Raw genomic sequence first — 72089 nt, 5'->3', positions numbered from 1 at the left:
GTCACTGAACACTGTTTGATATTGAAGCATTTGAAACAACCTGGAAACAACCCAAATGTGTTATTTCACCCAATAATCATTTATTAAGCTCCTACTATGTGCCAGGCACTATGCCAGGCTCTGTGGATACAGTCATAAACAAAATAGTCCCAGTCTCTGCTCATGTGTGGTTCACGTTTTAGTGATTGTACCACAACAGGTAATTAAATAAACCACAGAGTAGTTGCACTGGGGAAGTCCATATAACAGAAACAAAGAAATGAGGTAGATCCATGTCTCTGTGTACTAATATGGTTCTATCTCCAGAACATATCACTGTGAGGAAAGACAAAGAAGTATAATCAGCTTTTTAGTATGCTATTTATTTCAAAAAAAAAAAACCAAAAAACAAAGAACCTTAATAGATATTTATAGAATATCCCATCTAAAAACAGTAGAATATACATTCTTTTCAAGTGTACACGGAACATGTACAGGATAGACCACATGTTAGGCCACGAAACAAGTTTCAATAAACTTAAGGAGATTGATATCATATTAAGCATCTTTTCTCACCACAATGGTATGAAACTACAAACCAATTATGAGAAGAAGACAAGGGAGAAAAAGAACAAAAAACCACCGTCAAATACAGGAAGGGTCAAGCTTTGGTGTGCACTTTGCTAGCCATTAAGCTGACCCACCTCACTAGAATGTGGGGCGCATGAGGACAGGGAGTTGTGGCTGTTTTGTTCTTTCAGTAACCCCAAACCAGAGCAGGCCTGGCACATAGTAGAAAAACTCAAATATCTGCTGAAGGAAAGAGATAATTGTACCCATTTTATAGACTGGCCAATGAAAGCAGGAGTTCATTAGCAATGATATATTGGCTTTGTTTCCAAGGGAGCTGTGAAGTGTTGCTTGAATACCCATGATCTTGAGGATATCACACACTTTTCTTTCAACTTCGTCATCATGAGCACATTTACCGCAACCCCAAGAAACTGATTGTCAAGTCTTAGGTCTTACTTGCTCACACTGGTAGGTTGTGGAATGGTTTCACACTTTTGTGGTTCATGATACAGTGTGTCAGGCACACCAGCCTGCATTATCTCATTTAATCTTCCTATTTATTGTGTTTGAAGGAAAATCAATGTTCATACATTTTCTGGCTAATCTCAGGCCCAAACCCCTCATGTAAGTTTTTATGTACACAGAGATAGATGACTGGAAGCAGAAGGTCTGTTATGGACCACAGAAATTCCCTGAAACCTTTGTGAGTGCCTTGGGGGGTTGGGGGGCTTTCACTTGGCCCATTAGAGAATCTACCATTGTCCCGGGGTCCACAGGGAAGGCTCCTTACTCTCACTCTCAAATGTGCGGGGGGGGGGGGGGGTGCTTCTGCAGACGGCTGTCTCTTCATCTATAACCTCTGTGTGTGGCTTAGAACAGATACTTGACAACTGTTTGCTGAGTTGTTACGAGTTGAGACACGTTTTTTAAAAAAGCAAGTGCTGAATTTGCAATCACAAGTAACTCTTGTACAGCACTTCGCTTTTAAGGTAAGAGAAAAGAGTGTGTTCATCTCCTTTAAACTACATGAGAACTTTATGTGATAGGATAACTTAACCAGTGAGTATGCAAAGACTCAAAGCTGTTCATTCATTCATTCACTCATTCATTCACTAAATATGTCTTGAGGGCCTTGTTTGAACCTGTGACTGGTCCTGGACATGTGACTTTGATCCAGTACCATCCTCAGGATGAGGAAGCAGGAAGTTACTCAGTGTCACTGGGAACCTGCATCATGGGAATCCACAATACACAAGTTACTGCCATGCTTTGCTATCCCAGGAGAGGACAAGTGCCAGGCAAGATGCTGAAACATGAAGACGCTCTTGGGGTCACTGAGGGAAGCATTTCAAACCAAGGGATCCCCCAGAATGTGGGCATCAAGTAGCTGTGATCATGACCTCATCCATTTCCCTGCTGGGTCCTTGCGAATCATTTATCACGGTGCTGCAGAAAAAGGCTGTGAGGCCAGACACTTGTCTGCAGCCGTGAGTCTTGGCGCCCACAAAGCAGAAATTAATGAATGATGGTTGGGGAGAGAGGCAGGGAACAGGACAGCAGCTATTTTAGGCTCCCTCTGCCAAAGCAGATCCTAATGCCTGCATCTGTGTGTTAACTCTGTCTGCCCTTCAAGCAGAAATCAAAATCACATTGGCTTGATTTTGTTTGCTTGCCAATTCCAAGCTCCTCAAGTTTGTACATCTTGTAAAAATATGCAGATTTTGAATTAATAAAAAGATTAGAGCTACTGTGAAGATGGATTCTTGTTCTCTCTCTTTCCAACTTAATGTGAGTCATCAAAACCTTCTCAGAGCCAGCTAATAAAATAGACTAAGGTCAGAATGACCTGAGTTTCCATCTTTGCTTTTTTACTTTAACTGTCACTTGTCCTCTCTGGGCTTTAGTTTTCTCAACTGTAAAATGGGGATCAGAAGGTAACATTGTTAGAGGATTGAAGGAGATCCTATATGGATCCTGTATGAAGGAGATCCTGGCTCCCTGGCACCTGTATCCCCTTCATTCATGTTAGGCCCCTTATCTGTAAAGAAAACCATCACATCCATTTTTCCTAGAAGAATGTGACCTCAGAATGTCAAGGTTTGGGTGTGTGGTATTGTGTGATCCTGGGTATTTTGGCATTGGTGCGTCCATCCTCTTGACACATGAGAGGATGGAAAAATCTCTAACCTTCTGCCTCAGGGTCCAGGTCTGGGACAGAGCAATGGAAATATAACATTTACTAATTATAAGATTTTTGCTGAGTATATCCTAGGTGCAGTCACATGGTGACCATAGGGACCTCCTGGTGACTTCTCTTGGTAGTATTATGTGCTGGGCTCACACATCTTGTAAATGGATCTGTATTCGGTGTGGTTGTTCTCTGAAAAGTAAGTTTGTTTTCATGGATAAACCTGAGCACTTACCTCCTGGGGTTTGACTGTGTCAGGCTGATGTGGAGGACCTGGAGAAATAAATGTGAGCTCTCAGGGTGAAGGCTGAGGGCTCTATAAAGGTGCTGTCTTGGTGGTGGTGGGTCCAGAGAACCACAGCCAGAACACCCAGCCTCTCTCCTGCCAGATGGGGCTATTGGTCTTGCCCTCCTACAGCCACTGCGGCATGTGTGGCTGGAAACAAGCAAAGGGAGAATGGCTTAACATGGGAGCCCTGGGGACCTGCCTCACGGTACTCATGGCCCAGAGTGCTTTTCTTCATGGCATGATCTGTTGTGTGGTTATTTCAGAAGGTCACTCTATGAACATTCCTGTGATGGAGAGTTACCTCTGTCTCCATTTTGCAGATGAGACCCTGAGGCTCCAAGAAGCAAAGGAAACTTCTGGAAATCACACAGCCAGCAAATGGAATTCGGCCAGAATTCCTCGCACTTCAACACCATAGGGCCTGTGTTGTTTCCATTCTTATGTTAAAATAAATATTCCCATTTTGACTTGAAAGTATGTGGTTATGAAGAACTAGAGACTTTCAGAAAGTGCCTTCCACGTGGGTAAACAATTCAGTAAAGACTTTGCAGGTACCTGTGAGTACTGACTATGTCAATGTTGTGCTAGGTATTTGGGATTCACCAGTGAACATAGAGGTACACAATAGGCAATTATGGATTGAGTTTTGAAAACTTTATTTAAAAGCTTTTTTTAATATTGGTTTAGCCATTTTTAAGTTCATAACCAGGTGAGAATTACCAAACCATGATCTTTCCCATAATTGAGTGATTTTTCTCCAGGAGTTGATTTTGCTGCTTCTCTTTCTTACCCTACAACACTGATATATGCATGTGCACCCGGGGCCCCATCAGAACCACTTCTTTATCTCTGGGGGTGGGTGTGAGAAAAAATGTATGCATCTACTTTACACAGTTTAATCATCAAAAGGTATAGAGTTTAAAGTCATTTAACAGCTTGAGTGAGTGACCAGAGCAAATGACTTAAATTTCAGAAGTCTAAATTTCTTCATCTGTAAAATGGAAACAGCAGCACCTTTTGTAAGAAGAGTTTGAGATATGAAAATATCTATGTCTATTTATCTCTATCTACCTATCTATCCATTCATCCATCCATTGTTTAGTTTATATTGACAGGTGGGAGTACTCTGTGTCAACTGTTAGGAGGATGACAGTCCAAGGTTCCACAGAAATGACAGCTCCCCTGAGGGTTGGATGTTGAGCCTCCTATTGATCTTAAAGAGGCCTTGTTCCAGAATCAAGGGTGTATTCTTTTCTGTGTCAGACCTAGATGGTAAACAAAGTCATAGTTTGGAATTAGCTCCCTCTCAGTCCCTTTTCTGCTTTGTCCTTTTAAAATGAAGACTTGTAGTCATTTGACATGAACATTATTGTTGCAGTTTGTCCCCAGAGTCTTTGTGTCTGCTCTGTAGTGTGATAACAGAATTCCTCTGTGTATGGGTGAATGGCAGCAGTGGATTGGTGTGTATTGGCCTTCCTCCCTTCAGTTTTGATCTCGGGGACATGCCTTCTACTGTCTTTAGGATGTTCCTACTCTGTTGAGCACCTGGGCTCTGCCCACGTAAATCCTGCCACTGGGTGAAGGATGTGCAGCAAATATCTTAACAGCATGGCAGAGTGTGACAAATAAGGAAAGGCACTAATAGCCACCAGGCTTCCTCCATGTGCAAAGTATATCATCTTAAGTGGTTTCCTGGCAACCATGTGTGGACCAATACTGGTCCACAGCAGGGTTCTCTGGTCCTAGGAATTGAGGGACAGCCAGGGAGCTTTCTCTAAAGCCAAGAGAAAAGGAAGCCCTTTTGTTCCGAGATTACCACCTCCTTACTCTTTCTGTGTTAAAGTATCATAGAGAATGATACTGATGCCAGAAGGAAGTCTTTCATTTTTTAAAAAATGCTTGTATTTGGCAGCACTAGATTTATTTGCCTAATGTTATTTTTTGGTTGGTTGGTTGTTTGGTTGGTTTGTTGGTTGGTTTTGTTTTTGCTTTTTAAATTTTACTGGCCCTGCATATCCCTAAAAGTCTGGGAAATATTGACATCTTATTCTGGGAGGGGGTTTTATCTTAGTGAATATTAGTAACAATTATGTGAAATAGACATTATTGTTCCAAATGCATGGCTGAGAAAATTGAGGAGCAGAGAGTTCATGATAGCAAAAACAAGTCTCAAACCCAGTTCTGACTCATGCCAAACTTTCAGTTGTTCCCTTCCCAGCCCAGAGCTACTCCAAGAGAGGCTCAGGATGATCAAATTGATGGACATAGTAGAATATATTGAGATCTGCACCAGATAAGTCAAGAGTTGATTCCTTTTTTTTTTTTTTTTTTTAAGGATTATGCTATTACAGTTGTCCTGATTTTTTCCCCTTTTCTCCCCTCCACCCTGCACCCGTCACTCCCTCTGGCAATTCCAACACCATTGTTCATGTCCATGGGTCACGTGTATAAATTCTTTGGCTACTCCGTTTCCTATACTGTACTTTATATACCCATGGCTACTCTGTAACTACCTATTTGTACTTCTTAATCCCCTCACATCTTCACCAATCCCCCACACACCCCTCCCATCTGGCAATCATCAAAACACTCTCCATATCCATGATTCTGTCTCTGTTCTTCATGTTTGCTTAGTTTGTTTTTTAGATTCAATTGTTGATAGATATATATTTTTGTCATTTTATTGTTTATAGTTTTGATCTTCTTTTTCTTAAATAAGCCCCTTTAACATTTTATATAATAATGGTTTGGTGGGGATGAACTCCTTTAGTTTTCCTTGTCTGGAAAGCTCTTTAACTGCCCTTCCATTCTAAATGAGAGCTTTGCTCGGTAGAACAGTCTCGGCTGTAGGTCCCTGCTTTTCATGACTGAATATTTCTTGCCAATCCCTTCTAGCCTGTAAAGTTTCTTTTGAGAAATCAGCTGACAGTCTTATGGGAACTCTCTTATAGGCAACTGGTTTTCTCTTGTTGCTTTTAAGATTCTCTCTTTATCTTTAACCTTTAGCATTTTAATTACTATGTGTCTTGGAGTGGATCTCTTTGATTCCATCTTGTTTGGGACTCTCTGTACTTCCTGGACTTGCATGTCTATTTCCTTCACCAAATTAAGGAAGTTTTCTTTCATTATTTTTTCAAATGTATTTCTAGTATCTTGCTCTCTCCTCCTTCTGGCACCTCTATGATGAGAATGTTGGACCTCTTGAAGTTGTCCCATAGGCTGCTTACACACTCCTGCTTTTTTTGGATTCTTTTTTCTTTTTTGTTATTCTCATTGTTTTTGTTTGTTTGTTTGTTTGTTTTTTGCTTCCTTACATTCAAAATCATTGATTTGATTCTCAGCTTTATCCACTGGACTGTTATTCCCCATAAATTGTTCTTTATTTCAATTACTGTATCCTTCTTTTCTTACTGGATCTTTTTTATGCTGTTGAGGGCCTCACTAAGTTCCTTGAGCATCCTTATAACCAGTGTTTTGAATTCTGCATCTGATAGATTGCTTATTTCCATTTTGTTTAGCTCTTTTCTCGGAGTTTTGATCTGTTCTTTCATTTGGGCCATGTTTCTTTTCTTTTCTTTTTAAAGATTTTACTTATTTATTTTTAGAGACAGGGGAAGGGAGGGAGAAGGAGAGGGAGAGAAACATCAATGTGGGAGGGATACATCAATTGGTTGCCTCTCACACACCTCCAACCAAGCACTCAATCCACTCAACCACACCAGCCAGGGCTGGGCATGTTTACTTGTCTCCTTATTTTGGCAGCCTCCCTGTGTTTGTTTCTGTGAATTAGGTAGAGCTGCTCTGATTCCATGTCTTGGTAGTGTGGCCTAATGTAGTAGGTGTCCTATAGGTTCCAGTGGCACAGCGTCCTCTGTCACCCAAGCTGGGTACTCAAGGTGCACTCTTTGTGTGGGTTGAGTACACCTTTCTCTTGTAGTTGAAAGTTGGTTGCTGTTGGGAGGTCAATGGGAGGAATTTACCCAGGATGGTCAGCTGCAAAGATTGGTTTTGACCACTTACCATTAACCTCTGCCCTCTGTGGAGGATCAGCTGTGCAGGGGCAGGTTTGTGGTGCTCCAACATGGACTGTAGCTGTCCACTGGGTGCGCTGGCCCTGGGGTTTCCCAGGTTATGCAGGCCAACGTCAGCCCCCACCTGTGTTTTACCCTGGGCAACCCTGCCTGAGCTATAAAGCAACCTGAGAGGGCTGCTACTTGTGCTGGGCTTGGAGAGTTCCAGGTGATGCCAAGCTGTGAATCTAGGCTGGTTGCTGTTAATGCTGGGCCTGGGGCTGAGGCAAGCTGTTGCTTGTTTGAGAGGACTTAGGAAGTTGTGCAGCCTGAGTCAAGACCAGCCATTCATATGGAAAAGCAGCTTGGGCGGGCCCATAAATTGATGGGGCAGAGTCTCTGGGGATCTCCAAGGCGTGTCAAACAGTGTTAAGCAGGTTGATGGAATCTCAGATATGGCACTAGCTTGCCAGCTCTGTGCCTCTGGTGGGGGGAAGGTTTAGAAAAAGGACAATGGCCTCTGTCCCCCTTGATACCAGACACTTCAGCTTCTCCCTGTATGCCACTGGTGCCTTTCAAGCTGCTACCCCAGTGCTGGAGCTCAGAGGGAATGAATCTGAGTAGGTGAGTCTGTGTGTGGGTTCAATAAGAGCAACTGCTTGGGGTTCCAGGAGTTTCTTCCACCAACTCAATCACCACTGGTTTTTGCAGCCAGAAGTTGTGGGGACTTATCTTCCTGGCACTGCAACCCTGGACTGGGGGCTCAGGTGTGAGGCTGGGACTACTCACTCCTGAGATATCCTTCCCAATTTTTATCCACCACAACTGGGTGTGGGACCAGCCCATTCTGCATCTCCGCCCCTCTACCTGTCTAGGTAGATGTGGTTTCTTTATTTCCTAGTTGTCAGGCTTCCATTCAATTCGATTTCTGACAGTTATGAGTGATGGCTGTTCTATATTTTAGTTGTAATTTTGATGTGGTTGTGCCAAGAGGTGTGCCATGTCTGTCTACCCCACCATCTTGACTGGAAGTCAGATTCCTTTTTTGATCCACAGGAAGGCCCAAGAAACCCTTTAGCTAAATAGTGCTGGCCGATGCATAGGCGGTCTTGAATCTTCAAATCTGATATTCACACAGAGCTCAAAGTAGATACCCTTCACTGGTCATGAATCTGCCCTTCTCCAAAGCACCTCACACCAGGTAATCACACCATGAACAGTGGCCTGGTGGTTTCCACATCTGCACAGGGAAGGGACACTCTTATAATCCCTTTGCTTTCCTTTTTAAACTGAAGGCTGCACTAATACCTTTTGGGGCTGCATCCCCTTCTCTCTTCATTGCAGTACTGTCCTCAGTCAAGCCAGGGCCCCCATCTTGCCCATCTGATGTCCATGAGAAATTAATGGCCTGTGTTCTGGTGAGTAAGAACTTGGCGAGTTTTGTAAAATGAATTTACTGGTTTGGCTTCTTCTGCTGGCCATAGGTGGCCTGACAAAGGATAAATCATGACAACATGGAGGACAGTTTGCCTTGATTCTGTCCCCCACTGAGAGCGTCTTTCTCTGGTGGCTGTCTTAGAGGACTCAAGTCATTTGGAACAAACCCACAGGGATAATCTATAACTAAAATTGATTCAAACTAATTTCTGAAAGAAAAGTTTTTTCTTCTGATCTTCAATAGTAAGAAATTGAAGCAAAGGATGTATAGAAGAATGTTGATAAGTAAGACATGACCATTATTCTAGATTTGTGCTTTTTAGAGTCAGTGTGCTGTTGATGGCAGATTCCCTAGCACCAAATGCCATGGACCTTTGAATCGGGATGTCCTTCCCACAGTGGGCCACTGGGGCACTCTCTGTGGCTGGAGGTCCTCAATGAATGGCTGACATCTGTCAGCAGGGATCAGCCTTCATTATTTTGGGTCTTGTTTTTTGGGTATTCCCGGTAACTCCACAAAATGGGCTAGTGTGCACTGGCCTCTCTCACAGTTGGAGAAATAGAGGCTGGGAAAAGTAAATATCAGAAACAGCTAATACCTTCTTCATAGGAATTGTTATGAGAATTTATTGAGTATATGATATGAATAACAATAATGAATATATATGTGTGTATATGTATATAGGTATAAATAATAAAAAAAAAGTAGTTGATGCATAGGAAATGTTCAATAAATATTGGCTATTGACCAGTATTAATATTATTTCTAAGACCACACAACTAATAACTGACAGATATCTTAAGTCCATTAACCCTTTTTCTTTCTGTTGTTTTATCACCTAATTTTCTGTTGTTCCACTGAGACTAAAAAGTCTGATTAGAGCAAATTTCCTCAAGGGTTTTTCCCAGAAGATTCTAAACTGAAGAAAACAGGGTTGGCCTGAAATCATCATCAGCAGCAGCAGCAGCCGTCCGTCTCAAGAGACGATGGCGTAGCTTCTTGAGAGTCTATCTGCACCGCCGAGAATGGCTGTGCAGTCCGACTCGGGAGTGACAATCCCTGCCGCACTTGTTACAGGTGAAGGCAGATGGCTGTTGTTGCTGCTGTAGACGCTGCTTCCGCCTCGATCTTTTCTGGACCGCCTCCTCGTTGCGTGCAGCCTGAAATACCATTAGAAAAGCATCTTATATTTGACTCGTATATTCATCTTATACTTGGAACAGGAGCATTAAGAGCATGCTTTAGCAAGATGATACAAGTAGACAGTACTTGAGCACTTGGTATATACCATGCACCATGCTAAGCATTTTACATGGATTATCTCTCTTAATCCTCACAGCAATACTTTGAGAAAGGTATTTGTATTGTTCCCATTTATACATGAGGAGACTGGAATGAAGAGGCATTAATTGTCAACCAGAGGAGGCTACCATGTAGAAGCAATTTCTCTATACCACCCCTTTGGGTTAGGCATAACGGGTCAGCCACAGCCCTATTTCTCAGCACCAAATGTGCATTCAGAAGACAGGGTTCCAGCCCTCAACTGTGCCTCTCTAACATCTCAGACTCCTCTTCAGCCCTCGATCTCCCCATGTGTAAAATGAGCATGTTTGGTGGTTTCAGTACCACATGCCCAATGTTCCAGAACTATAAGATTCATGAATGGAGCTTAACTGCTTTTGTTTAGTTTTACCTCTTGAGAGTATAGAAACTACTGTTTAGAAAATGTTCTCAGTTTACTTATCTGTGAAATAAGATTGTTGTGAAGATTTACTGAGCATGCAACAAGCACCTCGCACAGTGCCTGGAACATAATGAGTGCTTAATAACTACTCACTTTAAGACGAAAGTGGTTTTATTCTATTGAGACTCTTGTCACAGATACTAGTGGGAGTCCCAAGACATAGTCGCTGTCCTCCATAAGCCTAACATCAGTTTGAGGAAACCACATACAGAGTTTGACTGGTCTCTTGGTGCTTTTCTTTGGAAAATGATACATGTTGGACTGCCTTTTATCAGAGAGACATTAACCACTCTCTGCTTAAACAAATTAAAGTTCCCATCTCACATGGCTCAAATGGGACAACCACAAGATTGTGAATCAGTGGGAAGAAAAAAGGAAGGGGAAGAAGACAAGGAACACAGGAAGGAGGATGGGATGGAATAAGCATTTTACAAGTTAGCCCTGAGAGGAGAATGAGTGGCTCATTAAAACAAAGTCACCCCTGCTCCAGATGGATCCATTTGAGTGAAGGTTGTCCTTTGGTGTCTTTAGCTAAAAAGTCCACATGTCATTTACAAAGAAAGTTAGTTTTAGAAATGGGAAGCCTTTGAGTTGGGGCATAAAGGACAAATTGGTGAAGAGTGGAACTAAGAGTTCTGGTTGCCAAAGATTTTTCCATCATAACATGTATGCATTTTCCATCCACATATGTATGTGTCCGTGTGTGTATTTATGCATGCACACACCCACCAGCAGATCATAGGGCACTTTTGTGCACATTAGGAACAGGTATCCCTTCTGGACATAAGCAGCCCCAGGGAACACCAGTTGGCAAGCAGACAGTGGGCTGGATGTAAACCCTACACCCCTTCTCAGCCAGGTTCGTGTGGCCCTGCACAGAGGTGAATGTGGCCACACACACATATTTTAAGGTGGGAGAGACCTTTAGCAGAGGTCTGCTAATCTCACAGCTAGAATCTCCACTAGACACATGGCAGTGCTTGCTTTCCAAGAGATATTTCTACAAGACCCACAGTTTCACTCTGCCTGTTTGAAGATAATCTGTTTTGTTCTGTTCCTATTCCCACTGGTCTGGTCCTAACAAGCACACTTATTGGTTTGACTCCTGAGTGTGGATTTTATTCATCACTGGGTACCTGCTTTCCACTGGGAAACAAGTTTTGAGCCTTGCCATTTACAGAGTGTCTCATTTGATCCTTGCAGTAGCTCTGAGGATTAGACAGTTAAGAATTAATACACCCATTTTACAGAAGAGGAAATGGACCCTAAGAGAGGAACCTCAGAGAAACAGAATGTCATGGGTGATCTGGATTTAGAGCCTGTCATGTGGTCCTGAGTGATTCCACAGCTCAATTTAGCTTCTGGTAAATTCTCTCAAAAGTGTGAACTGTCACAACTTCTCAGGCCAACTTCCCTTTCTTTGTCCCCTCTGACCTGAACCCCTATTCTGACCAACTCTCTTCCATGATGAACTCACAACAACAGAAACTCAAGAGTTGTCCTGACTTGTCATTGTCCCAAGTAAAATAGCCATCTAGTTGCTACTAGAACTTGTTGCCAAACACTCAGTTAGCCTTTGTTGTTAGTGCGATCCCTGTTGTGGTCACTGCTGTGGTCATGACTGCTACAAACCTGCTACTAAGAGCTGGACCTGGACCCAGGCATGTTGAACACTTCTCTTCAGAAATTGCCTTTAGAACCGGGGTCCTGTTGTCACAAATATCCTAAAATGATAAATCTTCATTCTAATTTCCACTTGGACAGATAGCGTATCAGTGCCAGGCCCAGAGTGAGTACTAAATACATCTTTGATGAATGAGGCAATTAATTGATGAATCCTTTGAGGGTGGTATTTAATAGAGTCTTTCAGTTGCCAGTGGCCAAATCACAACACAAATTAATTTAAGCAAAAAAAAAAAAAAAAAAAAGAAAGACTGTATTGGCTCACACAACTGCAAAGTACAAGGTTGAGGGCATTGGGTAGAGCTGAATCTCGAGGCTCCAATCATAAATCCAAGATTTGATTTTCCTTTTCTCTCAGCTCCAATTCCAGTGTTGGCCTCAGTCTCAGGGATTCTTTCCTTATGGTAAATCAGATGGCCACCAGTAATGCCGACCTGACCTAGTTCTTACAGCCAATTTACAAACTTGGACAAAGAAGAATCTTTTCCCTTCCCTGCCCGCAAAGCAAATCTCATGGATGGACTGAAATTGGCCCAGCTTAGGTCATGTGCCTTCCTGTTAGACCAATCACTGTGGGCAGAGGGATGGGCTGCTGTGATTGTCCAGGGGAGGTACAGTGATTGACAGCTTCACCCAAGCCCTATAGAATGGGGAAGAGATCATTTTCTAATGAAGACAGGGGCTCTACAGACAGTAGATGCTCACTTTCAGGGCTGATGAGGTTTCTGGAAAGGGTAAATTGTCAGGATTATAAATTGAGAGATAAGGCTTTGGGTCAAAATGAAAAATAAACTAAGGAAACATTTTCTTAGATGACTCACCACCGACCTTGAAAGGGGCGTTGGCAGTGATGTTCTTGGTGGTAGAGGTCAAAAAGAACAAGTCATGCTTCTCCCAGAGACTGCTTTGATGGGCAGAGAATCTTAAGGTTGGAGTTCATGTTAGCTGGTCACTATTTCCACCTACCCCGATTCTACATGAAGGTATGGGCAGAGTCATGAAGTCATCAAAACTTGTTGTCAACAAACACTGGCATCCATTCCCATCCTTCCAGCCAATCAAGTTTTCCACTCTGATAATTTAGTAGCAATATCATTCCTCATGTTTCCCCTGCATCCCTTTCTCTGACTCATCCTAGGAATTACAGAGCATGGTTAAAAGTGCAGGCCCTGCAGCCACCTGAACCTGGGTTCAAATCCCAGGACTACCCCTTAGTAGTTCAGCATCTCTGAGCCTCAGTTTTCTCATGTGTAAAATGGAGCTAATAACAGTACCTATCTGGCAGGGGCCTTGTGAATGTCAGTGAGAGCATGGAGTTGAAGTGCACACAGCAAAGACTCAATGAACATATGTATGATCATTATTAGTAACCACATTCAATCTGTGCACCCAACCTTTAGCATATCAGATTCCATAGAGTGGGCTAAGGTATGAACAGCACATAATTGTCTACAGTCTAAGGACTGTGCACACAAAAAGCAGGTCAGTCTCCCAGTTCAATCATTCCAGTAGCTAAGCTGCTTTCTGCCAGGTATGGTGTGGTTGTCCTGTCAGAAGCCAGTGGGATCATGAACTGACCCTTGAAGCCTCCCATCCTAGGTCCTTTATTAACCAGGCCCAAACTAGGTATGAAGGATTCTGGAATGTCTTGTGTTTCTCTCGGATTTATTCACCTAAAATCCCTACCTGGCCCTGCTTCTCCTCTAATCGGAAGTCCTCATACTCAAGAGTCCTCACACTCAAGAGTCCTCACACTCAAGGACCGCTTGCCTGGGTCCTTCATGGACCTTCATGCAGCTGCTCTGACTTCCCAGAAAGCTTCCAGGTTTAGAATATTAAATTAATAAATTAATTTAAATATTAAATTAAAATGCAGGCTATGCTTACTAAGCATTTCCCAAGGTTCTTTGTAAATACTTCTACTGAATTATTTAATCATCACAACAGCCCTATAGGGTAGGTACTGTTGTTATCTTCTCTTTACAGATGAAGAAACTAAGACACAAAGGAGTTAAGTAACTTACCTAAGGTCGCACAGCTGGTTAATAGGGAGTTGATATTTGAATCCAAGTCTATCTTCTCCAAAGCTCATGTTCTTGGCTAGTATCTGATTGTGCACCTCTCTGATTCATGCCTCCTCTCTTAAGTTTTAATCTTGGGGTACTCCCTACCTTCTGAGGTAACACATACACTTAAATGGAACCAGTACTCCAAACTTGCTCTCAGATTCAGTGCAAAGAGGATTTTCAGGCCTGGTGGTGATAGAAGCAAATGGAAAGTCCCTAATGGCAGACCTTAGTAAGGTATGAATGGGAGCCCAGTAATCCTAAGATCCCTTTCCAGCAGTCTCTGATTGTTAGGGTATCAGTGTGGCTTGCTAAAAGAAGGGAATCTGGATGTGGAGTCCTGGTGAACTCGTCCTCATTTCTCAATGCTCCACTCCAATCCCTCCTCCTCAGGGAAGCCTTCCCTAACTGCCTCAAGCACTAGTGATCCCCCTACACTACTAATCATCCTTTTATCTAACAAGTACTTTCTAAGCACATACAGTGCGTCTGGAAATCATAAATTCTCCATACTAAAATGCAAAGTCTCAAGGCAGGGACCAGATTATCAGAATAGTTACCTTTGTAAGTTTTGGAGCTAGACTGTGTATTTGAATCCTGCTCCTTCATTTACTAGCAGTATTACTTTGGGCAAATTCCTTAATGCTGGTCCGTCTTAGTTTTCCCCTCTGTTAAATGAGCCTAAAAATAGTGCCTTCCTCTTAGAGGGTGGTTGTAAAGGTTACTTGAGTTTATATGTTTGAAGATGGTAAGTACCTAATAATTCTTGCCATGTAGCCGGTGCTTTATAAATGTTACCAGTTGTTATTGACACTGTTTTTTTTGTTTGTTTGTTTGTTTGTTTGTTTTTCATATTTGTATCCTGAGGACCAAGCACAGCACCTGCACCCGGTACATGCCCCATGAATTCTTGTGTGAAAAGGAGAGGGAGAGAGAGGAAGAGAGGAAGGAAAGGAGACCAGGAAGGAGAGAGGGAGGAAGAGCGGAAGGAAGGGAGGAAAGAAAAGAAGACAGGAGGGAGAGAGTTGGACACTTTACCCTTCTGCACATGAATCCCCCCACTGCGTGAAATATGGAGCCATGCACCTGCCTCCCAGCTTGTGAGGATTAGTGGGGGTGCATAGGCATGACAACACCTTGGAAATGGGGAGGTGCCTTGCACACAGAGAAGGTCGTGATCATGTTGGCTGCAGGGACAAATGACTTGGAGCTAGGCCTCTGGGACCCCTGGTGTGGGACCCAGACTAGGAATATGGTCACTTAGGGAGGGCTGGGAACCTGTAGGAATCTGCTTACTGGGATATACCCACTGCAGGGGGTCAGCCTCAGATGAATCCTGAGACCACCCTCTGTTCTCCAGAAAACTTGTACTTTCCAAGGAATACCACCAAGGAAGAATATGTGGTAAACCAGTTTTTGCTAATCAGTGAGGGAGATTAGCATACTCACCATAGTTCTTGCATTTGGGGGACATAGAATGAGACCTAAAAGGGCTATCATACTGGTCATAGCTTCTGACTGGCGGGTTGAGGATGGATTACAATTCTCACTTTCTGGAAGAGAACACTAAAGCTTCAAGAGGTAAACAGTCTGTTTAAGGTCACACTGCTAGCAAAGGCCAGAATTGGGGCTCATGGCCATGCAACCAGCAAAGTCTGACATGAGCCCTGCAAAGAATGTGGGTATCTTTAGGTTCAATAACGGGAAATTTCATGAGACAGATACCTGCACTGGTCTATGACGACCCCCTCCCTCCCTTACTCTACTGTTCACACAATTATTCATGGAGCATCTACTGGGTGAGGTACTATGCTTGGTCCTCAGGATACAAATATGAAAAAAAAAAAAAAAGTCTCAATAACAACTGGTAACATTTATAAAGCACCTGCTACATGGCGGGAATTACTAGGTGTTCTACCATCTTCAGACATATAAACTCAAGCAATCTTTACAACCATACTCTGAGAGGTAGGTACTATTTTTAAGCTCATCTAACAGAGGGGGAAACTGAGGCTGACCACACACCTAGACCTCCAGATCCTCAGAGACTGCAGACTCCTGAAGCAGGAGGAAGTAGAGGTCAGTCCATGTAGTGCTCCATTTTACAAATGCCAAATTGGAGACCCCAAGAGGGGCAGTGATCTCTCTCAAGGCCAAAGAACAAATTGGTGATTGGCAATGGAATGTCTCTGGTACCAGGGGATTTTCAAAGTTTCCTTTTCAATACTTCAGGATCTAACAGAAGATAATGTAATCGACATCTTTTATTTATTCAACTAATATTTATTGCATACCTACTATGTGTCAGGCACTTTTCTAGGTGCCAGGGCTTCAGCAATGAACAAACCAAAGATCTCCCATGGAGCTCACATGCTACTAACATTCTTGTACCATTTAGTCACCACCAGCTTAAGAAATAAAACATTATTAATATAATTGAAACTTTCTGCTTGCTTATTCCACACACACCCTACCATCCTGGAAGTACCACAATCCTGATTTTGAGGTTTATCATTCTCCAGGCATTTTTTAAATTAATTATTTATTTATTTGTTTATTTTATTTTTAGAGAGAGGAGAAAGGAGAAAGAGAGGGAGAGAAACATCACTGTGTGGTTGCCTCTCACTGGTGCCCCCAACTGGGGACCTGACGTGCAACCTAGTAATGTGCCCTGACTGGGAATCGAACCAGCGACACTTGGCTTGCAGGCTGACACTCAGTCCACTGAGCCACAGCAGCCAGGGCCTTCCAGGCATCTTTTGACACTTACAGTACATATGCCTGTTTTTATACTTTATGTAAGTGGCATCATACTGTACATATCTTTCTGCAACTTGTTTGAGGGTGTATTCACATCAATACATGATGCTGTAGTTCATTTTTACTGCAGTGTAATATTCCACTGTATGGAGATCTGACAGTTTATTTGTTCTCTGATATTTCACAATGACAAAGCTACAGTGAGATTCCTATATGCATCTCCTTGTGCAGATGGGCAAGAGTTTCTCCTCTTCAAACTTCAACTTCAACCTCGCCCCTCCTGATTATTCCCCAAATTGGACAGGAGCTGGAAGCCAAAATGATATCTACTTCTTATATTTATTTAAGTAATTTGTTGGTTACCAAGCATCCACCATACAAGGCCTTGGATCACTATGATGAGGGTTGACATGATGATGGCGACCTCCTCTGGTGAGGGTACCCTGCTAGCTCCTTTAAACCTATTCAGGGGTCCCAGGCTGGGGTGCTAGGTGTAATGGGAGAGCAGTGCTGAACAGACTTACCTAGTGATATCCTTGGTCCCTGACATTTCGAAGTAGGGAAAAGAGATCAAGTAGTTGAGCATAGGCCTCATGTGTACATGTGTGTGAGCACACGTGAAAGAGGTGGCATGTGCATTATCTCCATAAACATCCTTGTGACATAATTTATTAGTTTTCGATAGCTGCATAACAAATTTAGTGGCTTAAGACAACACACATTTATTATCTCACAGTTTCCATAAGGCAGGAGTCCAAGCAAGTCTTATCTGAGCCCTCTGCTCAGGGTCTCACCAAGCTAGAATCCAAGCTGGAGAGAGGGTCTCCTCTGTGGTTCAGGGTCCTCCATGAGACTCATATGGTTGCTAACCGAACTCATTTTCTTACATCTGTAGAACTCATTTGTTCCCCAAGGTGAGCAGGAGAGAGATTCTAGACCTTCTCTTTAAAAAGCACCTGATTAGATCAGGTCCACTCAGGATAATTTCCACATGGCTTTAACTTAAAATCAACCGACAAAGAATTTTATTTACACCTGTAGAATCTCTTCACCTTTGCTATATAATCTAACATGACCACAGGAATGATATGCCATGATCTCTACACTCTTCCCACACTCAAGGGGAGGGAATTATTCTGGGTGTGTACACCAAGGGGTGGGAAACTTGAGGGCCACTTAGAATTCTGCCTATGACAGGTTGGTGCTATTGATTCACTGTTTTAACTCAGCAAAGTAAATTGATTAGCCAAGGTCACCCACATTAAGCAGGTGGGTGGAGCTGGGATTCAAATTCTAGCCTACATTGGGAGCACAGATTCCCTCACTGCTTCCAGAAGCTCTCATGCTTTTCCCAGGGGGGAGAAGGAACCCTTCCCCAAGCTTCACAAATATGTGCTGTCTTGGGTATAACCCCTTCCCAGGTCCCTTCTAGGATAAAGGTCATCTCCTCAGCTAGACCTGGATTCCTAGAAGCCAGGGTCAGCCCCTTAGCCACCGAGTTGGCCCCAGGACACAGTAGATTGCTTGCTGTGGGAAGCTTGTATCTCCTTTCCTTTCCTTCCTCCAAGTGGACCACCTCTGGGACTGCTGAGCACATCTGTCATTCCCCAGGGAACACCAGGTTTATGCTACAGAATTTCATTTCACACTTTGGTGAGGACATGATGCTCCAGTTAACTTAGGGATTGCCCACCCGGTCTTTATTAAATATTTTTATGGTTTCTATTCTTATTATAAAAGCAATACATATTCTTTTTAGCATAACAAATACAAGTGAGCATAGTATTAATTTAAAATTTTAAGCAACTGGAATCCTAGCCTGTTGTAAGACCATGGTGAGCATCTTTTTTCAGCAGGCAATGTAGTATAGCAAGTAGGAGTGCAGATGCTGATCCACTCGACCTAGTTTTAAATTCTGGCTTCCCTGTTACCTTTGACCTTTGACCTTTGGGGCAAGCTGTTTAACTTCTCTATACCTCAGTTTCCTCACCTGTAAAATGGGTGTGTCACTAGTACCTGCCTCATAGGGCTGTGGGAGGAGTAAAGGGGATAATGCATGGCAAGTTCTTAGAACAGGGTCTGGCACATATTATGTTTTATGTAATTGTTTGTCTTTCATATTGTTTTGATAAAATAGGATCATATATAATATACTATATTATAACCTTTCTTCACATCACATATCTTTCCTTGTTAATAAATACCCAGACATAATTTAAAATGGATAAATCACCTTCCACCTTATTATTTAAGCAATCTTTTATTTTTGGCCTATGTGTATTTGCATGCATTCTTTCAGTATTATAAATAACACTGTAGCTAGATTTTTGTGTACAGTAATCCTTACTTTTCTCTCCTGCAGAACAGCTTTCTCAAAGGATCCATAGGCCAAAGGCCATTCAGTTCCTTGGAGAGATCCCCATGGGCCTCCTACTGAGTGCCAGCATGTACAGTCAAATTGATCTCTGGAGACACTTTGCCACCAGTTTACTCCTCACCAGGAGTCTATTCATGATTCTGTCCCCCAGGCCCTGACCCTGACACAAAGGGGATTAGTATTTAAACTCACTGCCTGAAAGTGAGTGAGGTGCCGCTCCCTTCTGGGAGGGCAATGTGTTCCTGCAGGTATGATAGCTCCTCACATCAGCCATCTGCCGTGGTCACCCTCATGGAGGACCTGAGACTAGACCACTGCAGGTAGCCAAGGGCTCCCCACGGCTTTGTGGCACCCCACCCCTGGCAGGAGACGTGGCTGGGACTCACAAGGGGGAGCCAGCTGAGCCTCAGGAAAAAGCAAGATCTGGAGACCAGGGCAGGTGACCCTCCTTCTCTCCTTCCCCACTTTCCTCCCTGCTTTACTTCTCTCCTTCCTTTCTTCCTTCTTCATTGAACTTAGAAAGTATCAGATCTGGTACTAAAACACAATCTCTGCCCTCATGGAACCAGTGGAAGAGCTGGATAGAAAAGAGATAATTTCACAAATACAGCAAGTCTGCAATGCTATGATAACCAGGGACCAACATTCACTGTGGTCATTAGGGAAGACCTCTCTGAGGAAGTGGCATTTGCGCTAAGGCCTGAAAGATGAGTACATGATGACAAGGAAAAGAGTGAAGGAAGGGCATTCCAAGCAGAGAGCTCAGCATGTACAAAGGCCCAAAACAGGAAATGAAAGGAGACCAGTGTGGCTAGAATGCCCTGGGTGAGGTGCTAATGTACAAAGAGAGAGGCAGGGCAGATCACCAGGACCTTACATTTCTGAACAGTAAGTCCAGAGGGTGATGCGATGCGTGGACCAGCTTGAGGTCAAGGCCAAGATTTGAGTCAGATAAAGTTGATGTGAGTTAGAGTAGGACAGGACCAGCTCATCATGCACCCTGGGCTGTGCCTGGACCCGTGGCGGTATTTGCTGCTCAACTTACAAGCAAGGAGGTGCCCCCGTGAACAGCAGGCCAGGCCAGTTTAGAAGGCCAGAGCAGCTCCAGACACTCCTATTTGTTCTTGTGACTTAAAACATATGCAGCCTGATTCACTCTATTCCTATGAAAACAATAAATCAATAATCATAAATGCTGTGAACCCCAGATAGTGTAGGGACATGCCTGAATCTCCAAAAGACAACGTTGAGTGAAAGAAGGCAAACCCCAGAGGGAACTTGCTGACTGACCCCTTTCATGTGAAGATCAAGAATAGGCAGAACTAATCTGTGATGACAGAACTCAAAGGGAGACCAGGAGGGACATGGAGGGGACTTCTGTGTTTTGACCTGGGGGCTGGACACATAGATGTGTTCAGTTTGTAAAAATGCAGTACCTGGTGAGTTTCATGTATTTCTGTGAGACTTAATAAAATGTTTACTACAATTAAATCCTATTGCCCTCAAGATCTACGTAGTATTCCTGTCTAGAATGTTTAGTTTGCTAAGAATCTAACTGTGAGAAACAGTAAAAGGAATCTAAGTGAGGAACTTCCCCCAAGTATCTACATTGCAAGGAAGAAAAGGTTTGGAGAACTGTTCTGAATTAAAGGAGACTAAAGTGACATGACAACAAAATATAATGCATGATCCTGGACAGAAAAAGTAGTTGTAAAGACAAGGAACAACTGGGGAAATTTAAATAGGACTGTGGATTAGATGATACACTGTGTCAATATTGAACCTCCTGGGATGGAAATAAGATGGTGGAATTGTGGTTGTGTGGGAGAATGTCTTTGTTCTTAGGAAATTCATGCTCAAGTACTCAGAACTAAAATTGACTGCCATCTTGGGGGAAAGGGAGGGAGATCGGGAGAGAAACAGCACAGATGTGGTTGAATCTTAGCAATGGGTAAATATAAGTGAAGAGTAGGTGAACATACATTGAAATAATTCTGGCAAATCTTCTGGGGGATTGAAATTTTTTTAAATAAAACTTTGAGAAATAAAGAAAAATACTATTTCCTATTAAAAAAGAAAGAAAGAAATCTACCAATCATCAAGTTATGGCCCTGTGTCCCTTGCCTGTTAAGCATTTAATATGCATTATATACAATCTCATGAGTCCTTTGAGTTTTTATAAGTAATGCAAACTCACCCAAACAACTAAAATGGATATTTATTAGTCCACATAACTGAACAATCCAGGGATGTCCAACTTCGGGTCAGGTTTAATCCAGGACCTAAAAGATTTGACCCATTTTTGTCTCGCTCTGTTTCTCTGCTCCGGTTCTTCTAATTTGGCCTCATTTTCAGACCTATTCTCAGACATATAGCTATCTGCCAGGACTAACTGGGTAGAGAGTAAATTCCCCAAAGGGAGGAGGGAGAGGATGCTGGAAGGCCCCCCCAAATGGCTTCTACACTTGCACACAATCTATGAGGCAGATGGTCTCACCCCATTGTGTATATTAGGAACCCATGATTCAGAAGTTATGCAATTCATCCTAGTTCTCACCAGCAGGAAAGGAAAGCTGGAATTTGAACCTGGGTCTGCCTGCCCTGTGCTACCTCTGTTTCATACAAGCACCTATGTTATAACAAAAAGTCTGGGAAAATAGCAGCACCTGAACACCACCCTGACACCATCACTTTTATATGTTTTCCTCCAGTCTTTCTCTCTGGACGTGGTTGTTTGTTTGCTTTTAAGGAAAGCACATGAAATTAGATCTGATACCAAGAACCCCTGAAAACCTCCCAGTTACCAGGACACCCTTCATTTGGGAGCATCTAGGGTCAGATATTCCAGCCTGAATTTAACGTTAACCCTTTCCAACGCAGGATTCCAGATCGGACTTTACCAACTCTATTTGGACAACTAACTGGCAAGTGCTTGGGTAATAAAAGTAATGGTGACAGAATTAATGGAAAGCCCTGCATTTTCCCACTGGTTCATATGGGCAATCACAATATATCTTAACCCTCAGAGCATTCCTGAGATTACACATTGTATGACCCCTATTTTTCAGAGCAGGAAACTGAGGCTCTTCCCAGAGCAATGACTGGCCCAGATCACCATCAGCATGTGGCAGAGGCAGGAGCCTAGGCACACCCTGTGACAGCTCTTCAAATCACAGCCTTGAACTTCCACTAGGCCTTCTTTGAATAATCCTGAGAGTGTGTGCTACCACCCCACCCCCACTGAGGGTTATAAGAACTTGAATCAAAGGCCCCTCTGTTGTTGGAGAAGTCCTCCGGCTTTGCTTCAGCCCAGGCAATTTCTGTCAAGGGGTAGAATCTGTACTAATAAAAACAAGTGTCATTTTACAGTGCTTTCTATAAATCTGTTAGTGACCTTTAATAAAAATTTATGACCCTAATAATCCTGTTCTGCACACACTGGTCAGATCATTGCTCACTGGCCAGTAATCTGCAAACCTTTAAAATTCAGTGACTGGGCCTGGGCCCAAGCCAGGGGTCCTGCTCCAGGTGATGGGAAGGGCATGAATAATGATTAATCCAAACTGTTTGGTGCCAAATGCAAAGCTGTTTTCCTGACCAGGCCTTTGGGCTGGGAATCCCAGGAAGAGCAGTAACTGGAAGACACCTGGGCTTCCCAGAGAGCCCATTAAACTAGCTCTTAACCAAACTTAGCCCCACCTACCTGATCTTTTCTGGTGCCTTTCTCTTCCTCCATGCCATCAGAGCAAGGAGCCAAAAATCAAGTGTGCCCCTCACTACCCAGCTGCTGTGGACAAAATCCAAGGGCCTCTCCTGAACCCGTGAGTGTGTCCACTTTGCTTTGCTTATGGGGTTGGAAACCGGAGCGCCACAGGGAGGTTCGGAAACCCGGGGTTCACCTGGGTTTTCAGCACCTCATTTATTCATGGTTCTCTCAGCAGAAACCTGAGCAGGTGATTGAACCAATGGGGACCTGTGATCTCAAAAGGATTGCCTAAAGGTTGCAGGCCCAAAATGCCTTAGCGAATGTTTGCTTAGCCGTCACATTGCGTAAAATCATACTGCTTTTGCTCTGAGGCTCTGTAACAGGCAAATACAGACATTTGCACAAATAGTACAGTGTCTCAGGAGGCCCCTGCCCACAGTGCATCCTGCTGAGGTCCCAGCTTCTACTTTCTCCATTACTCAGGATCTGGAGTAATGATGCACCATGGGGACTTCAAGGTGATGTGTTTTCCTTCAGTGAAAAGGTTACCAGTGTCCTTGGGTCTCCCACCTTAAGCTGCTAAGCAGCTTTGGAGCTTCTCCACCAGTTTCCTAATTTAAAGAAGGGGCATTTGTAAGTCACATGGGCACCCACTCTAAGCGCTTCTTTTTCTTTGTGGAGGAGGGAGCAGGGGTTCTGAAATCCAGACTGTCTAAACAAAAGGCACTGGAAACTGCTAGATCCTTGCTGCTCAAAGTGTGCCCCCCCCCCCCATCAGCAGCACCAGTGTCCCCTGGGAACATTACATAAATGCAGAATCTCAGGCAGGGCTTCCTGGGACTGGAATTTGGGGCTCAAACAGGGTAGGTACGAGACCTACTGAGTCAGAATCTGCCCTTCACCAAGAGCCCTAGGGACCCACATGCACATAAAAGTTTGAGCCCACACTTGCCCACTGAGACAGAGAAGGCCCCCAACCACACAGCACATTGATGGCTAAACTGAAGCTAGTTCTCAGGATTCTCAGCTTTCTGCTGCTTTCTCCTGCCCCAGGCTACCTCCTTTACCAGGAGACTGCATTTGGACTGCTCGCTGAGAGCAGGGGAGGGATCCTGACTTGCTAGGATATCTCTAGGGCCGTGTACTTCAGGCTGGCCTGCTGGTCACACCTGCTGCCCAGAGGGTAACCGTTCAGATGAGGAATGACCACATTAGAACCTAAAACAATCTGGGATCAGAGTCAAAGGAACCTGAGTGGTCATCTGATGCAGAAAATCCTTTACAGCTCTGCTTGGATGCCTGTAGTGACAGGCAAGTCACTACCTCAAAGGGTACCAACTCCTTTGTTGGAAAACACTTTGTTTTTGTATTCATTTTCAATATTAAATTCTTCCTTTTGAGCTTCTACCCACTAATCCTACTTCCACTCTCTGGAGTAGCTTAAAAAGGGCCAAACCCTCTTCCACTCAAGACTCCTTTAAATACTTAAACACTAATATCAGGACTTACCTTCTTCATGCTAAACTTCTCTGTTTTGTTATTTTTAGTTTGTTCTTTGAGTAAGTGATTTTTAGATGCCTCTCCTTCTCTGCAACATCAAACCACCATCTGAGTCATTATCTTCAGAGTGATAACTGATACCCCTCTTCAAGGGAGTTGAATATCACACTCCAGCTCGGGCTGGCCTCGTCCAAAAAGAGGAGGACCATCACCTTTCTTGATTAGATATTCTACCTCTTTTAATACAACCTAATTTTGGTTTGGTTTTTTTTTTTTTTTTTTTTTTTTAAGCAACCACATCACACTATTAATTCCTGTTAACCATGCCCTGTCAAGTATGCCTCTCAAAACTTCCTCACATGAACTATTTACTACCAAGCAAATTCCCCCATTGATTTGTACTTAATTGTCTGAGTCCAGATACCTGACTTTCATCTATTCTTGAGTATCATTCCCTTTCAGTCTGGCCCAGGGTTTCTGCCTGTTGGGATAATTTTGGCTTGCAAGTCTTTTACTTTGTGAGTTAGTCATCCCTCCCTGGTGGCCTGATCTCAGCCAACCCTCAAAACTTTATTGAGCATCTACTGAGCATTCAGGGTCAGAGTTAGAAGATAAAAGTGGGACACGTGTTCTTGTCTCTTAGAGGGTTTGTAGTCTGGTTGATAAATGAGGACTCATCTCTAGGGCACAGAGGCAAGTGCAAACCAAGGCCAAAATTGGAAGCCACAGACTATGAGGGAGCTCTTATTCAGGAAGGTCTGTGGATCACCCATCTCCCAAGGTAGTACTTGGACCCACTCAGCTCAGGGACCTAAAGTCTGGAGGTGCAGCCCAGCCCCTTATTTGTAACTCTCCAGGTGACTCTGACACAAGCCAAAGTTAGAATCCACAGTTTAAAGAACTGAAGGAGGTGAGCCCAGGACACAGGGATCAGGGAGGAGCTGGGAGAGGGGAAAGAAGGGGAGATGTAGGGCCCTCTAGATGCAGAATGAGAATGGGGCATGGGCACAGGCCAGATGGGGCTCTGGAGACTGTACTGGTGGGATAGAGATTAGCCCGCCACCATACCCCAGCCCTGCCCAGGAAAATCAAAATCCTGCAACATCTCCATGCTATAACCCCAAAGATGTGGCCCTGTGTTCAAACACACCCTCACTGTCATAAGTGGGGTTCCAAACTGAGTCCTCTTTTAGGCAAGAAGAGAAAAGCATTTGGCAAATACCCCCACACCTTGTTCTCACAAGGACTGTGGCTTCCCACAGATTCCCCACCCCAAAATTCTGAAAAGGGTCCCCCCTCTGCCCAATCCCCCACCCACATTACAGTCTTAGTATCTCAGTTATTGGATGTTTGCTTCCTGGAGCTGAATTTAGTATTTACAAGCAGTGTGACTTTGGAACAGGTTCTCTAACATCTTCATTTATAAAAGAGGGATAAAACAGTATTTCTGTCCACTGAGTACCTAGGGTATGCTGCTGCATACTGTGTGCTGTGCTTGGGGCTGGGAATACAACAGGAAGGGAACAGATGGGGTGGGCATTCCCTGAGCAGAGGTAAATTCTCATGGAGACAGACAGTAAACAAAACACATGGAGTTTTTTAGATGTTGAGAAGTGCCATTGATAAAAAATAAAACAAGACAGAGGGATAAGGAATTTGGGGTAAAGAAGAAGGGGTGCAATTTTAAATAGGGGATTGGGAAGGTGACATTTGAGTAAAGACTTGAAGGAGGTGAAGAAGGGAGCCATGAGGACAACTGGAAAAGAGCCTTCTAGGGATGGGAACAGCCAGTGCAAAGGCCCTGAACAGGGACATGCCTGGAAGCACAGAGGGTCAATTTATAGTGATAACATAGTATGTGATTTAATTGCTCAGTGTTATCATTGCTGTCCTTATTGGTGTTAATAACCTTGATAGAGCCATAGAATTTCATTTCTGAAGCATGTGACAGTTAGAGCATGGATCAGGAGTTAGATCAGTCTGAGTCTGAATTCCACCTCTGCAGTTCTCAAGCTGTGTGATCATGGCCAAGTCACTTAACTGCTCTAAATGTCCACCCAATGGTGATAATAATAAGACCTATAGTCCAAGTTTGTCACAGGGATCAATTAAATGCATAGACGTATGGTGTTGACCATGAAGTTCAGGGTACTGGTGAGCTGCTATAAGCACCCAGCATCACCCTCCCACTGTACAGGTTGGGAAGTCATGCCCCAATGCTACCACACAAGGTCACATGGCACCAAAAGGGCCCGAGAGTTCCCCCACCCGTGCCCACCCCCACACTTTCTATCCCAGTTCAGCTATTTCCTTTTAAAAGTGAAACACAGCCCTTGATTTTGAAAATAGATCACTCATAATTCTCCTCCCTCTAATTAGGTTTCGTCAGTTGTTTGTTTTGCATAGTGAGGAAGGGAGCTTGGCATTTACCCAGAGGACTGAAGAGAGACCTAAGCTGATAGAGTTTTTTGGCCACCAGTTATGCCTGCCTGTCTCTCTGTCTTGTTTTCTCTGCATGTAGCTCCTGTTCAGAGCAAAATGAATCTGGGGTCAAAGGATTTAGGTTTGAATTGGGCACATATAAACTTAGCAAGGCTCCTTCTCTCAACCTCATTTCCAAATCTGTATAGAATGGGGTCACCAATCAAGATGCCCTGCAGAGCTCAGGGACTCTTTGTGAAGATCAAAGGACAGGGGACATGCTAAAGTGACTGGTCAGTGTTGACCCAGCTGAGTGTTCTATTCGTGTGGTACTTCCTGATGTGGAATGCAAGCCAGATTAATATGCTAAGAGCAGGGAACCCAGAGGGGCTGCGCTCTAAGCCTTCTTTCCCCGCTGACTTATTTCTGGGGGTTTATACTAAGAAAGGTTAGCTGGGTCCTTCAACCCCCAGAGATGTCTCCGAATCACCCAAGAGCAGCGTGTTGTGGTGTCTGAGAGCAAGGACAGCTCTGACTTAGACCCAGACTGAAATTCCCCTCACCCATGACCAACTAGCTAGGTGACCTTGAGCTAGTAACTTTGCCTCTCTGCCTCAGTTTTCTCATCTATAAAGTGGGGAAAATAAATAACTCCTCTAGCCATTGTAAGGACTTCTGGACAGTGCCCAGCAAAGAGTAGGTGTTGGTAGGAATCACCTTTGAAATGGTCCCTCCCAGTCCCTTCATTTTCCAAATGGGGAGACTGAGGCTCAGGAGGGAGAAGAGTTTCAAACTGCTCTTGGGTCTCTAGGGCTCTGTCTTGCTGGTGCTCCAGTGTGGTTGGAAAGTTTGCCTGGATCCTCACAGGAGTCTAAAGTGGAGGGCATTGGAGGGGAATAGTCTCCGTCGCCTGGTAACCCAGCTAAAGCGGGAAGCCCAGAAAACATCAGGTGGTGGAATTTTAAAGCCCGGAGAGTAGTTCAGGCAGAACTTTGTGTTCCTGAAGGAATGAGAGACCCTCCCCTCCCAGCCAGCCATATCCACTGAACTCTGGGGGAAAGCAGGCCTGAGTGTGGGGATCTGTGTCCCTCCGCCACTTTTAGGCTCCCCTCCAGAGCAACAAGATTAAACACATGCAGGGGAAGCCAGGAAGGCAGTGGGAGAAAGATAGCCAGGGATTGGAACCTCATCCATCCACCCATTCCCTCCTCCTCTGGGCATCCACCAGGACATCTTGAAGGGTGCTGAGTGGACAGAGGAGACAGAGGCTGTGCCCAGAGTTCCTTTGCCTGGAGGGCAGGGGGTGACAGATGTACACAGTGAAATTTCTAGTGAACAAAAGGCCACAGGGACTGTGAGCCAGTGAGAGCAGGCACCACCAGTAGTGACCTGGGTGGCTGCCTTGCAAGAGGTGGAGATTGGAGAGCTTGGTGGGGCTTGGTGAGGAGGAAGCAAAGGCACTGGTTACTTACTAACTGGCAGCTCTGTGCAGATGAGCGCCATGGGTTCCAGAAAGGGAGGGGAGAGCTTCCTAGAGAAGGATGCAGAGGGGCCTGTGGGTTCAGAGAAGGGATGGTTCTAGCACCAGGCACAATGCTATGGGGTTTTTTTTACCCCTAATTGGAAGAATTGCTTCCCCAGACTCTTTGATGGTTTCTCTCAGTCACTGCCAAGTCTCTGCTTTTACAAGCAGCATGGGGCAGGGGACTCTCTCACCAACCAAATCCCTCTAAGTGTCTGGGGACAGGCCCAGCAGCCAGGGGCACAGTGTGCAGCAGGAAAGCTCTAAGCCATGAACTGGATTCGACCCCTGCTCTGCCACAGGCTTCTTCCAGCCAAAAGCAAGTCCTTAACTGTATCTGACTTTTGCTTGCTTTCTCTGTGAGATGGATAGCGGGGCCGTCAGGAGACTCTCGGAAGTTCCTTTCATCCTGAAGAATCCCTTACTGGGTTTGCCTCACAACGAGGACAGCCAGAGCTCTTCACCAGCAGGTTCTGGCAGCAACCCTTGCTCTATTTTACCTTCTGAGATTGATTCCTCTCTGCTGCCAGCTCTGACGCCTGCCGATTCCTTTGCTGAGTGGGTGGGACTCCCAAAGCAAGAGGTGACACCATGCCTGTCATTACTTGAGGAGCTTAAGATGTCAGAGGGGGATGTGGAACCTAAATTTTAGGAAGAAATTAATCTTTGGCAAGCACCAAAGTGGTTTTACCTACAAGTTCCCACACGTCTTTGCCTTCGTTCGCTCATCCAGGCAATATTTACTGAGGGCCTACCACGTGCCAAGCACTAGAGATGTGTTAGGGATACAACAATGAGCAAAACTAGATGATGTCCCTTTCCTGTTTAGCTGGGAAACAGACCTTAATCGAGGAATCATACAGCTATGTGTAAAGCTGTATCTGTGGTGAGAGATGCACACATTGCCATGCATGGAGCTGTGGGAGGATCACAGGGGTGCAGCCTGCATAGCGTGGTCAGGAAAGGCTTCTCTGAAGAAGTGATATGGAGCCACAGTCTACAGCAAGGGGAGGAGTGACCCAGGCTATGGGGAGAATGGAGAAACAGAGAGGTCAGCCTGTGCAAAGGGCCTGTGGCCTGAACTCTGAAAGCAAGGAAAGAGGGATGCAGGCTAAGATGGGTGGGGCTGAACCTGAGCTTGACCAACCCCATGTGGAATTTGTTCTTCATTTCCAATGCAAAGGGAAGTTTTGTAGGTGTTTGAAGCTAGGGAGCTGGGGAAAAGTGATAAGGTGACAGGTCATTTTGCATTCCTTAAAAGTCAGGTGGTAAGGGGCTGAGGTGGATGGGGAAGCCTGGGGAGGAGCCACTGCAATAGCCTGGGCAAGAGGCCCAGAGGACGGCAGCAGCAGTGACAGGAATGGAGAGGAGTGGCTAGATTTGAGAGCAACTTGGACATAGAATAAAATGACAGGACTTAGAGATGGAGTGAATGAGGGGGGAGGGGGGTGTCCAGATGACTCCAGGTTTCTGGTTTAGGCATCTGTGCAATTGTTCGTGCCTTTTCTTAAAATGGAGGAGAGTGAAAGAAGAAGAAGAAATTTGTGGGAAAAAGATTAACTTTTTCTTTTTCCCTAAATTAGGCAAAGGTGGCCTTCTCCATTTCTTTTCCTTTTCAAGGCACCAGGGAGATCAAATACCTTTGCTCTTGTGTTTCCAACGATCTTTTATCATCTCTCTTACCTCTGAGAAAAAGCAAATTAAAAATATGCTCCACAGACCCAGGTCCGAGGCTCACAAAAGAGTTTTGGTGAAATAGGATTAGTCCCTAAGTCTCAGAAAAGCAGTGGGGTCACGTCAGGCGGAGAGGGAGATCCAACCTGCAGAGAAGCCGAATCTCATGACCAGGGAGCCTTTCAGAGGTGCCCTTGGTGACGCCCGCTTGTCGCTGGACACAAATCTTTCAGAAAAGGAGCTTCGGTCTTTGTAAGTAGCTTCACTGCTCTGGAGTTAGAGGCTAGTCAAGAGGGGCTTTGCTTTGCGGGGAAAGGGACATATGGGATGTGGGTCTCTTGAGGATCCCAGAAGCCAATTTGTTGTTAAGACAAATCAAGTCCTCACAGCCCAGGGTCGTTCTGAGAAGGTGACATGTGATCTTCCCCCAAGAAAGCTGCCAGGGAGGCGATAAGTGCACCAAATGGAAGGACTCAGGGTCCCAGCTCCACCCAGAAGTGAAAGTCAAGGTTCAAATTTCCTGGCTCTGGGGCCTTGCCCCACCTCCCGGGGGCTTGGTTTCCCTCTCTGCAACATTGGCATGATGCTCCTTCTGACCTTTCAGGGCAGGTGTCGGCAGTCAACAAGACCCCTTATAAAACACCTGCTTTCTTGCCTGGTACCCAGGCTTTGGGGTGAGTTGGTATCTTTGTAAAACAGTGCTTTTGGCCACAAGGCACTCTCTCACTCAGTAATGTCCTTCCATGGGTAAAGATGGAAGGAACCCATTCCTGTCCTCAGAGAGCCCGAAGTCTCCTAAATGAGATGATCATATCTTAGCCTCCACTCCCCATGGGCATTGACAGGGGAGTGGAGGGGAATGGAGAAGGATTCTTCCACATTCAGACCCAGAGGGTGGTGTAGTGGGCACAGCATGTGCCCCTCACACCCCTACTATGTCTGCACACCCCTCACCCAGCTGGGTTGAGCTTCTGGTTTCAGATGGCTGCACCTGTGACTCTTCCTTAGCAGCCTACCCTCAGGTTCCTGGAGCTGCCTTGCCAACACCTGCAGAGAAACAAAACACCTGGGAGTTTCTATCCCCTCTGGTGTCGAGGCCCTTGGGTAGTGACTGGTGGGTGGGGGAGAATGGGAGCCCTGCTTCATTCCCTGCTAGAGGACCCTAAGTGTGAGTTACATACCCCCTACCCCCACCAGAGCTCCCAGCAGCAATGGGTTGGAGTGCCCTGGAGAGTTCTGCCGGAGATCACACCCTTGCTTGCTCCTTTCCAGTCCCTGGCCTGCTTCCCCTTCTCCCTTACTGTTCTCCCCTGGGGGTGCTTTCTTTATACATTACTGGCCAGAAATATTCATCTTAGTGTCTATAGTAAGTGTAGCTGTTTTCCCGTTCTCTAGATGAGGGGACTGAGGTTCAGGACATTTTAACTACTTCCTCAGGTGTCCCAACAGCCAGGGGTAGCTGATCTGGGCCTTGGGCCAGTTGTGGTCTGGCTTAAAGGCCCAGATTTTTTCCCACACTGTATGTGATAAGAGCGAAAGCAAAGACAGAGAGCCATTTTTAAATGAGGTCAGAGGAAGGGGTAGCAAATTATCATGTTTGGGCATGAGGGTAGGTGGTCTGTGGCTGACACTGAGCAGTCTGTGGAAGCACAGGTGAATTTTTCAGATGGAGATGGTAGGAATGACATTGTAGGAAGAGGGAACAGCAAGTGCAAAGACATGGGGGTATAAAATACACTGCTTGTTGGGGAAGCATATGTGCCCCCCTCTTCCAGCCTCATCATTTCTCACCTCCTGACTGCATCCCAGCTTCCCCATCGAGCTCCTCTAATATAATCTATTCTCCAAACAGAAGCAGGCAGCAAGAGGCTTTTAAAATGTAAAATGTAAAATATAAAAATATCTTTTAAAAATGTAAATCTGATCATGCCTCACTAAGCCTCCTCCAGAGAAACTCTATAGTGACTTGTTCTTCCACTTGGAAAAAAATCTAAACATTTTTCCATGTCCAACTAGTCCTGGTGATCTGGCCCAAGCAGCCTCTCCCCTCATCTCCTGTCCTGTCCCCTTCACTCATTCCAGCCACACTTGGTGACTCTGTTCTCCCAAAACTGTGAGCTTGTTCCTGCCCCAGGGTCTTTGCTGTGTTCTCTTCTAGAGGAAGAAACCTTCTTCCTCTAGATCTTCTCAGGCTGGCTTCTTCTCATCCTTGAGGTCTCAGTTTATGTCATGACTTAGAGAAGTCACAGCCCAGCACTTGCCTGTTGGATTCATTTGTAACACTTATAATAACTCCAGTCATCAGGCTTGTTTGATCGTTCCCTTGTCTGTCTCACATTTCTCCACTGGAATGTGAGCTGAGTGCAGGACCTAGTCTCTCTCACCTCTTTATCTCAAGTGCCTCTAGCAATGTCTGGCACTTAATAGGTGCTCAGGAATAATTGCTGCATTTGATTGGCGTGTGTGGAAGGATCAGAGGCTAGGGAGAGGCCTTGAATGGCAAGGGAAGGCATTTGGACATTATTCTTTGAATAATAAGGAGTTACCAGTTTAGGCTGAAAATTCGTCCACAGTTAATGAAAACTGGGCACTTTTAAGTCTTGGAAAGAATGTTCCCAGGATGAGTTGATGGACAGCAGCAGTATGGTATCAGTCATTGCATGGCCTCCCAGCCTTCCACCATAGCTGCTCTAGGGCACACCCATTGCACAGAAGTCCCCATGTAGGGGCTGTGTTAGCCTGCTACTCTGAGTACTTACCTTAGACATACTCAGTAAAGGACATTAATTTTTTTTTTTTTGGTATTGTGGTAAAATATACATAACATAAGATTTACCATTTTAGCCATTTTTAGGTATATGACTCAATAGCATTAAGTACATTCACATCATAGTACGACCATCACCACCATCCATCTCTAGAAATTTTCATCTTCCCAAACTGAAACTCTGTACCCATTAAACACTAAATCCCCGTTCTCCCTCCTCGCAACCCCTGGCAACCATCATTCTCTTTTTCTGTCTCTATGAGTCTGACTGCTCTAGGGACCTCATATATGGGTAATCATACAGTATTTGTCCTTTAGTTGCTGGCTTATAGCATTATTTCACTTAGCATAATATCCTCAAGGCTCATCCATGTTGTAGCCTGTGTCAAAACTCTCTATTTAAGGTTGAATAATATTCCACATTTTGTTTATCCCCTCATCTCTGTCCATTCTTCAGTCGGTGGACACTTGGGTTGTTTCCACCTTTTGGCTCTTGTAAATAATGCTGCTAGAAAACATGATTGTACAAGTATCTGTTCAATTCCTTGCTTTCAAACCTTTTGTGTATATACCCAGGAGTGGAATTCCTGGAACACGTGGAATTCTATTTTTAATTTTTTAAGGAACCCCCATACTTGTTCCATAGTGGTTGCACCAAGCACACTGCCTTTTGCTGTATTTCTCCAAATACTTACGTAGCCAAGATTCCCTTGGGTTAAAGTCACCCTGTAACATCAGTGTGCAGTGGTATAACAGCTTAAGTGACGGAGTTAAAGCCAAGTCTAGTTTGCTAAAGTGAACTTAACCAGGAATGGGACAGGTCTGCTTGTGAGTTTAAAAGAGCTTACCTTATAGCTTCACATCATGTCTTACTCCTAAAGAGGACTGCCAATCTTTATTTTCCTTCATATAATTATGTATGGGCGATAGATTTCATCTCGATATGATTAAAATTTTCTAGTTGATGGCCCAGACCATCTTCCCCTCAAGGCAATGTGTGGGGTCATCAGCCTGCATAGGCATTTCACACCAACCAGGCCACATCCAGGGCTGGAGGGGACACAAGAAGGTCCATTTATTTATGTATGATTTTAAAAAATAGCCCCACCCTGGTCAGTGTGGCTCAGTTGGTTGGAACATCATCACATAACCAAAAGGTTACAGGTTTGATTCCTGGTCAGGGCACATACCTAGGTTGCAGGTGTGATCCCCGGTCCAGGCATGTATGGGAGGCAACCTGTCAATGCTTCTCTCTTGCATCAATGTTTCTCTCTCTCCCTTCCTCTCTCTGTAAAAGCAATTTAAAAAATCTCCTCAGATGAGGATTAAAATAATTTTTTAAATAATAAAATAGCCCCATTATCTGGGCCAGAATATTATCTCCTTGAAGCCCCAGGCTCCATGAGCAAGCAAGCTATAATAGAAAGCCATTATATTGATTTACGATGGAACTACCATTACCCTGACCAGAAACCTGGAACCATCATAACCAGTGCATTCTCTCCTGGTTTACAAATTTATGTGAACATCAGAAGATAGCCCCAAATTGAAGCAAGGGAGTAAGAGGGAAGGAGTGTGATATGGCATCAAGCTAAAGAACTCTCTCAATAGGTAAGGACTAACCAGAAGATTACTATCTTTGGCACTAGCTAAACCTACCGCTACCTTCATCCACCCATTCACCCGCCCACCCATGAATCCATCCATCCATTTGTCCATCCATTCATCCATCCCTGAGCTAATCAGTCTAATAATATAAAGGAAAGTGTGCCAAGCTGAGGGAACAGCATGTGCAAAGGGCCTGTGGTGGGAGAGAGTTTTTTGGCCACTAGAGCTGGATCAGAGAGATGAGTGGGATTGTGACACAAGATGAGGCTGGAGGGGTAAGCAGTGGCCATATTATGCAGGCATGTGAGAGGCTATAGGGAGTTCTGACCATACCAATGGTATCAATAGAACTTTCTGTGATGATGGGCATGTTCTATATATGTGGGTCCAATATAATAGCCAGTAGCCACTTGTTACTACTGAACACTTGAACTGTGACTACTATGACTGAGGAATGGAACTTTTGTTTCTATTTCATTTTAATTAATTTAAATTTAAATGGCCACATGTTGTTTATGCCTGTTGTGTTAGACTGTGCAGGTCTATACCCTAAAAACAGTGGGAGACCATATGAAGAGTTTTAGCAAGTGGTGAATCAACATGATCACAGCTACCTCTGGCTGCCAAGATGCTCTGGGTCATCCTCAGGTAGAAAGTTTCTATCATTTCCAGATGAAATATATCACTCATTCATAATGTGGAGAATGGATTGGGAGAAGAAGAGAGGATGTGGGGACATTCAGTGAATAGGCTTCTGTAGTGGTCCAGAGAAGAGGAGTGGCCATCTGGGCTGCAAGCTGGGTAAGATAGAAATAAAGAGAGTGAGGAAATTTGGGAAAGTCCAGGGATGGAAAAAATCAACTGGACTTGGTGATGAGGGATTTGGTGATTTGGAAGCAGAAGCATTGAGATAATCCCCTGGTCTCTGGCAGACATAGTATGATGGAAGAAGGAGACTTTGAGACAGGGAACCCTGAAAGAGGACCATATTCCGGAGAGGTTGGGGTTCCTGAGTTCTGCTTGGGTCACCTTGAACATGAGTGGTTTTGAGTTGTCTAAGAGGAAATGTCAGTTGGGAGCTGGAGCTCCTAGGAGAAGTGTGAATGGGTTAGAAATTAAAACCATGGTTGTGGATGGGCAAGGAAAGGGCATGGGCCCAAGCCTTGATGGCTTCCAACTTCGATGCTGGGTAGAGGAAGGTGCATCTGTGAAGATGATGTCAGAGGAAACCCAGGACAATGTGAGACCATGCTACGCATTGCAAGGACTTTGCTTTCATTCTGAAGGCAATGGGGAGCCATTGGAGGGTTTTGAGACAACGAGTCACATAATGTGACTTGGGCTGAATAGGACTGGGCCTCTTAGGAGGAGGCCCAGGGCAGAAACAGAGAAACCAGTGATGCCATAATCCAGGACAGAAACGATGGTGGTGGAAAGAGACAGCAGGTAGCAGTGGAGATGGTCAGATTCTGGATTAATTCCTAAGGGTGGACTGAATGTGGGAGAGGACATGAGGACAATGCCAAGGTTTTAAGCTTGAGAACTGGATAGATGGAGTTGTCTTTAACAGAGATGGAGAAGATGATCAGAAAAGCAAGTGTGGAAGAATATGAGGAATTTGGAGTTTGAATATATTAAACTTGAGAAATCTCAGAGGAAATGTCAAACGGGTGGATAAATATGATGGTGCAGGCTAAAGACATAAAATAGGGAGTTGTCAGCATAGAGAAAGTCTTAAGATGGGATGAGATCATCTAGGTAGTAAATGTAGATAGAGAAGAGAACCAAGAACCCTGGAAGGTTCTCTGACTGGCTCTGCCTATTCTCTCTCTCTCATTGGTCTTTCATCTTTTGTTCTTACCATTAACTGCCCTTTATTGTCCCTCACTCTACCCAGCCACCAACAACTTCTGAGTTTACCAGTCTTCAGTTTTGGCCACAAGAAGAGAGAAACCATCTTCTCTTTCTCATGTCAAATTCTAAAATCTCAGGGAAGGAATCTGATTGGTCTAGTTGGGTCAGGTGCCTACTCCAGAACCAGTCAGCTCTACCAGGGTATGGGTCATGCCATATGTATACACACACACACACATACACAAATGGCAGCTCCCTCAGTAGCCATGTGGTTAGAGGGAAGTGAGGCACAATTCCCTGAAATGGCTGGACATCCTGGGCAGGCACAAATCCAGTACAGTTTTCAAACAGATTTAAGGGCACACAGGTGACTCTTTTCTGAGGGAAGACTGGCCAGCAAGACATGGACCATGAAATGCCTGTGTGAGGAGTGTCTCCTATCTATAGACAAGCACAGTCCCTTTCCTCAGTTCCTCAACTGGTCCAGATTTGCTGGAGAAAGTCGCTGGCTGGAGCCCAGTCATGACTGACTACTGCTACAACTACCGCTGTCATCCTCTTAGCACCTCTCATTGCCTCGTTCAGCTCAGCAGTCTTCAAATCGATATCCTTGCTGAGTTGCTGAGCAGACTGCTTTCAACCTTCTCCTTCCAACTTAGACTCCAAAGTGCTCCCATGTCTGCAGCCAAAGGAACCCCCTGCTCCACTGCTGGTCTTCCACTTTCCCATGATATGCTGTCTTTTCAGGAATACATCATGAAGGAAAGTAGAGAGCAGCTTGGAATCAGGCAATGAGGATCATTGCATGTGAACTTCATCCTCTTCCTTTTATACCTTATCTGGCCCTCCCTTTCCTCTGTGAAGACAGGTATCTCCTTTGTGCCCTTCCCTGAACTTCACCCCTTACTTTTATTTCCCACATGACTGCTCTTTTACTGATCACCATCAACTTCTTTTCTTCTCAGGCATGGCCAGGCTTCCCATACTAAGGAAAAATACCCCTTCCTTTGATGCTTTCACTGTCCATGGATCATCTCTTAACCTCTCCTTCCTTTTCCAGTCTGAGTTCCCAAAAGAAAGCTCTGCACCTGCTGCGCACCCCTTGGCCCCATCCTCTGAAGTCCTAGTAGGACCCCAGCCTGTCCTGAACAAAGTCAGGGGACCCTTTCATGTCCACCCTCCCCACTTTCCCGTAGCAACTGTGGTAACATAGTGGGGACAGTCCCAACCATCCTCTTCTTCATGGAACTCTGCTCCTCAGCTTCTGCAATAGCAAGTTTTGAACCGAGATGATTTGGAGAGAGAGAAAAAACACAGATTTTTTAAAAAAAAGGCAAAGAGGTGAGGAGTGTTCAGATTTCAGTCAGGTGTAAAGGTACTTTCCCATCCACTGCAGCCTGCCAGACTCCTGCCACTCACCTTCCTCTCTACCAGACTTACCTACCCAAGGGTCCTGAGCACACCTTATCTCCCCCATATCCCCTGTCAGTCATGCCTTCCCCTCAGCTCCCCCATGGAAACCCTCTCTATGGGCTGACACAACTCAAATTCTTTCACCTCAATCTTGCTGTTTCCCAAACCCTCACCCTGTGGAAGAAGCTGTCCATTTGCCCTCACCCCCCTCACCCACCATGCACTGAAGCCCCATGGCTTTGCTGGATCACAGCATGATATGAAGTTCCTTTGTAGTCTGTCATTCACCTGGCAATTAATCACATCCTGCTGTGTCCCATCTCTGATGCTGTTGATTTGCAGGGCTCTTCATGCCTTGTATTATTATGTAACTCCCCACATGTTGTCTCATCAACCTGAATTAAGTTCTGGTGAGGGTGGGGAGAGTAGGCAGGGTGACTTAGCTGTCTTTGAATTCTCCAAAGCTCTTAGAAGAGTGGCTCACACAGGAGATGCTCAATACATGTGTGATGATTGATGGGCTTGTTGTTGATTTTTCCCCAGCCCATCCTTTATGCTGCTGTCAGAAAAATCTTTCTCAGGGATTGTTCTCATTACGTAACTCATCTAGCTTCCTCGATTCAGTCAGCCAGCATTATTGAGTGTTTGCTGGATGGATGATACTGGGTAGGGACCTTTGATGGTGAAGAAAGGGTGAATGAAGAAACAGCTGATAGAGACCCCATGGACCTGACATGCTCAGGAAATAATCACAAGCGGAAGGCATATTTGGAATTAAACGATAAATGAAGGAACCAGGAAGCCCATGGGAAGTCAGAGCAGTGGGGGTGTCCTAATGAGCTCCAATCATCGGGACTAAGGATGACTTTGGGAGGTGGAAGGGCTTGAGCTGGGTCTCTTGATGGGGAGGTTTGGGACAGGAAGAGATGATATTCCTGGCAAGGAGAATTTGAAGAACAAAGTGATGCAGCCAGGACTATCATTGCAGCATTTCTATCCTCTCAGGCATCCCCAGGACAATATAAGAAGGTCAGAAACCAGTGTGATCTGCAGAAATCTAGGAGTCTTTATAGGTTTCAGGAGGATCATCGATGTCCCTGAATAGACAATTTCACTCAGATCATCAATGCAAACTCACAAATAGAGGTATCAGCCAAAATCTTATTGACACCCCACCTGCTGTCCCATCTCTTGCCAGTTCAGCTCCCCTCCTGCCAGGATGCAGCCCTCTGCCCCTGATTAGCCATGGCATCTGAATCCAGAGAGGCAAAGGTAGGACTTTGGGTGCTTGTTTCTGGGAAGGATGATCTGCTGGCCCCTCAGTCACCTATGATAGATAGCACCTACCAAGATACCCTGAACAAGGCCCTGTGCACCAAGGTTTTTTGCAACAGAGATTCTTCTTGGGGTCAGGTGGGTCACCCCAGGTTTACTGAAGCCACATCAATTATATACTCCATAAAATTAACACTGATATAATTATTTTTTAGTGAGATGAAATTCACATAACATAAAATTAATCATTTTAAAGTGAATAATTCAATGGCATTTATTATATCACAATGTCACGCCATCACCACCTCAATCTAGTTCCAAAATATTCTCATCATTTCAAAAGTTTCTACTCATTTCTCATCTTCCTCCAGCCTCTGGAAACCATTTATCCGTACTTTGTCTATAGAGATTTATCTATTCTGGATATATCAATAAAATTATACAATATGTGACCTTTTATGTCTGGCTTCTTTCAATTAGCATATTATTTTCAGAGTCATCCACACTGTAGCATATATCATCACTTCATTCCTTTTTATGGCTGAATAATATTCCACTATATGGGCATACCACAATTTGTTTATCACTTCATCCATTGATGGGCATTTGGCTATTGTCCACCACCTTTTGGCTATTGTGAATAGTGCGGCTGTGAAGATGTGTGTACATATACTTGTTTCAATACCTGTCTTCAATTCTTTTAGGCCTACGCCTAGCAGTAGAACTGCTGGGCCAGGTGGAAATTCTATGTTTAACTGTTTGAGGAAAAGCCAAACTGTTTTCACAATAGCTGCACCATTTCGGTTTCCCCAGTAATGTATACAGGTTCTGATTTCTCCACATCCTTGCAAACACATATTATTTTCCACTTTTTCTTTGTTTATTTGTTTATTAGAGCGATTCTAGTGAGTATGAAATGTGGTTTTGATTTGCATTTCCCTGATGGTTAATGATATTGAGTATTGTTTTATGTACTTGTGGATCACAGGTACATCTCTTTTTTAGAGAAATGTCAATTCAAGTCTTTTGCCCATTTTTGAACTGGGTTGTCTTTGTTATTAGTTGAAACAGTTCTTTCTATATTCTGAATACTATACTTTCATCAGATAAATGTTTTGCAAACATTTTCTTCTATCCTATAAGTTGTCTTTTCACTTTCTTGATAATATCCTCTGATGCACAAAGGTTTTATTTTAATGTAGTTCAATTTATTTTTTCTTTCATTGCTTGTACTTTTGGTGTGTGCTAGAATTCTTTTATCTAATTTGCTGCCATATTTCCATTTTGACAAGTGACCCATCCTTTCCCCCCTAGTACAGGATCCAGACTAAGGTCAAATATCACATTTGGTTTTTATATTTCTTTAGCTTTCTTTAGTTTGGAACATTTACCCAACCTTTCTTTGACTTGTATGACACTGAAGTTTTTCAAAGAATACAGCCCCTTCACTTTTTTATAGAATGTTCCTTATTTGAGGTTTGTCTGATATTGCCTCACGATTAGCTTCTAGTTATGCCTCTTCAGGCAGAATACTGCCTAGGCAATGCTGTCCTTCCGAGGACATCAAGCCTAGAGGTACATGAAGCCCATGAGCTCCACATTGGAGACATTAATTTTGATTAGCTAGCAAGGTGTCATTTAATTCCTCCACTGTATCCTTACTATTTTATCTCCAACATGTGGGAGACACTCAAAGACCATGTAAATATCCTGCTTCTCCACAAAATTTTCTCTAGACTTAGCATCCATTGATAACTCTCTCCTGGTTTCCAAATGCTGGCTTTGCAACTGCAGCACTGTCACTGCATTTACCAGGCAGGTCATGGCACTCTAAGCAAGAGCTCTCCCTTCCTCCCATCGATTCATTGATTTATCAATTTTTTCTATGTGAATTCATGAATTCCTGTTTTTCCCCAAGTGGCTTATAGATAATTACTGTGTTTAATTATTTTGGTGCTCAAATCATCTCAGAATTGGCCAGTGGGAGCCCCTGCAAGCTGGTATTCATGTCCTTGTGACAGGCCTCCTTCCTTGTTTTGTATGTGCTGTATATGTGTGTGTTAAGTACCTCCTTATTAACCTCTGGCATAACAAGATATTCCTCCTGGATCACCTTGAACTCAGCCCTGCAGTCAGCCATTTCTCTAAGGATCTACGGTTCCTGTTAGAGAAAAATTGCATTAAGAGCAAGATCTTGGCCCCAGGTGACCACACATCTTTGCCAGGCCTCCTCCATACGTAGGTGGTGTGCTGGTGGGGGAAGAGAGGGATCAGAACTGCTTCCCTCCTTGACCCTGGTACTGCAGGGATTCTCTGCAGTCACAAATATGAAACACCCAGCCCACCATGGCAAGTACTCAAAACAGATTGGCCTTGGGCATTATTTCATGCTGCATCTCTTTTTAGCTCCATCTCTGTGCATACCTGTGATGATTTCCAGAAGAGTGGGCCTCCTGTGCCATGAAAAATCCTGTGTTCTTTAAACAAAGAAATGGGTTATTTTGATGAAATGTGAGCACAGAGCTCTGCTGAGTTTTGTACAGGCTGGACACTGCCTGTGCGCCTGCTGTGGTCCCCATGCATCCTTCCTCACTCATCATCTACTTGGCCCCTAGAGGGCCTGAGTTTGCAATCCCAAGTCAAGACTGCCTCCCTAGTCAATAAGTTCAAGGTGAGATTCGCTTTCTTGGCTGCAGCATTCCACCTTTGACAAGAGCCAATAATTGTCTGCAAGAGCAATATTGCCTCATCTTTCACCTGTACCCCTGTTGTAGTGAATCTTGCTCTGTTTCTGTGTGTTTTCTTTTGTTCATTTGTGGTTCCAAGGTTGTTAGTTGCCCTGAATTCAACTGAGGCTCTGAGGTTGTTTCTCACCCTAGGGGTTCCCCAGTCCTCCCTGCCTTGGGTCACACATTCACACTCTTGGTCAGGAAGCCCTTAACATTCTCACTGATCATCGTGTTGAAGGAGAAGAACAGAAACATGTGCTATCAAAGATACCCCTCTGGTTGACACTTCCAAATTCATTTGGTCATCCAAACGCTGTGGTTCCCACTATTGTACTATGACCTGGTCCTTCTCTCTCCAACATTTCCTCAAAGCATCAGGAGACACCAAGCCCCCACACTGTTCTTGTTTCTCTTCTCAGAGAGCACTGGGAGAAACAGCAGGAGGCAGTAATATTTCAGACATTGATCAGGGGGTGACAAGCTAAGGACATCCAGGCCTTACCCCACTTCTTTCTTGGTTATAAGCTTCCCTCCTCCATCACTGAGCCTCCCAGGAATCTCTGGGAAGGTCACTGCTATCTCCCTGCAGCCTCTGGCCTCTCCTGACTTCTGGCCTTCCCACAGTTCCTCAGATCCCAGACAGCCTGGGAGGTCATGTCACAGGGCCTCAAATCCTCAGGATGATCCCTAGAGAAACCAAGTGTTCCCAAGCCAACATCATACCCTTACCAACTCCCGTGCCCTGTCTGCAGAGATTGCAGCCTGAAGATGTTTCTTCTTGACAGAGAAGATAAAAGCCAGTTCTCAGAGAAGCTGCTACACTGTCTTCTCCCATTGGGCCACCTGAGTCCTTCTGTCCCAACCTCTGGCATAATGGTAAAATCACTTTCAGAGCAAGTCCTGTAGGGTGAAGCAGTACCTTACATGTGAGATCAAATCCTGCTGCCTTGCTGTGTGGATAAGTGACTCAGCCCATTGTCCCTCAGTCTCTGCATCTGTACAGGGAGATGAGAACATTGCGCATGTGCTGGCTCCTCTCCATTTGCCACTCCACCAGAGCGACCATCTGTCCTGGTGTGTCTGAGTCTGCGGGTCTTCTGGGATGCAAGACTCAGTGCTAAGACACCGGCAGTCCCTAGGAAGACCAGGATAGTTAGTCACCCCCTGGCCCAATCCAGATCCACTCTCCACCCTGCTCTGTGATGTGTGAACCCCAGGGACTGTACCCCTGAGCTCTTCTGTCCTCTAGCTTTAGCTTGTGTTCAGCCAGTGGGAGACACGAGCAGGAAGTGGGAGGGTCAGAGGAGAGAAGGAAGCTGGTATTTCTTCCTCACTCCCCTTCTGCTTCTGGGCTCCAGTGGCACCTTTTCTCCTCCTTGTCCCTTCAGGCCTGGGAGAGGTAGCAACCTTCCACCCAACTGCTAGCCTTTGGCTGCCTTAGCACCCTTCCTGGGGACCACACCTTATAAATATTCCCTGCATTGACGTCTCTCATTTGAGCCATCTGGGGTAAATTCTGCTGGGTGTGTGGCAAGGACAAAATTGTATACTACTATGTCTGAAGGATCCACCTCAGTGGCTGGCCCAAGGTGAATGCTTAATAATCTTTACTGTTTACTCTATTATCATGCTAATTTCTAGCTCTCAACTTTTTTATCTGAGTGTGTTAGGTGTAATGGGCTTGTAGGTCCTGCATGTATGGCTTTGGGCAAATTCCTTCATCTTTCTGAGCTTCAGTTTCCTCATCCTGAAGTGGGGTTAATGATCATAATCCCTTCTATTGACTGGTGGGTGTTTTGAACCTGTATCTGGTGTCATGTAATTAGGTGATTAGTGGAGCAAAACCCTCCCCATGGCCTCCACTGCCTTGTAAACATGATGAGGACCATCCTCTTTATCTGGATGAGAAAACGAGGCTTTTCTGTCCTCATTTGTTCCCAAGTAAGCATCAGTGACAAGCACAACAGTCAGAGGTGGTTTCCGAAATTTCTGTCTTGGCCTCTGGCCCTGCAGCTGTCCCTTCGCTCATCCTTTCTGTCTGGAAGGTCATTGAGAGGAGGATGTGAAATGTGGGTTTCTGCCAGCTCCCCTATCAGTACAACTTCTCATCTGTGAAACAGGGATGGCGCAGCACCTCCTGGGCACTCCCTCTGGGTGATTGAAGTGGACTCTGAGCAGCCATCATTGAGCACTGCCAGTGTGTCTACCGGGGTGCACGGTGGGGGGGAAGAGGGGAGGAGAATGGGGGTACAGGACTGAACACTGATTTAGAAAACATCCTTCTCAAGGCAAATGGCCCTGATGTGGCAGCAGGTGTAATGATTAGCATAGTATACACATACCCTGGCTGGTTTGGCTTAGTGGATTGAGCGTCGGCCTGCGAGCTAAGTGTCGCTGGTTCGATCTTCCAGTCAGGGCACATCAGAGAAGGAAAACTCTGACTCCAAAAAACCTCTGCTGCCTTGCGGCATACCTCTTCAGGGGAAAGGCTAAGGGAGTAAACCCCGACAGAAAATCCAGAGCCGGAGTCCCTAAGGCGGTTTGACGTTGTAGTCAACACCGGCAACTCCTGCGGCGCACCTGAAGCCAAGCTGTATTGACTCCGTCTTTCCCTTGGACCCTTCAGCTGCGAAGAGAGGGGGGGTCTGCTGCATGGGCAACAGCAGACCCTCCATATCACCCTGCCTAGGCTCTGTAGCTTCAGCTTCACTGGAGAGGACACTCCAGCGTCATCGCAAGATGTCGATTCAACACGGGAGGAGACAGATACCGTGTCACTCCCGAGTCGGACTACACAACCATTCTCGGTGGTGCAGATAGACTCTTAAGAAGCTACACCATCGTCTCTCGAGACGGACGGCTGCCGATCGATCGACACATAGAATCCTAAGATCCCTTCCAACTGTGAAATTCTGAGGTTCTTCTGTCTTCTATTACAATGCTCAATGACTGTGGCATTAATTTTTGTTAGTAGTACCCTGTCTTGACTTTGATCATTTTGGTTGCAAGTTGTACAAGTTCCATTTTGACTACTGTAAAATTTTTAAAAGAAATATAAGGTTCTAATAACTAAAATTGTACAGCTTCAGGCAAAGCTGGATCCACAGACACCAACTCTGTTGCCATCATTTTACCTGCCTCCACCTGTCAGCTCTGATTTTTTTCTGCATCTCTCCATATCATTTAAAGGTGGCCCCCAGCAGCTCCAAGCTTACATCACACCACCTCAGAGACCCCAGAAGAAAGCAAGAGCCCTTTGCTCTTGTAGCTCTAGCAGAAGTCCTGAAATTAGGTTTTGTTGAGGCCTGTCAGCCAAGCTTGGGTCATGTGACAACTCCTAACCAATAGCCAGGGGGATGTGATGATATGATTAGCTGGGCCTGGTGCCCAGTCCAGCATGATGGGGACAGGCCCCTCCCCCAGAACCACAGGGCATATCAAGAGGTTGGATTTGATGACTCCAAAACTTTTCCGATCTCTAGTATTTAAAGTTTCTGCAATTCTTATTTATTTACTTTGTAGGCAGTGTAGGACTCTCATTAAGAGCTAGGCCATCTGGTTCAAGTGCTGGCTGCACCACTTCCTGGCTGTGTGAACTTAAGCAAGTTACTCAGCCTTCCTGAGCTGCAGTTTTCTCATCTGGAAAAAATATATAATTTCTACCTTGAAGACATGCTGTGAAGATTAAATGGGTTAATCTTTGCTGCATGCTTAGAACAGAGTCTGGTAGATTCTCTATGCATGGGCTTGGTGCTGGGGATTCCAAGATAATTTGACCAGACTTGCTCCCTGCCCTTACGAAGTGAATAGTCTGGGGGATGGGGTGGGTGGGTCTGGGGTTCTTTGAATCAACATGTACTGATTGAGAACCTGATATGAGGGGTCAAATAACAAGTTATTATAATATAGATTGATAATTGTGAGAGTTCTGGAGGGTTACCTAAGTGAGGCTTCCAGAACTGAAGGATTAGCAGGAGTTATCTGGTTGAATTTGGAAGTGGGAAGGTGTGCCTGGCAGAGGTAACAACAGATACAAAAGCCTGGAGACAAGACTGAATATGCTACCTTGGGGAAGTAGAAGTTGAAGAGGGCTAGAGGCTGGCATGTGAGGTTGGGTGGGGAGGTGGGGCAAGATGGGGTGAAGGTGGCACAGGGAGCAACCATGGTAAGGCTGGAGAGGGCAGGAAGTGACAAATTGCCCTCCCAAGGTCTTGTATAGTCTTGTAGGAATCTGGGCTTCATCTTAAGAGCTGTACAAATATACCAAAGAAATGTTTATTTTGCCTAAGTTTTATCGTGTGTATACACACCAATGAAACTATCACCAACATCAATAATGAACATATACATCACCCCCAAAGGTCTCCCCATGTCTCTTTGTTGCCTCCTCCCTCCCACCACCTTCTGCTCCCGCATCCCCAATGAACAATATAATCTGCTTTCTGTCACCATAAATTAATTTGCACTTTCTAGGAGTTTATATAAATTGAGTCATATATTTTCTACTCTTTTTTGGGGGGGGTGAGGGGCTGGCTTCTTTCACTCAACATATGAGTAATTATTTTTAATATTCATATCCTCCATGTTGTACCACATATTAATACTTCATTTTTTTTATCCCAATGGACTAGTATTCCAGTTGGAATAATACCATAGTTTAGTTACCTGCAGATGAGCAGTTGGGTTGCTTCTACCTTGAGAGTATTACAAATAAGCGTGCTATGAACATTTGTGTAAAAATCTCTGTGTGGATATGTTTTCATTTCTCCTGGGTAAATATTTAAGAGTAGAATAACTAGATCATAGCATAAATATATAACAAACTTTCAAGAAACAGCTAAACTATATTTCAAATTAGTGATACCATTGTATTTTCCTACCCACAGTTGATGAGAGTTCCAGGTGTATTACATCCCCACCAACGTGGTGTTGGCAGTTTTATTCACTAGTTATTCTTATACTGGGTAGTGGTATCTCACTGTGGCTTCCATTTGCACTTCCCTTGTGACTAATGATGTTGAGCAGCTCTCCAAATACTTATTTGCCATCTGTATATCTTCTTTGGTGAAGTATCTGCTCAATTCTTTCCCTCATTTTGTATTGGGTTGTTTTCTCATTATTAAGTTTTGAGAGTTGTTTGTATCTTCCACATAGAAGTCCACGAGCAGGTATATATAGTTTGCAAATATTTTCTCTGAGTCTGGGACTTAATTTTTCATTTTTGTAGTAGTTAGTGTCTTTCAAAGAGCAGAAATTTTAAGTTTTGATGAGGTCTAATTTATTGATCTGTTCTTTTATGGGTAATGCTTTTGGTGGTGTATCTAAGAAATATTTGCCTAGATCTTTGCCTAAGGTTGCAAGTTTTCTCCTGTTTCTGTCCCTTGTTCTATTAATTACTGAGGGAGGGGTATTAAATCTCTGACTATGATTGTTAACTTGTCTATGTCTCCTTGCATTTCCATCAGTTTTGACTTCATATATTTTAAGCATTCCTTTTAGAGCTTAAACATTTAGCATTGTTTTGTCCTCTTGATGAAATAACACCTTTATCATTGTGAAATGAGCCCCCTGCCCTGCTCTGAAATCCACTTTGCCTGATATTAATATAACCACTCCAACTTTTGACTAGTGTTAGCATGTTTTGCTTTTAACATATTTGTCTTTATTTTGAAGTGCATTTCTTGTAGGCAGCATAGAGTTGTGTCTTACTTTTTTGGTCTAATCTAACAATCTCTGCCTTTTCATTGGGGCTGCTTGACTACTTACGTTTATTGAGATCATTGGTATGATTAGCTTTAAAGTTTTCATCTTGCTATTTGCTCTCATCAGTTCTTAGTTTCCTTTTTTTCTCTTTTTCTGCTGTCTTTTGAATTGATTGAATATATGATTCTATTTTATTTCCTTTGTTAGTTTATTAGCTCTGTTATTTTGTTATCTTAGTGGTGTGTCTTTAGAGTTTATAGAAGAGATCTTCCACTTATGACAGTCTATCTTCAAGGGATATGTTACATACAGTATAATTTATAATAGTACACTTCCACTCCCCCAGACCCTTGCACTAACAGTCACATACTTTTGTATATGCTGTAGACACCACAGTACTTTTTTAATTATTTTGTTTAAAGAGCCAATATCTTTTTTTTAAGTTTTGAATAACTTTTTCAATCTTCTATATTTGCCTACGTATTTATACCATTTCCAGTTCTCTTCATTTCTTGTGGGGCTCTGTATTCCCATTTGGTATCATTTTCCTTCTGGCTGAATGACTTCCTTTGACATTTCCTATAGTACAACTCTGCTGGTGATGAATTCTTTCAGATTTCGTGTGTCTGAAATGTCTTTATTTGCCTTTGTTTTTGAAAGATATGTCTGCTGGTAGTTACTTTTTTTCTTTCTGTGTTTTAAAAATGTTGCTCCACTGTCTTCTCACATTTTTCACCAAGATGAGAAATCTGTCATTGTTATCTTTGTATTATGTGTCTCTTATTCTGGCTGCTTTAAATATTTTCTCTTTATCTCTTGTTTTGAGAAACTTGGTTTTGATGAACTTTGGTAACGTTTTCTTTACATTTCTTGCGCTTCGGATTCTTTAGGCGTCCTGGATGTGTGCATTTATAGTTTTCATCAAATGAAATTTTTCAGCCATTTTTTAAAAATATTTTTCTCTGCACCCTCTCCCCTTTCTCCTCTCCTGTGAAGACTATAGTTGAACATGTTAGGCCACTTAACATTGCCCCACAGCTCAGTGATACTCTGTTCAGTTTTTTATTCTCTCTTCTCATTGTGTTTCATTTTAGTTTCTATTGCTGTCTTCAAGTTCACTAATCTTTCCTTCCACACTGTCTGATGTAGATCTCATCCAGTGTTTGTTTGTTTGTTTCACGCATTGTAGTTTTCATCTCTAGAAGTTCGACCTGTGTCTTTTTTCTATCTTCCTCATCTCTCCTTAACTTTTGGAACATATGAAGTCCATTTATAATAACTGTTACTGTGTCCTTATCTGCTCACTCTAACATCTGGTCAGTTCTGGGTCAGTTTTGATTGATTGATCTTATTATGATTGCAGTTTCCTTCTTATTTGCATACCTGATGTTTTTTATTGGATTCTAGACACTGCATTTTACCTTGCTGGGTGCTAGATATTCTGCATCTCTATCAATATTCTTAAGTTTTATCTGAGATTCAGTTAAGCTACTTAGAAGCAGTTTGATCCCTGTGGGTCTGGTTTTGAATATTTGCTAGATGGGACCAGAGCAGTGCTCAGTGTAGGGCTCATTATATCCCTCTGCTTAAACAAGACCCTTGTGAGTACTTGATTCAGTATCCCACGAATCCCGAGGTTTTCCTGTCTGGCTGGTGGCAACAGGCACTACTCCCAACCCTGCCTGCATGCCAGGCTTTGTTACTACTAATTCTTTTGGATGGTTCTTTCCCTAGTCTTGGGTAGCTTCCTCACATACAGACCTTCTGCCAACCTCCAGAGATCTCTCTCTGCATTGCTCTCATCTCTCTAGGTATCTGTCCTGGACTCTCTGGTCCATCTCCTCAACTCAAGTTCACTAGGTTCCACCTGGGTTTCTACCCATGAGCAGTGGCCTGGAATGCTCCTAAGGCAGTAAGCTGAGGCAATCACTGGGCTCACCTCTTATTCCATCTCTCAGTTATCAATTACCATCATCATCTGATGTCCAAACAAAGTATCGTTTTGTATGTTTTGCTCATTTTTAATTATTTGCAGGCATGAGGGTTAATTGGTCCTTGTTACTCCATCAAGGCTGGAAGTGGAAGTCTCCTGAGCAGTTTAAATCAGGCAAGCAATGAACTAGCATTGTTTTTCAGAACAATCCCCATTTCTAGAAGTTATTCATAACCTTCCCAGGGCCCTAAGCATCTGGACCCCTTTGACAGAGTGAGCTCATTTCCTAGCCTCCTCCATCGAAGAAAGGTGATGTGGGCATGAAGCCAGCCCTTCAAGACTATCTCTGTGCATTCCCTGGGAAGTGACCCAGCCTCCTCTGCTGTCACCTGACATTCTTGTCTGCAGGTCTCTGGCACTCAGAGGCAGGGAGCGTTTGTGTGAGCAAAGCAACTTGTCACTGTGTTGGCGAGAGTGAGAGCTGACTCCAGGGGAACCCTCGTGGGCCAAGGGAAGAGGAATTAGGTTTTACAGTAGGACAGCACTTCCACATCAGACTCATCCGTATCCTGACCCGAGTGGAGTCAGCAGGGCGTGTGTGTCAACTTTAACTCCTTCTTAGAGGCTGGAGTTGTGGTACGTCTCCTGGCTGCTAAGTGGTATAGTTTGTATCTCTGAGCACTTGTACAGGTTTTGGAACCCAGGGCCTTGGTTTGGGTGGTTATAAGGGGTCCTCCGCCCCTGCCAATGTCTCAAGGAAGCCAGCAGGAAGACTTGGGAGTGACTCTAAGAGCTACTCCCACAGCCTCCCAGTCATCAGGAATTTCTCTGAGCTGAAGCTGGAGCAGCTCAGTAAAACACCCCCTGGGGACCATTTATAGAGTCTGGCCTTTCCATCAGTGCAAAGCTGGCAGGGATTGATGAGGGTGACTGAGAGGGTGCCATCCTTGTCAAGGAAGAGCAAGGCTTTATGGAAGGATGCCTGGGACTGCTGTGTTGTCACTGCATGCAAAATGCTACCTAAGAGGAGCTGGTGGAATTTTCCACCAAAGCTAAACCATGGCAGACTACACTAGAAGCAGCCTCTGCTTCTTGTCTGTCCCTAAAATGCCCAGTGCTCAGAACACTGAAGAGGGCAGGGGGAAGGCATAGGTGGGCTTCAGAGTCTTAAGACATAAGAATAAATGGCACAGGGGTGAGATGGAGAAGATTCACTACTGTGCGCACACGTCCCTAACAGCCAGAGAGTTAGTTGTGCTGTCTGGTGTCCTCAGATGTCACCGGTGGAGGGAAGGGAACTGCATATGTCTTCTGGAGCTGCTTCATGATTACTTGACCTGCAACACTTCGAACCACTGAAACTCTAAATCAGAGCCTCCAAACTGGGAGGTCTTCAGACTAACTATGTGAACACATATTGTCTAATTTTGTGTATGTTACATTATCTTGCCTACTGTTTTAAACTGTAATTAGTTACCCAATTCCCTAAATTGGGAGATGTCATGGAAAAACCTGGATTTCCAACTTCTCTTGAAAATTTAGAAGTTCAAGCAATCCTGAGCTGAGCGGTAGCCACTCCTCAAGTTCCCATAGTCCTCACCACTCCCTATTGCCTCCCGCACACCAGGACTGGTGAACATTTGTTGATACCTGTGGACATTCACCTTGTGGTCCTATGAGTGTTAGAAGGTCCTGTCCTCTGTTGTATAGGGCCTGTCCCCCTCTAGTTTCCATGCAAGGGGTCCCTGAAACCACATGAAAGGGTCATCACCCTTTCCTTTATGACAGCCTCAAGCTGAGTAACAGGCTTTTGTGCCACCCTTACATACCCAACTCAAACTTCCCAGCCTCCTAACAAAAGACCTGGGTCCACATATACCAGGGCTCCTCGACCAAGCCTGCCCCTTGACTAAGTGATGTGAAGCTCATTTCTAGGAAAGTAGAGCAATTTGTTTTGGCAGAGGGGAAAGCCTTACACCACAGGCATGCTGCTCATGTGGCATTCTGGGTCCTGAAGGGCTCACAGGGGAGGTACTTGGGAGGTATTTTTTAAATTTTAACAATTAATTACATAGCATTTACTATGTGGCAAATTCTGTGCTAAGCAGTTTACAAATACTGATCCATTTATTCCTTATACTCGCTTTCAGAGGCAGATACTATTTTATGGGTTTACAGATGAGGAAACTGAGACACAGGGAGAGGAAATAATTTGCTCCAGGAAATGCAACTGACAAGTGCCAGGACTGGGCTGCAAAAATAATCCATGTGACTTAGGGGTTCTTCAAGTAACCATTACTTCTTCATTTGCTGCTTTATTCCTCTGAAACACATTTTCCAACTTGAAATTAATCAACGTAAAGAAAGAAACCATTCTTTCTCAGTCTGAGGAAGTAGTTGAAAAACTGTGCCGTTAGGAGACAAAACACATAGGATCAAATCCCCACTCTGCCTTCTGCCCAGCTGTGTGACATGAGCCAAGTAATTCCCCCTCCTCTGAGCCTCGCTTTCCTTATCTCTAAACTGGACTAATAGCACCACCTACCTCTCCATTGGAGGGAAATGGAATCATCCAATGGATGTGAAAGTGCTTTATAAAGTCTTAAATGCAGGCTTTGGGGCTGGTTTTCACCAAACAGTGTCCAGCACTTAAGGGTTGCCCTCTGTTGTCTATGAGGATCCAGAGACTCACAGTGAAACTCCCCCTACCCCCACCATGGCAAATGGTCATTCTGTCCTCAGGCTCATTCCGTTCTCAGGCTCATTCCGTCCTCAGGCCTAGATTCTGCTCCAGAATTCAGGGGTGTTGACCAACAGCCACTAAAAAAGTCAGCCCTCCCTCAATACACAGCATTGATACCCATGTGGGTTGTAAGAGGATTTCTGCCTTTGCATTGCTTGGCAATATTTTTGTTTTAGTGAATTTATGCCATGGATTAATATAGTTTGTGAGCTGAACTGCTTATTTGGCAAGAAGGAGGAAATGGTCAGGTTTTTAAGATATTTGGTATAAAATCAGTATTTAGAATGAAGGTGTACCTAGGGGTGCGGAATTAGACTCGGGAAGAAATGCCTCTGCTTTTCATCCCTCCCAGGCCACTTGCCATTTCTGAAACTCCATCTCCTCTGGAAAATAAGTCCCTACCGCAGGGTGGTGGGGCAAGATGTATATGGTGAAGCTGCACAGTCCCTGGAGTGTAGCTCATGCTCAGGCCCCTGAGAGAAGGCTCTGTGCCCCCAGTACCCAAAGGGCAAGTCACACAAGGGAGGCCCTTGATGAAAATGTGTTGATAGAGGCAAACAAACACAGGAGCCTGTCAGAATGAGGAGACAGAGAAGTATGGCCCAAAAGGGGAAATGGATGAAGGTTCCAGTAGGAGAACTAAGCGATGAGGAGGTAGCCAACCTAACAAATGAGGAGATAGCCAACCTAACAGATGCAGAGTTCAAAACACTGGCGATAAAGATGATCATAGGCTTGACAGATATGCTTAAGTACAGCAAATGCAGAAGGGAAGAAGTGGAGGCTATGCTAAATGAAATGAAGGAAAACCTACACAAAACCAATGCAAAGGGAAGGAAACCGGGGTTCAAATCAATGATTTGGAACATAAGGAGGAAAACAACAGTCAACCAGTACAGAATGAGGAAACAAGAATTGAAAAAAATGAGGAGAGGCTTGGGAACCTCTGGGACAACTTTAAACATGCAAACATCCAAACCATAGGGGTGCCAGAAGGAGAAGAGGAAGAGCAAGCAATTGAAAACTTATATGAGAAAATAATAAAGGAAAACTCCCATATTTGGTGAAGGAAATAGACATACAAGTCCAGGAAACACAGAGAGTCCCAAACAAGCTAGGTCCAAAAAGAGCCACACCAAGATACATCATAATTAAAATGCCAAAGGTGAAAGATAAAGAGAGAATCTTAAAAGTAGCAAGAGAAAAGCAGAGAGTTGCCTACAAAGGGGTGCCTATAAGACTAACAGCTGATTTCTCAAAAGAAACTGCAGGCCAGAAGGGATTGGCAAGAAGTACCGTATTCAAGGTGATGAAAAGCAAGGACCTACAACCAAGAATACTCTATCCAGCAAAGCTATCATTTAGAATGGAAGGGCAGATAAAGTGCTTCCCAGACAAGTTGAAGCTAAAGGAGTTCATCATCACCAAGCTATTATTATATGAAATGTCAAAGGGAGTTACTTAAGAAATAGAAGATCAAAATTATGAACATTAAAATGACAACAAATTCTCAACTACCAACAACTAAATCTAAAAATTAAGAACAAAATCCAACTAAACAAACCAGAATAGGAACAGAATCATAGGTATGGGGATCATTCGGAGGGTTATCAGCTGGGAGGGGGAAGGAGAAGAAATGGGGAAATGGTGCAGGGATTAAGAAGTATAACTGGTAAATACAAAATAGACAGGGGGAAGTTAAGAATAATATAGGAAAGGGTGAAGCCAAAAAATGTATATGCATGACCCATGGACATGAACTAGGGAGGTGGGATTGCTGGAGGGAAGAGGGTACTGGGCATAGGGGAGCAAAGGGGAAAATATTGAAACTAATGTAACAACAAAATCAAAATATACTTTAAAAAAGAAAAAATGTGTCAAATCAACAAATGAATGGTAAACATAGTCATCTGTCATTCTTCAGAGATTCCATGTTACTTATTAAATTCTCCTACTTGCTGAAGTTTATTTTTAATCCCCAAATCCATACTTACAATGCTTTCACAGTTTTTTACAAAGATGTGCAGAGCCGTGAAAATTTTCAGTTATCCAATGCACAAGTTCCCAGCTGAAATCAGATGAGGTGTCCCTCTGCCTCCTTATCTCAGCTGTCCTATGTAAACAAGTATGCTGTTTTTGCAGTCTAGTTGGTGCCACTTTTTCCCTCAGTTTTGCACTTTTTGTTGGTGATTTCACTGTTTAAAATGACCCAAATGCAGTGCTGTCTAGTGTCTTAGGGAGAAAATTAGTGTGTTAGATGAGCTTCATTCAGGCATGAGTTATAGTGCTTTTGGTCATGAGTTCAATGTTAACAATTCAACAGTAGATAGTAAATAAGGTGTCTATATAGAAACACAAAGTTATTATGATTATTATTGTTTTTATTCTTAAAAAGGGAATCAGGAAAGAGGTTGGGGTTTAGAGTTCTCTCATCTTGATAGTGGATATGAGGATCAAATATGATAAAGGCTGTGCAAGGTGTTTGTAAACTATAAAGCGTGGATGGGCATTGTAAATGGCATCACCTTAACCATAGCATCCTACTCCAGGGCAGTTGTCCTGTGCCGAGGCCTCTGGGGAGGGCCTGCTTTGGTCCATGGTTCTGAGATTGAGCTTTAGGGCCTTAAGAAACCACATTGAAAGGGAAGGGGAAAATCCTAGTGGACTTCACAGGCATCACTTCCCTGCATATGCCAAAGCTTAGATGAGGGCTGTTCCTGTCTTCTGTCCACTCTGTTGCCACCACCCGGTCTGGGCCACCATTGTGTCTTGCCTGGACGGTGACATGGTTGCCTCACTGCTCTCATCCTCCCCTCTGGGCTCTCTACGTCCATTCTCCACGTAACAGTGACTAGACCCCTCACCTTTCCACTCTATGCCCTTTAATCACTTCCCATTTTTCCCTGGGGAAAAAAACAAAAAAATTTTTTTTAAAAGAAAGAAAGAAAAAGGCCCATGAGTCTCTGGCAGTCAGGCCCCTGCCCATGTCTCCAGCTTCCCCAACATTATGCTGTCCCTCACTCTCTGCTGCAGCCATACTGGTTTCCTCTCAGAGCCTTGAACGTGCTGTGCCCTTCCTGACAGAGGGCCTTTGTACTTGCTAAAACTCTGTTTTTGTGACCCAATACCCCACCTCCAACACTTTCACCTGATCACAGCCTGTACATCCTTCAGATCTCAACTCAAGTCACTTCCCTGATGACCCTGCCCAGGAACAAGAGGTCCCTGTGACGCAGCCCCACTCCACCCTACTTTCCCCTATATGGAACTTGACACTTCCCATTTATTTGAGTGACCAGTTGGTAAATGACCATCTTCCCACTCCTTTCCCCCCAGACTTTAAACTCTGTGAGATCAGACACTAGGGCTACCCTAGCTCACCACTGAGTCCCCAGAGCAGAGAAGAGGGCCTGGCACATTGTAGGTGCTCAATAAGCACGTAGTAGATGAGCAAATATCCATCCCCATGCTGCCCGCTGGGGAAAATCCTTTTGGACAAGATCCAGGCTCTCCCTGGCAGTTCACAAACAGAAGGATGGTGAGCTAACATCTGTAGAGCCCCACAGCCATGTACATGGATTATTTTCTTCAGTTCTCTCAACCATCCAATAAAGTGGAGAGCTAATCTGTCCCCCATATTAGAAGATGAGGAGGAGGCTTAGGGAGACTGGGAGGACTGACCCAAGGTCGCACCACTAAGAAAGGGCAAGGGTAATGCATTCAGGCCTGGCTCACCCAGGAGCCTGTGCTCTGAGCCTCTCCCTCTGGCCCCTCCCTTGTCTTCTCACCTTTGGTTTGTCTACACCTTGTACATGACAGTTTTATATGCAAAGAGACACATCATTTGGGAGACTGAGAACTAGATCTCATGTCACCAGCCATTCTGATGTTTTCTTCTTTGTATACACTGGTTCCAAAGACTGAGTAAGACAGAGTCCTGCGCTAATTCTATTCTCTGAGTGGCTCGGCAAGACCGCCTTCAGCATGTTACTTTGCAGAAGCCAGATCCAATTGACAGATTCAGTGCCTACAGTCAGCATCGGGAATGCCTGGGGAGACTCTGACCTCTGGGAGGCCTTGGAGGATCCACAGGATGCTGAGGTAGTGGGACTCATTTGATTCACCCCCATATTTTACACATGGGGAAGCAGAGCCCAGGAAAGGGAGGGAACTTATTCAAGGTCAGAGAGTGAGTTTCAAAAACGAAATGAGAAGCAGAGGCTCTGGGCTTCCTGGGCAGCGTCACTCACCTTTGCATCAAAGTCTCACTGGCAAAATGAGGACAGGGGAAGGTTGTCTCTACTAGTTTGTTGTGATATCTGAAATTTCATCATTCTTTTGTCTTAGAGAAAATCTGCTAGTTCTCTAACAGAATGAAAATACCCTTGGATGGGTGCACTGCTGAGAGAGACCCTAAGTTATCAGTCAAACAATTTATTCATGTCTCCACCTGTGCTTCTCTCTCCATCTGTATTTCCATCTATCCAGTTGTCTGTCTCTCCAACCATCCTTCTACCCATCTATCCATTCACCCATTTACTCACCCACTCAACCATTCATCCGTCCATCCATCCATCCATCCATCCATCCATTCATCCCTCTATCCATCCATCCATCTATTTCTCTATCCATCCACCCAGCTACACATTCACCCATTCATCTAGCCATTCATTCCCTTTTACTAGATTCTCACTGATCACCAATACTCTGACTGTCTCTGGGATACAGCAATGTGTAAAGCTCAGTTATGCCCTCCGCAGAGCCCCCAGCACCCTGGAGGCAGCAGAGCTATGAGGTCACATTTCCACTGCACTGTGAGAAAGCACCACACTAAGGGAAGTGTTCACAGCTGGTCTTCACAAGCAGAAAAAGTTGGAGACCCTAACCCTGATTTCTTCATTCCAGCTGTTGCTATTAACTGGCTGTGCATGCTTGGGTAAGGCCCCTCCTCTCCGGACTCAATGTACCCATCTGTGATTGAACTGGATAAATGTTTCCCAGACTCGTCATTCATACACCTCCCTCCATGCCTGCAGTTTAGGTCACCTCACCTACACTAAAGAGTACTTAATTTCTTTATTCAAATGAGCTCACGTTTTGTTTTTTTTTTACCCAAATAAATTTTAACATGAAACCTAATTTCTACCATAATGGGAAAATATGGTAACACCTATCGTAAATAACAAGTAACTGTAAAAATAACTTTTTAAAAAGGAGGCAAACTGCTAGTATTGTTAAATTCTAGGTAGACATTGCTTCCCACCAGTAGAGGCCTGTTATCTTTGGTTAGGGAAGAACTTAGCAAGTGTTGGAGAAGTGGTAAAGGTAACCTGGGACTCACCCCTTGGAGTGGTTTCCCTGCAGTGTGCCTCAATATCACAGGGTGATGGTGGGGATAAGGATCACCCCTGAAGTGTCCCTAGTGTAGATGCCACTCCTGCCCCCAAAGGGGAAACATTGCTCTGAAGGAAGCTTCATGTAAGACACTGTCCTGGCCACTCCCTTCTGAGCCCTCTGGATGTGCCCGGGGCCTGGCCCCTCTTGAGAACTTACACCTCCCCTGCAAGCCTCCTAGAACAGTCAGGAAGCCATCAGCTGGATTCTGTAACTCAAACCGGGTGGTATCGGCTTCAAATCCTGACTAAGGAGGGAAACCAATATGGAAATCTGAAGCCAGCCCATCGGGGAGTTTAGCAGGCATCAGGTGCTGCCCATCACGCAGAGAGGGCCCTGACCTTTTCTAATCTTACCTTTGGCCACAGGACTTCTCCATCCTGTCTCTAGTACCCCTCACCCTTGACCCAGGGTCCCTAAAGCCCATGAGAGTATAGGGTCCCCAGGGTGTGGTCGTTCTGAATTTCCCTGTGTCATTGTCAAGTATGACCAGAAAAAAAATATGCCTCTTAGACATGCCAATGTCTGAAGTGTCTCACTAAATCTCCACACCCCTGGGAGGCAGGTGGTCTGGTGCATGGAACCAGAAGACCAGGGTTTGGTTTACCTTGTGTTCTGGTGGCTCCCTGCACGTCCTCACCTCAGGGTTTCTGCGGGCTGTTGAGCCTGCTGCATCAACACTGACATCAAGGGTATTATTTACTTGAAAAAATGTTCCATTCTGGATTCAGATTTCAGGATATATGAAATACTAAAACTGCTGCCAGTTCTGTTGAGGACACAGAAAAGCCCACTTTCTCATTTGCCTTGGCTCCAGCTGGGGCCCATGGTGGGGAGGGGTGGTCTTTGCAGCCCCCAGCCCCCCACTCCCACCCCATTCCCAGATCTGAACAGCCAAGCCAGAAAAGCCCAGAGAGGGAAAAGTTTAAAAACACAGCTTTGGGCTTCACCTTAGAAAGTGCTTTTCCTTTCCAAGTAATAATTATACACTCTTTTGCAGTTCTTGCAATCCCTTCCTTCCTTCTTTCCTTTCTTCCTTCCTTTCTCCCCTCCCTCTCTCCTTCCTTCCTTCCTCCAGGTTGGTGTTCAACTAACAAGCATGGTCAGGAGAGCCCTGTAAGTTATTTACAGTTGGTGCCCCTCTTGGTATATGCCATTACCATACCACTTGTCAAATATTTAAGCCTCACTCCTGTATTCAAAAAAATTTATTGAGCACACGCTGTGTTTCACACACCGAACTTGTTAAGCCATGGGACACATCAGTGTCCAGACATGGTCTCTCCCTCAAATGCTTACAGTCCACAGCAGAAGGAGATATACCTATGAGTGTTGTGAAAGGATTGTTGTGGTGGAGATCTGGGCATGGTGGTTGCTGACGGAGCTGGACGAGAGCGCCCTCACATTTTGACCAGAAATGAAGCAGACATTTTGGAAAAGTTACTTAGAGAGTGAAATCCCACACCCCAGACTTTTATTAAATCCCCTTATTGACAGAACATGAAGGCACCCCCTTCATGCCGCAAATGGGTTCTGAGGAATGCTAGTTTTGTCATTTGTTAATAGACATTACTCAAAGAAATGTTCCAAGGTCAAGGCAGTTTGGGAAATGCTGAGTCAAGCAAAACTAAGCTGGTTTCTATGTTGCAGGACTTACAGAGCCTTGATGTATTTGTTCATTGCTTTATAAAATCTTTAAGGAAGGCAGAGGCTCCAGCATGAAACATGGTGCCATGTTTTAGGGAGCCTCTCAAAAGACTAGTGCTCCACAGTGTCACTCTGGGAACTCTAACCTAGTCCAACTTCCTTCTTCACAGATAAGAAAACTGAGGCCCAGAGAGTGGCTGGCACTTGCCCAATGTCTTACAGGGAACAGGGCTCCAGGGCTCCTCCCCCGCAAGAAGGCTCTTTAGGGTGTGTGGTTTGAGCTCTAAGTGCTAGTGGCACATGATAAGAGTGGGATCCAAGTGGGCTGAAGCAGTCCTGGGAGGTTTCCTGGAGGAGGTGGGATATGAGCTGGAAATTCTGGGGCCTGGGGTTGCCAATGACTCATGACTTTATTGACTAAATAGCAGTACCAATGAGAATCAGATGCACGCTCATTGACACCCAATTTGCCTGAAGAGAACTTCAGCCTGAGGAAAGCTTCCCACCGGAGAGAAATTAGTCCCTGAACTCACAAAGGATGCAAGCACTTGCAGGTGTATTTTTCAGGTCCTTTCTTCCTGGAAGCCTCCCCTGACTGTGGCCCCCAAGTCAAAATGATCCCTCGCCCAAATCCTTACCCTGGACGTTTTGCAACGTCATTTTATGCTTCTCCATTCTTCCTTGGGAGTTTTGTTTTTAGCCAGTGCAGGAGCCCCACTAGTTTATAAGTGAATTGAGAGCAGAGCTGGTGGTTTAGTCTTCCTTGTTTACAGTTAATGTTTATCAGGAACTCCCTGCATGCTGCGCACAGTGTTCAGTGTTTTCCCTGAATCTTCTCATTTTACCTTCACACTCAGTAGCTGTTTCCAACCCCATTTTATGGAGGAGAAACCTGAGGCTCAGGAAGTTAGAGTGACTTGCTTGGGAACATGGACTAGGAAAGGCTGCAGAGACCTGGACCCAGGCCTTTGTTTCTCTTTAAGTGTCTGGCTTATGATGTTGGACAGAACTGAGTCATGGGCAGTCCCACAGGTATCCTGCTCTCTTGGAACAGTGACCTGAAGGCTGGTCTCTCTCGTGTCTCCAAGGCTGGGGTTGGGGCTGGTAACCATGCTCCAAGTTCAGCCCTTTCTCAGCTTATTGACTGTAAGAGGATCCAGGGTGCGTCATGCGGTCACCTGCAATGTAGAAGGGTAAGAATCATAGACTGACAGCTGGCATGCCCCTAGGCTCCCATACTCACTGACCCTATGCCTGGGCTTGTGCAAGACCTTTAGGAGTCCTGGTCTTACCCACCCTTATGTTGCTCGATCTCTCCGTGCTGGGGGTTCTGGCAGTTTTTTCACCGATTACTCCCATCCCATCCCTTCATCTTCATTTATATACAGTTATTGTCAGTGTGGATGAAATTTTAACAGTGTTGACACCCAAGAAGCACCCTGCCTGCAGTTCTTGGTTTGGGCCAGGGGCTGGGGTCTCCTTTCTTCTGTAATTAAAAATTCACCAGTGAAGACAGATTGCTCATCAATCTTTCATGCCAACAGTCCCAGCTAGGGAAGAAAAGGTCACTGGCCTCACTGTCCATAGCCCAGGGCCTTGCTACTATGTGCATGAGTTCAGGGCTCTGGGTAGGGAACAGGCAGGCCTACCCAAGACTGGGGAGACCCATGAAACATCATAGCAAGGGTTCTGGATGTGGTAGGTGGCCGATTCTGAGCTTCCTGCCTCATATAAACTGACACATCAGGAAGAGGACCACAAAGGGTCAGAAAGGAAGTGTGTGGAGCAAAGCAGCCAGGAGGCATCTGAATAGCCACATGGCTACTCTTATCCAATTAGATACACACTTAAAGTTGCTAAGAAAATAGATTTTAAATGTTCTCACCACAAAAAAGAAATGGTAATTATGTGCTGTGATGGAGGTATAAGCTAACACTATGATGGTAATGATATATATCAATCCATACATTTTACAGTTAAACTTACACAAAGTTGTATGTCAGCTGTATCTCAATAAAACTGGATAAAAAGTGGAAAAGGTTCATAGAAGCTCTCTAGTAAAACAAGCAAGCAAACAATGGGATAAGGCGTTTGAGGACCTCAGTGAGGGGCCAGCCTGGAGAAAGCACCCTAGTCACAATGCTGTTATTATTGCCGCTGATGTTGCTGCCTCTGCTCCAGAACTCACCAGCTGCGCCAGTCTAAGGCATGTTAGGTAACTTCTCAGGAACTGAACTTGCTCATCTGTAGCATGGGAGTCTTAACAGTGCCCACCTCATGACCTCAGTCTCCTGACACACCCGGCCCTCATGTGTCCAAGGCCAGGAGGAAGGGACAGGCTGGCATACAAAGCATTGGCTCTGCCACCTTCTGGTTTATGTGCCTGTGCAAGCCCCACCCATCTCCTGGCCTCAGTTTTCCCATCTGTCCAGAGCAGATGATCTCCTGGGTCACTTCCGACTCTGGATTCCATGAACCGCTGCACGCGGCTGTCTCTTGTCAGGCTAGAGCTTTACCCAGAAGAGATTTGGGGAGGGGAGCTCTCAGCTGGCCACTTCCTGCGTCCTGTGACTGCTGTGTCAGCCGCGTGCCTGCGGGTTCCCTGAAGCTCTGCTCCCAGATCTCTGGGAACTCTGGGCTGGGCTGTCTTTCCAGGAAGGGGAGCCTGCCTCCATAGTGAGAGGAATTTGAAGGGTGTCCAGGGGAAGAGAACAGGCAGGAGCAGTGGGGCAAACTGAGGGCCTGGGCCAGGCTCCAGGTGCTGGGAAGAGGGTCAGGCACTACAGAATGGGGCAGAAAATGTGAGTTCAGGACAGGTGAGCGGGGCAGAGGCTCGGGAAGGGTTGGCACCAACTAATAGTCATTGAGGTGGAACTGAGAGCTCCTGACACTTGGGAGGACCTGGTTCGCCTTGCCTTGGGGATGTGGCTCCCATGGGTGAACAGGGCATAGGAGCAGGACCACAGTGCTTGCCATTGCCATTTGCCCCTTAGACCCACTCTCCACTCTATTTAACCCATCCTGTGCCCGGGGAGATGACCTGTATTCATCAGGGCCCTCTCTTCCCCCTCTGGCTTCCTGCTGACTCAAATCAACACAGAGCTCTAGCAGGATATAGAGTAGGGGCGAGACATATTAGGAGAGTTAGTCTCTCAGCTCTCTCTCCCTCAGTCACCTTGAGCTGGCTGCATGCCTTGTCCACAGATTACGACTCTGTCAGGGGTCTTTTCCATGCAGCCTTTTCTGTGTCTGGGTCTGGATACCATTTCCTCCTCCCACCCCCTTCCAGACTAGGTAGCAAAGGAACCCTCATTTCTGCTCCCCTCTTGCCTACACCTTTGTCAAGGTGTCCTTTATTAAACCCTCAGGACCTTGTCTGATTTAGCCCCTCACCACAGAGCAAGCATATTGGAGAGGGACCCTGGAGAGGGGGTAGCAGAGCTCCCCATCCAAATTTTGTCTGAAGTCTGACTCAGTCTTCTTTCCCTTGATTTCTCCAAAGGATAGGCCTGGTGTTCTCCCTCCTGATTTCTCTGCTTATATGTCTGGAGCAGAAAAAGGGAAGGGAGAGATGGGGTAGGAGCCCAGGCAGGCCTGAGAGGGGAGCACGCCGGGCTTCCAGGTCCAGGGCAGACACCAGAGCAGGAACTGCACACTTGAGTTCCTGGGATAGGGGCAGACATGTTGGGATAGGAGAGCATTTGTGGGCCTAGAGAGGTAGCCCATGGGGCTCCAGCCCATCAGTGTCCTGCTGGCATGTGGCCCAGGGGTACAGCTCTCCCCAAAGGAGTCAGAAAGTGAGACTTTTGCATAAAACCCCTCAGTTTCTAAATACTGGGATCAGTTCAAACATTAGATTTTAAGGAAATATTAAATTTGAAAGAGCCAGATCTGGATCTCTGGCCACCAGTTTGTGACCTAGAAAATACAAGCCCCTCTGATGGGCCTTTCTGATCTCCTTTGCTTGTAGGTTTCCCACACCTGGAGCCAGACTGAGAGCAGCCCAGGAGATAGGTGAGTGTTCGAGGAAGACCCTTGGTTCCCCTGGGGGGACTCAGCATCCCTGGCCGCAGCTGTGCACACACTTCAGCGCTGTTAGTGGCCCCAGAGCCCGCAGTGGTTTGCAAACCCCCAATCTTCCCACCTCTTCTGCCACAACCACGTCAGCCTCCCTAATGCCCTTCCCAATACAGGAACTCTCAGCAGGCACTCCCAAAAACCTGTGGACCTGGGGGTAGCAGGGGAGGAAGAGGGAAGCCCCAAGCAGGTCTGAAGCTGCACTCTGGGCACATTTCATGTGTCTGTGACTTTCCCCTTTCCTAGTCCCCCACAGAGTCCGTGTGTTGTCGTCTTTACCAAAATAGAGGTACACTTGGATTAGTAAGTGTCCTTTTGAGATAAAGAGCAATATTCCTCTGTGGGTTGCATGGACTTCATATCAGCCCGTACTTTAGTCTCTATTAACACCATCATGAGAGGTTTTGGCAGGGGTAGGATTTCAGGAGAACTGTGCAGAGGGCTGGGCCCCAGCCTGGAAGGCTGCAGAAGACTGTCCTGGGAGCTTAAAGACTATTGGTCCATCCATTTACAAAGGAACATTTGGAGACACAGCCCCCTTGCCTGGGCGACCCGCCTGGGAGTTTTGCCAATGGCCCTGGGCGACTATTTCCCTAGCAACGCCTGAGAAATTGTCCTTCATGGTGTGTGTGTGCAGAGCTGGCTCCATTCCTGGGTAGAATGAGCAGTTGCTCCCATGTTTGATAGGATAGAGCCTTCCCAACTCAGCACCCCCTCCCCGCCGACCTGTCATAGCACCCAAATTGCCACCATCTGCGTCACTCCTTAGAAGAGGATAAGAAAGCTTTGAAAGCTTCCATCAAAATGCCATCTGTAGGTTAGTAGTGGCTATTTCTAAGTTATGAGAGTATGGACAATTTGGGTTTTCTGTCTTCCAAGTTTTATGTAATAAGCATGTGTTACTTTTTTTTCCAAATGCTATCTGGAGTGGTCTAGCAACCCATGGGCACTCGTCCATTGTAGAAATTATCTGACCTGATTAACCCCAGCAGACAGCAGGGTTAGGGAACTGTGATATACAACAAATAAGTTTTGATGGAGAAATGAAAGGTGATACTAGGGAAGGATTAAAGATCTATCAAAAGTGAATGTGGCTTCCTCTGATTTTGCCAAATTATTTTCTGAAAATAATGTGGACTTGATTTTTTCCCTTTGTTAAAGTACTTAACACCTCAGGATATAATTGCTTCTCCCTCTCCACACTCCATTCCTCCAAGGGCAGAACCCTGTCTACTTCTCTCTGCATTTCTAAGGCTCAGCAAAGTGTTAATTTATATGGGGACGGGTATTGGCTGAGTCCCTGTCCCATGCAAGGCACAGAGCTATGGATGTAATGGGCAATCTGTTACTTTAGTTAATCCTGAGAACAAGACAGAATGTTTATCCCCATTCTGCAGGTAAGGAGTACAAGGCTCAGAGAAGTGAAGTGACTTGCCCAAGGTTATATAACTCATAGGCAGGATTGGAACCCAGGTCCATCTGACTTCAAAGGCTTTGTTTTTTCCACCACACACCTGTGAAAGCAACATCACTTTTTTCAAAAGTTGGAAAATACATATCACAGATGATTCATAATTTTGCCTCTGTATTGCCACAGGCTTTTATCCTTCTTCCTTTTATCTAAATACATTTGCTCTGACATGCTACGACATTCTTCTCTAGGCTGTCATACCACTGTGGCTGTTCTAGTACAGTCAGTGCGTCAGTGAGAATTTGTGATCCAGATGAGCAAATGGTCTGTGGGCATGTAGACCATCACTTGGTGGGGTCAGGTGGGCCTTGCTGACTCATGCACCCCTGGGGCACACACCAACCCTGCCTCCTCCCAGCCCTGCACAGCCAGTGCCTTGTGTTGCCAGTGAGATCAGAAGGCAGAACAGGATATCAGGGTTGGACCTGGGAGTTGTCCTGGAGTCGTCCTGTCCCCACAGACCCTGCCCCAGGACTGTGTTGTATAATGGTTAAACCCCTGGTTGTTGGAACAAGGCAAAACTGAATTTCAGTGCTGGCTGCTTCATTCCCAAACTGTGTATAGTCTTGGGCAAGTGAGTGTCTGTACCTCTCTATGCCTCAGTTTCCCAATTTGTAAAATGCATACCCTCTCCACAGAGTGTTGTAATTACAGCCAGACCACTTCTTTCTCTTCCCTTTCTAGGTAACCAGGCTCTAACCTGAAGGGCAATTTCATCATAGCCAGGGATGGATGTCACTTTGTGGCATCGACTGTAGCTAGATAATCTAGGTTTTCTTTGTTCTTTCTTTATTCTTTTTCTAAAGTTATCTAAAATTGCTACATAGACTCTGGGGATCTTTTAATATGTGTGATCAGAAGTTGTTTCACCCCAAAAGTGTAGAACATTTTAAGAATTAAATTTTTTTTTCTCGCCCTGGCTACTGTGGCTCAGTGGATTGAGTGTCAGCCTGCAAACCAAGTGTTGCTGGTCCCAGTCAGGACACATGATTAGGTTGCACATCAGGTCCTCAGTTGGGGGCGCGAGTGAGAGGCAACCACACAGACATAAAAAAATAAATAAATAAATAAACAGGTAACCCTTCTTTTAAAAAAAATTTTTTTTCTCTTTCAAAATGTGAGTAACCAGTAATTCTACTTTTAGTGAATTTGCTCTGAGGAAATAGCCCAAGCCACATACTAAGATTTATCTACAGGGATTATCACAGCATTGTTTCTACTAGTTGAAAATAGGAAACAACATGAATGTCCAATAGCAAAGCTTTGAGGGAGCCCATCATGACAGTTGCAAATAGTGGGAGATTCTAGGCAGCCATGAAGGTTGGGGTGAATTTTTAATAATTTAGGGGGGAATGTTCGTATTCCAGTGCTAAATGAAAAGGCAGATTGTCAAAATTAATCCTAACTGCATTTAAAAAAATAGGAATAACACAACATAAGTAAGAAAAATAGAAATAAAGAAGGGAGAGAGAATGAGAGGAGTGGGGAAGGAGAAAATTAGAGAAACAGATATCTAAGTGAGGGAAGATAACAGGTAACTTATTTTCTTTGTGCTTTTCTGCATTTTCTAAATGTCCCTCGGTGGACTGTTTATTGTTTATATTATGACAAAGAGTAGATCTAGTTAAGAAAAAATTCTCTGACCCCACCAACATGTGTGAGTGTACATTTTGCCAGTCAGCTATATATATGGCACTTTTCATTCTAAAGTGTTCTTTTTCTCTAAACTTTTTTTAACCCAAAGCCAATGTCAATGTTGTGGTCTTCTGTCCCTGGAACTATGGTTCTGAAAGAGCTATCACTGGGGGCTGTATTAGTTTTCCAGGGCTGCCATAACAAAATGCCACAGACTGCGTGGCTTAGGCAATGGAAATTTATTTTCTTACAGTTCTGGAGACCAGAAGTCCTGAAATCAAGGTGTTGGAAAGTTTGGTTTCTTCTGAGGCTCCTCTCCTTGGCTCTTAGATGGCCACCTTCTCCCTGTACCCTCATATGCTCTTCCCTCTGTGTTGTCTGTGCCCTAATCTTTCCTTCTTATAAGGACATCAGTCATATTGGATTAGGCCTACCCTAATGACCTCATTTTACCTTAATCACCTCTTTAAGGACTCTATCTCCAAATATAGTCACATTCTGAGATGTTTGGGTTAGAGATTCAACATATGAATTTTGGGGTCACAACTTGGCCTATAACAGGCTTATTCCTGGTAATTGTGGCCATCTATTTTGCAGAGCTTGAAGCTGGAGTGGAAGCAGGGGAATGTAGATGAAAAAGAGGTCTCCAGGGAGGTAAAGTGCAGACACTTAATTCAAGTAGTGCACCTCCCCTCTCCAGGAGGACCCAGAAGCAAAATACAACTTTTCCAGCTGAGCCCATCCATCACAAATTGGCTGCTGAAGGTCAGAGCAAAAGAGTTTAGCCCACAAAAATTAATTTTACTAAGAAACTCTCATGCACTTCTATGCAAAGAAACAATGAGTTAGCTATAAACAATAAAACCATTCAAATGGGTTTCTGGATGTGACAACCCAAATTTCAAAAATAATTTTCTTAGCGTCAACTCAAAAAAGATTTTGACTTAAAAAATCAATGGTAGAAAGAAGATATAGGATGAGCAAGACAGGTATGGAAGGTTGTGATTGTTGAGTTAGTGGAAGCAATGCTGATTATGCCAGTGGGAAATAACAGAATAAGTCAATGAGAGTGAGAGAGACAGGGAGAGGAAGAGACAGGCCTCCAGTGGCAAGCAGGCACCTTAGATTTAAGGTGAAAGGTCATAGGAAGCCACAGCAGATTCTTTTTATTTTTTAATATGTTTTTTGATTATGCTGTTACAGTGTCCCAATTTCCTTTCCCTCTGCACCCCTCCATCCAGTGGCCCCCCTCCCCCCAGTTGTCCCCCGCTTTTAGTCCATGTCCATTGGTTATGCATATAGTTCTTCTCAACCTCTTCCTGTCTACTCCATTCCCTCCTACTATGCTTCTTAATTCCTGTACCGTCTCCCTCCCTTTCCCCCTTCCCCCTCCCTGCTAAACTCCCCCCAGTATGTTCCACATACCTATAGTTCTTTTTCCACTCTCATTGCCTACTTAGTTTGCCTTTGTTTCGATTCCCTAGCTTCTGTTGTTGGTTGTTGTGATGCAGTTTTCATTTTAATGTTCATAGTTTTGACCCTCTTTCTCCTAAACAAGTCCCTTTAACATCTCATATAATAGTGGTTTGGATCTGATGAACTCCTTCAGTTTTACTTTGTCCTGGAAGCACTTTCTCTGCCCTTCTATTCTGAATGACAGTTTCACTGGATAGAGTATTCCTGCCTATAGGTTTTAGATTTTCACTACTTTGAATATTTCTTGCCAGTTCCTTCTTGCCTTCAGGGTCTCCTTTGAGAAATCAGCTGATAGTCTAATTGGGACCCCTTTGTACATGATTCTTTTCTTCTCTCTTGCTACTTTTAAGGTTCTCTCTTTATCTTTAATTTTTGACAATTTGATTATAATGTGTCTTGGAGTGGTTCTCCCTGGGTCCAGTTTTTCTGGAACTCTCTGTGCTTCCTGGACCTGTAAGTCTATTTCCTTCCCCAAGTTTGGGAAGTTCTGCTTCATTATTTTTTCACATAATATTTCAATTTCTAGTTCTTCTTCTTCGCCCTCTAGCAATCCTATTATTCAAATGTTCATTCGCTTATAGCTGTCCCAGAGGTTTCTGAGCCTCTCCTCACTTTCCTTACTTTTTGTTTACTCTTTCTGCACTAGTTGACTGTTTGTTCCTTCTCTATGTTCTGATTTGTTGATTTGATCTCTGGATTTTATTTCCTCACCACTTGTCTCATATGTGTTTTGTTCGTTTCAGTATGAGTAGCTTCCATTCCCCCCTGTCTTATTCCAAATCTTTTGTTAATTCTGTAAGCCACCTTATGACTATAGCTCTGAACTGTGCCTCAGAAAGGTTTTCTATTTGTTCGTCTGTCTGGTTCCTCATCTGCTGCCTGGTGAGCTGCGTCACTGGGATTTCAATTGTTGTCTGCTTCATTCTGACAATCTTGTGTTTAGCTTTGCTTCCTGGGCAGACTATAGGGGGCGGAGCCCCGTGCACTCATCACTACCCAGCGACCAGCGACAATCAGTGACCTTTTTTTGCCACACTGTGGTGCTTTGTGTGGGGGCGGGGGTCCAAGATGGATTCCTGCCATTACTCTCTGCTGAGAGACTGGGATCTGTACCCCCACCCTCTGAGCCTCACCGTCCGAGGCATTGGGGAGGGGGGCTGCCTTTCCCAGCATTGGAATTGTGAGCTGTGGGGTCTCGACTACAGCCAGGATTGCTCCCCTGGTACTTCTTGCAGTCTCGCCGCTAACCCCGCTGCTACCACAGACAGGACTGCGGTTTCTCGCCCCTCCTACCGGTCCAGATGAGCACTGCTGGTTTATAACTTCATACGTTGGGCTTCCATGTAGTTTTATTTTCTGGAATTTCTGGTTATCTTTTGTTTTGAGGTAGTTGTATGCCTACTTAGTTGTAGAGGGAGACCAAGCGTGTCAGTCTAAGCCTCCACCTTGACCGGAAGTCCTCCACAGCAGATTCTTGAGCAAAGGTGAAACAGAATGAGGACAGAACTTAAAGAGAATGCAGCAGAAAAATCTAGTTAGGAGGCTTTGCAGAAGTGCTGGGATGAGTATATAGAAGTAAGTTCTAGAAGTGGAACTCCAGGGGAAGATTTGGGAAGATGTTGTTAGTAATATTTCATTTTTCTGGGCCTTTGTCCATGCTTTTCCTCTGCTTCACCCTCAACCTGGCAAACGCCTAAGAACCTTTTAAGGCCCCATTCATGGAGACCCTCTGCCCTGAAGCTTTGCTTGACATCCCAGGAAGTCATTTCCTCTCTTGGGCTTGCCCTCATTAGAGCACTGGCATACTATGTCATGGGGGGTCTGTCTGCACATCCTCCTGTGTGCTACTGAGCTGAGAAGTGGGTGCTCAACTATTGTCTAGGGGGCAAGATTGATGATCTAAGGGAAACCAGTCATCAGATGTAGGCTGCAGAGTAGGTGGAGCATAAGAGATTCAAATATTATTCTAGGGTGAATCTATAAGATTTCACAAATTATCAAGTTCCTATTATGAGTGTAGCACTGGTAAGAGAGGAGTAAGCAAGGCAGACTTGGTCCCTACCTTTGTGGAGCTTAGAGCCTAAAAAGGGAAACAGATAATAAAATAATAATTGTAATACAAATGCTATGAAGCCAGTTGGCTGTGAAAGCCTAATGGGTGGAGAGGTGGTAGAATCCAAGAGGGCTTTCTTACGGAAGTGCTTATTTAAGGTGAAAATTGGAAGACATGTGAGAATGCATCTATTTGAGCAGGTCATAAATGTTAGATGATGGACCAAAATAAAGGGAGGAAAGGGAAGCCTAAGTAAGGGAAAAGATATTCCTGCAAAGAGCAAAGCCTGTGCAAAGTTCCTGTGGTGAGCAAAAAGCATTGTAAACACAGAAACTGAGCCTCACTAGAACACAGAGAGCAAGATGGGGTTGGAGGAGAGCTGGTGAGATGAAAGGTCAGAGGTGAAGGAAGGAGGACAGCATCATTAGGCCACTATTGTCAGGAAGGTTTAGATTTTAGCCTAAGAGTATCTGAAAGCTACTGGAGGGTTATATTTGGGGAGTTATGAAAATAGATTTCTGTTTTTAAAAGACTTTTGTTGCTGCTGCTGTGGAGTGAATAGATGGCTGCGGTCAAGAAAGGGGCCAATTGGGAGGCTGATGCAGTTGTCCAGGTGAGAAATAGTGGAGGCCTCGACTCAGTGGTTGTGGGTGGTAAGAAGTAGACAGAAAAGAATAATAGTCAAAATGAGGGCAGAAACAGGGAGAGAGTCAGGAATGACTTCTGCTCTTGGATTTAGGTGAGGGCAGAAAGAAAGATATTCTCAGAGAGATTTGGGGATGGCTTTGCCAAATTTACTCCATACTGAGCCCCAATAGTCCTACCCAGATGGGTTCTGACTCACAGCAACGCCAGCAAGTTGGCAGACAGGGATGGCAGGACCTTCAGCCTGTCTCAAGGTCCAGAGAGGTGAAGAAGCCACTGGCCTGAGGCCCAGTGTCAGGGTCCAGACTGGGTGCCAGGATCTTGGAATTGTGGAGGGGACAGATGATTGTGAAAACCTGGCCCCACAGTGCATGACAGCTTTGTTTCAGCATTTTCTTCCAATTCAGCAAAATCTCCTCTCAACACCTTTCCTGGGAGACTGACGATTGACCATTATTCCTAGAGATCTGCTTGGTATTGACTTTTTTTCTTGCTCAAATGTCCTGGGACTTCCTGCCCTGGGGTTTCACACAGGAGTAAACTAAACAACAGCTGATGGGTCTGCTCCATCTGCCTCTCAGAGGATGCTAGCAATGAGTCTGGGACACAAGCCAGGAGGTATTAGCATTCTCCCATTCTGCAGATAGCAAAACTGAGGCTCACAGAGTGGGTACCAATTGTCCAAAGTCACAAAACTCAGAAATGGGAGAAACAGACTAAAACACAAGTTAGGAGATTCTATGTTCACTACATTTTTCTCAATTGTGTTTGTTTTCTTTAATCCTTCAGGAACTTTTTGAAATAAATGGTCTGACACATTTTTCTTTCAGAGCATCTGTTTGTTACCTGCTAACAAAGCATGTTTTTTTCTTCAATTGTTTAAACTGTATAGCCCTGTTGTGATTCCTTCCACATGTACGAAAATAAGTCTATAACAACTAGCTGCAAAGCAAGAGACTCCATGAGACACAAAATCATTTGTATGAAACCTTTCCTTGCACCTGGCCAGTTTTCTTGGTGGCACATATTTATTCATTTGACAAATATTTATTAAGCTGGATACGGGGAATACAGAAGCAAACCAAGCAGCTGTGGTCCCTGCCCTCAGGGAGCTGTGATTCTACTAAGGGAAATGGATGATAAGCAATTAAAATCACGTATGAACCGCCATAGAGACTTTCAGGCAGAATAAAGCCAGTGAGAGTTGACAGAGGAGGGGAGGGGCTGGGATGGGGCTATTTTACGTAAGGTGGTCAGAGAAGGCTTCTCTCAGAAGGTGACCTTTAGGACAAGAATGAAAGGAATGAGAACTTAGGACATTCTAGGCAAAGGAAAGAGCATAGCCCGCAGACGGGTGGAGGCTTAGGCTCTCTGGGGAATATGGAGGAACTGGGAAGGTGAGGGCCAGAGTAGTGAACAAGTGGTAGGAAGTGAGGCTGGGGAAGGAACTGAGGTATCAGACAGATAGTGAGGACTTTGCCTTCCTTCCAGATGGAATGGGGGCATGTTAGGGTCCAAGCAGGGGAGTGACCTGGGCTGACTGGCCTTAACAGAAGCACCCTGCGCATATGGGTGGAAGCATGGTGACCAGGAAGGAAGTTGCCGCAATAACTCAGGTGAGGAGGACAGGAATGGAGCAGGACAGCATCCATGGAGTAGGGCAAAGGGCTGTATGCTGAGTATATGTGAAGGCTGAGCTGATTGGACCCATTCTTTTTTTTTTTTAATCCTCACCT

The sequence above is a fragment of the Furipterus horrens genome, unplaced genomic scaffold (genome assembly GCF_987537825.1).
Source record: "Furipterus horrens unplaced genomic scaffold, mFurHor1.1.pri manual_scaffold_7, whole genome shotgun sequence".
Taxonomy (NCBI): Eukaryota; Metazoa; Chordata; class Mammalia; order Chiroptera; family Furipteridae; genus Furipterus; species Furipterus horrens.
The sequence above is the reverse complement of the archived record's forward strand: the minus strand, read 5'-3'. Positions refer to the sequence as shown.